Below are 72,089 nucleotides of genomic sequence, written 5' to 3' on the forward strand. Positions count from 1 at the left end.
TAGTGCCTGGTGGAGGCAGATGTGATAGTGGCATTTAAGAGGCTTTTAAATGGATATGCAGGGAATGGAGAGATATGGATCATGTGCAGGCAGACGTGATCGGTTGAACTTGGCATCATGTTCGGAACAGACATTGTGGGCCGAAGGGCACGTTCCGGTGCTGTATTGTCCTACGTAGGATTACGATATCAGGGAGGGGGTGTTAATGTTTTAGTGCATGTTGATATCAAGAAGGAGGTAAATTGGTTCTCTTGAAGGACATCCAGGTGCATATGTCCTCATTGCCCAATAGGATCTATTCCATGCTATTGAGTGAGGCAAGAGAGGAAATTGCTGCAGACTTTAAACAAAGATCTTTGTATCCTCTGTAGTGAGATCCCAGAGGATTGCAAAGTAGCCGGTGCTGTTCTTTTATCTAAGAAGAGGGACAATCCAGGAAATTGTAGGCGAGTACACCATACATCACTGGTGAGGAAATTATTGGAGAAGATTCTTAGCGGTAGGATTTACTCACATTTGGAAAAGCATTGACTTATTTGGGAGGGTCAGCATGGTTTTATGTGGTGGAGGTCATGATGGTTTTTGAGGTTAGGTCAGTGGATATTGTGGGGTGGGAGATTGCAACCTTCACGTGGTCCACCCTGTTTCGACTGATGCAATCAACCCGACGTGCACAAACAAGATCAAATAGACCAAGTTGACCTACAACATTAGGCTGTGCACGCCATATACAAGAAGAAGATGAAATGGATATTGTCTGTATTGTCAGTGAAGCATTTGACAAAGATCTCTTATTCTAGACTGAGGCACAAGATGAAAACACATGGGGCCTTCTGCATAAAGCTTTAGTACAGATTCATTTGGAGCATTGCCTGCAGTTCCTGGTCACCACATTACATGAAGGATGTGGAGGTTTTGGAGAGTGGAGCAGAAGAGTCACACTTGGATGTTGCCTACATTAGAGAGTAATAACTATAAGGAGAGATTGGTCAAATTTGAACTGTTTTATTTTGGAGTGTCAGAGGCTGAAGAGGCAATCTGGCAGAAAGATGTAAAATTATGAGGAATAGTTAGGGTAAGTAGTCAGAGATGTTTCCTGGAGTGATAGTGAAAAAAAAGGGGCATAGGTTTAAGGTGAGAGAAGAGGCTAAGTTTAAAGGTGATTTAGGAGGCATTTTTTTTACATGGACAGTGGCAGTCGCCTGGAAAGAGCTGCTAGAGAAGGTGGTAGATCCAGATGCAATAGCAATGTTTAAGATGCATATAGGCAGACACATGAACAGGTAGATAATGGAGGGAGTACAGGCACAGAATGGAGGGATAGGGAACACATGCAGGTAGGTGGGGTGAACTTAATTTAGCATGATGGTAACACAAACCTGAGGCCAGAGGCCTGTTCCTGTGATGTACTATTCTATGTACTCCAGGTAAGATCTTCCCAATGCCCTGGCAGCAAGACTTCTATACTTTAATCCTTTTTTTGTCTCCCTAACATCTTGGCCTACCTGCATATTAATTTTGTGTTTCCTATATAAGGACATTCAGATCTTTCTCTGGAACACCATATTGTAGTATCTCTGTTTTAATAATATTTTAAGGAATAAACAGAGCACTGTACTCAGTGGGTAAGAAGGCATCTGTGGAGGGAATGGACAATCAATGTTTCAGACCGGGACTGTTCTTCAGGCAATATTTCAAACAATATTTTGCTTTTCTATTCTTCCTTCAGCTAAAGCCTCTCAGCTGATCGAGACACGAGTTTGAACTCGTGTCTTTAAACAACAGTAACAAACCAATGCACTTCCACACCCTCCATCGATATCTGTGAAACCTAGTTGTGTTTTTTCCCCTGATGGATACAGTTTAAATGCAGCCTACTGAACTTGCCAATCACATGCTTCATTTAAGAGGACATTGCAGTGCAGAGCTGATAAAATTAAGTTCATTGTGCCAAAAATGTTTAATTTACATAATCAAACTGAAAGCACATTCAGATAAAATGGATTAACCTACAAACAATGACCTTAATAAGGGATTTGACCCAGGAGAGTTCATCATTATTTGATTGCAAGTTTAAACAAAATCTGATGTACGCATAAAGTGAAAGACTCAACAGATTGTGCAAAATATATACTCTGTCTTTGGTACCATGCGGAATCTATGGGATATTGTCGTAGAGATACATGCCCAAAAGTTTATTACAGAAGAAAAACATTTCCTCTGGTCTCTTAACAGAGCATTCATTTAATTGTTGTTGATTCAAACATTAAGGTAAGGCTGGTTCAGTAGAATTATTTACAGTGAAGCTGGATAAATATATTTGGGGTATTGAGGACTGTGGAGATCTGTCATCTGTCAGAAAGAAGGAGTTGAGGCCTGGGGTAGATCAGCCATGGTCAGATTGAATAAGGGGAAAAGTTAGAAGGGCTGACAACAGTAACTGCAAGAATGGTTTCGACCCGAAACGTTGCCTATTTCCTACGCTCCATAGATGCTGCCTCACCTGCTGAGTTTCTCCAGCATTTTTGTCTACCAACAGTAACTGCAAGGCGACTTATTGAATATATGATTTTGAGACACAAAATTAGGTGCTCGGTCTTCCATTGTGTGAGAAACACTTTGGGTAGTAGCAGTGTACTCGGGTTCCTTGGCAAATAATTAGAGTAATGATCCAGGAACATAAATCTGTGATTTAAAATAACTACTATTGGTAATGGTAACAATGAAATGATTGAATCATAGTAATAAAAAAAATGTCCCTGGCATTCACGTCGGGACCCTTTTTCAGACATAAAACTAAGGCCAAGTCCTTCAAGCAGGGAAATCGGCCATCCTTATTCAGCCCTTACATTATGTATTGACCCATGGCCCTGCAAGCCACCCAGTTCATCGGAAATGTAGAGATAGGCAATAAATGCTGTTATTGACAGTGACAAACTCATCCAAGAAATGAATTAATAGCTGGACAAATGTTTGTGTTCAGTTGGAATGTCTGCACTTTGTAGGTTTCTAAAACTACTTACGTGTAATGTGATATTCACCCATGCAGAAGTGACCGCTCCTGATCAGAGGACTAAGGCGAGCCAGGATTTGCGTGGGAGCAAATGAGGAGCAATGGATAAAGCGTTAAGTTTACATGGTGCATGGTCTTTGTTCAACATGTGAGGAAGTGGAATGGTGGCGCCACCTATGGGAGATCTGGCTGTAAGAGAAACTACAGTCTTTACTCCTACCAGATGCAGATGATCATAATCAGAGGTAACATATGTAGTTCGACGGGAACTGTGACTTTTGAACTGACCTAGCAGTAGGACTCAGCTACATATTTTGTGGTGAATGTAACATCCAATGTAAAACCCAGACTTCATAGCTGTCTGTAGGCTCTCCACTATTAGAGCTCTCATTGTTAGGTACGGTAGAGTATGACAGGAATGTCATTGGACAAGAAAAGAATCATCTATCCCATCAGGGGAATTTTAATTGTTAGAATTGGTATTAAAATAATTAGACAGATTGTAAGACCATTTTGCAGAAAGCTGTGTTTAAAAGTAGGTTATATCTTTATACCAAAAAAGTTAAACTCTTTTCAAGGGGTCAAGGAAAGAGCGTTCACGTCGCGGCTCTGTTTCCACCAATCTTTCCACCACTACACACAAGAAGCACAAGAAGCGCAAGACGCCATTGTCTGCAGATGCCGAGAAGTGGGTTCAGCTCTGGCTGAACAATTCCTAATCTTGTGATGTGGACTCGATAAGTAAATGAGATATGGGAGATTCTGCCTTCAAGTCGAGGAATTTGCATCACACAGCCATGTTCAGTATATCCTTCATTACCTTCCCAGTTAAGTCAAAATAAGAGAATTTTGAGAATGGATTGCAGTGGGATCATAGGGCAATTGACCAAATGGTGACATATTATGTGATACAGGGATTTTTTTTAAATGAAAGACATAAATGGTATTTTCCATGAGATTATGAGAATGCCTTTCAAAACTGTAGAACTAATTTTCACTATAGTTATGCCACTTAAAATTAAAACCAACCCCATGTGTCTTTCTGCAAATTTATTGAAGTATGTCAAACTATATTCATTCTTTAAAGCAGGGGTGTCAAACTACCGACCCGCGGGCCAAATCCGGCCCGCGAAGGGGTCCAATTGGGCCCGCGGGATGATTTAGGGGGAAAAAAGCGTATATTCACGACCATTTATTATGTATCTGTACGACAGCCGTTCTCTCTCTTGCTGCTCTCTCTCTCTCGTCGCTCACTCTCCTTTGCCGCGCTCTCTCGCCGTGCTCTCTCCCACCGCTGTCTGTGCTGCCTGCTGTGCCAGCAGCTTGTTGTGTGTACTTAGAAAACAATAGTCGGTACTTAACTACCCGCTGTGCATAAGCACCTACCACCCTGCACTGAAGACCACTAGGGCCCACTTACATCGTCAGACACAGTATAAACACACAGAGTACTCGGGTAAGTAACACCTGTAGCAAGGCTGAGACTGCTTGCTGCTGTGCTTCCAAGAAAAGAAAAGTTGACATCGAAGGTCGGATATTCAACGAAGATTGGAAAGATCTGTTTTTCTTCTGTGAGGTCAATGGCAAACCTATGTGTCTGATATGCTGTAACAAGTGGCTGTGGCAAAAGGGTACAATATCAAACAACACCAAGAGACGTCACATGGAGAGAAATATGACAAGTACGCAGGACGACTCGGAACGCAAAAGGTAAACGAGTTTGAAGCAGCTCTGAAAAATCAGCAATCAGTGTTCACCAAAGGTCGAGAGACTCATGATGGAGCTGTCAAGGCCAGCTATATTATTGCCAACTAAATAGCTGCTGCGTCAAAGCCATACTCAGAGGGGGAATTTATCAAAGCATGCATGCTGATGGCGGCTGAGCTGGTGTGCCCTGAGAAGAGACAGGCTTTTGGTAATATCAGCTTGTTAAGAAATACTGTGGCAGAGAGAATCGGGGACCTTGCAGGAGATTTGAACAGTCAACTAAAAGACAAAGTGAAGTCATTTATTTCCCTCTCTATTGCAATTGATGAGAGCACCAACGTGACTAATGTAGCTCAATTGGGAATATTTATTTGTGGTGTTGATGCATCTTTGACCATCACCAAGGAGTTTATGGAGAAGGTGCCCATGACAAACATCACAATGGCGAACAACGTTTTCGTTATTTTGCTCGCCGTTTGCCGGCAACGCAGCATCAGATGTGCCAGAGGAACTTCAAATGGAACTAATTGAAGTTTGTGTAACTCGGCTTCGAAATATAAATTTAAGACTGTGGGTCTGGACTCGTTCTATCAATGCTTGGGACCGATGTACGCCAAGATGACAGACTTTACCTCAAAGATCCTTTTTGCATGTTTGGGACACCATATCTCTGTGATTCTCCATAATGAACATTAACAAATGCAAACTGTGCTCGCAGCTGACACACAGACAATAAATGACATTATGAAAATCACAACGGTCCAGAAACTAGTCCCTGATGTTGACAGGCTGGTTAAAGCCAAGAGATGTCGGGTGTCTGGAAGCAGCATGTGAAAAATGAGTAACGCTGTTCGATGCACTGCGACATGTAAGCAAAATGCATTATGAAATATTGAGTGTCATAGTATTGTGATCACTTCAATAAAAATTAGAGGCTAACTGTGTTCATTGTCTGAGTTTGATTGCTGGAAGCAGGCTAATAAAAATTAGGTGCAGTTGTGCAGCCTACATTTACAATTTGTCTACATTTGTGTCTGCTAATGTTCGATTTCAAATGATCTATTAATGGAAAGGGTGTGGCTCCCGAAATAATCAGCCAAAAATAGCATTGTTTTTTCTCTCTCTCATCACAACTTTCTTGTAGCCTAAGTTAATACCAATCATAAAAGTAATGCTTGCTAGGCAATCTTCTTCACAAGACCCAAAATTTGTAAAGTGAAACACTTTGTAGCTATAGCAGATACTGAGACACATGAGAGCAGGTTGAAAAACGAAGGCAACGGAAGCTGTGGGAGCACGCACGTGCACAACTGATCCGGCCCGCATGAAGTCGCATTTTGCCCATTCTGGCCCGTGTCCTAAAATTAGTTTGACACCCCTGCTGTAAAGCCAGCGTTAATGTGCTCATCTCAATATAATAGATATACAAAATATACAAAATATGATTGATTAAATTTGAAATCGATGTGTTAGCATGTGTGATGTGAATAGATTCACTTACCAGCTTTTTATATGGCAATTTTTCGACTTTGTATCCATCATGCAGATGTAGGTAGTCTGAAGATCCTTGATCTTGATGGGAAGGAAGCCCACTGAAGAATATCAATCTTTTGCAAATTTCCAAATGGAGAGATTCTGCACCACTAACCGCAGAGTAGGTGGCCTGTCAGCTCTCTCCAATGTGGATCACAGGACATTTCAAGGAGCCTCAAAAGAGGTGAGAAAATTGAAGGGCAAGCAAGTTAAAATGTCTCACGTTGGTACCACCTGTTTCTGTGTCTATTTTAATCAGGAAAATATATTTTGCTGCTTCTGACAATATTTTAAAAACATTTGGACCGGTACATGGATAGGATCAAATAGCTCGGAAACAGGCTCTTTGTCCCAACACACAAAGTTGTCCCAACAGTCCTATTTATAGACAATAGACAATAAGTGCCAGAGTAGGCCATTCAGCCCTTCGAGCTAGCACTGCATTCACTGTGATCATGACTGATCACCCACAATCAGTACCCGTTCCTGTTTTCTCCCCATATCCCTTGACTCCGCTATCTTTCAGAGCTCTATCGAACTCTCTCTTGAAAGCATCCGGAGAATCGGCCTCCACTGCCTGAGGCAGAAAATTTCACAGATTCATAACTCTCTGGTTGAAAAAGTTTTTCCTCATCTCCGTTCTAAATGGCCTTTCCCTTATTCTTAAACTGCACTCCCCCAACATCGGGAACATATTTTCTGCCTCTAACGTGTCCAATCCCTTAATAATATTGTATGTTTCAATAAAATCCCCTCTCATCCTTCTAAGTTCCAGTGTATACAAGCCCAGTTGCTCCATTCTTTGAACATATGACAGTCCAGCTAATCCGGGAATTAACCTTGTGAACCTACGCTGCACTTCCTCAATAGCAAGAATGTCCTTCCTCAAATGTGGAGACCAAAACTGCACAAAATACTCCAGGTGTAGTCTCACCAGGGCCCTATACAACTGCAGAAGGACCTCTTTGCTCCTACACTCAACTCCTCTTGTTATGAAGGCCAACATGCCTTTAGCTTTCTTCACTGCCTGCTGTACCTGCATGCTTACTTTCAGTGACTGATGTACAAGGACACCCAGATCTCGTTGTACTTCCCCTTTTCCTAACTTGACACCATTCAGATAACAATCTGCGATCCTGTTCTTGCCACCAAAGTGGATAACCTCACATTTATTCACATTAAACTGCATCTGCCATGCATCTGCCCACTCACCCAACCTGTCCACGTCACCCTGCATCCTCAAAGCATCCTCCTTCACAGTTCAAGCTGCCACCCAGCTTTGTGTCCTCTGCAAATTTGCTAATGTTACTTTTAATCCCTTCATCTAAATCATTAATGTATATTGTAAATAGCTGCAGTCTCAGCACTGAGCCTTGAGGTACCCTACTAGTCACTGCCCGCCATTCTGAAAGGGACCTGTTAATCCCTACTCTCTGTTTCCCGTCTGCCAACCAATTTTCTATCCATGTCAGTACCCTACCCCCAATACCATATGTTCTAATTTTGCTGACTAATCTCCTATGTGGGAACTTATCAAAGGCTTTCTGAAAGTACAGGTACACTACATCCACTGGCTCTCCCTTGTCCATTTTCATAATTACATCCTGAATGAACCAGTGAGTCATGCAGAGAAGGAGGTGGGGAGAGGAAGATGTGACGTGGTGGGATCCCGTTGTAGCTGGTGAATATAATGAAGGATGATGTGCTAGATCCAAAATACTAGAGTCTCCCTTCTATTCTCAGTCCTGATGCACTATTAACAGTCAATTGCATTGATGGAGTTGTGTCACCTCTGCACCGGATGAGGCAAAGCAGGCAGATGACCTACCCTGTGCAACATTTTTATTCAAGATCTTTTTCGAAGAAACATTATTCTAGTGGCATCATGGTATGCAGTAGATAGTTTCCTTTTAATAATTTCAGAATTATTCCATTGAATTTAAATTTCTTAGATGGTGGGATTTGAACTCGTGCCTCCAAAGCAATTGTCTTGAAGCCCGATTGTTTCTTAAGTAACATAGCCATGCCCTGAAAGTAGCTTGAGGCAGTGCTCATCTCAGTACAAATATTTGCATCCACTCTCTCAACAAATAGCTGTGTTTAAATGCACAAATAACTTTGCTCTCCCATCCAGCAAAGTATGACAAGAATTATTATTTGCTTCTGGGCAACCCTTTGTTAAGCATCTTTCATTACATTGGATTTTATTACATTGGATCATCCAGCTTTGTTGCTTAAAATAGGAAGTAAGACCATGGAGAAGCAAGGCCTAGTTCACATGGACCCCGCCTGGATTTTGAATGCTCCGTGCAATGAGTAATGTGTGACCTTTATTTAGGAGGCACCTCCTTCAAAGGTATTTCACGAAGAACATTCTTAATTATAGTAAATGTTAAATACAGTAATGCACCTGGCATTTATTGGCTGATTGACTATATTTTGAATGTACAAAACGTTTCAGTGCTTTAAATCATGTAAAGATTTACCCGTGCTTTATCTAATCTTCTTTGATTTCTTGACTTTGTTGAAGGTTGGATCCTGCTCAATAGCCATATGTCGTGAAAAATACTGCAAATGCTGGAAATCTGAAATAAAAATCTGGAGACACAGTGCCAGGCAGTGTACGAGGAGAGGTAATGGTTAACATTTTAAACTTTCAGATGCAGGGAAATGTATGGAAGATGAATAAAAGAAAAAGAACGATCTATATGGTGGGAGAGATTAATTGTTGTTAAAGTGTAATAATGGGGCAGGCCACTAGAGGGTAGACAAAATTGCTGGAGAAACTCAGCGGGTGCAGCAGCATCTATGGAGTGAAGGAAATAGGCAATGTTTCGGGACAAAACCCTTCTTCAGACTATTGCCTATTTCCTTCGCTCCATAGATGCTGCTGCACCCGCTGAGTTTCTCCAGCATTTTTGTGTACCTTCGATTTTCCAGCATCTGCCGTTCCTTCTTAGGCCACAAGAGGGTGCAGGCATGATTTAATGGTACATTCTTCTCACATGTACTTTGGACAGCAACATTATTTTTTGCATTGAGTTCAGTAAAAATCTTACTATACATAGGCACAAACATACTGAAGTTCAAGAGTTTCTGGCAGAATCTTGTATTCTTCAAGTTTCAAAGTTGTTAAAAATGTAGAATCTTAACTTGGCCTTAAAGGCCTGTTGTCCAAGCGGCGGCACTAGTCGGAGATGTACGGATCGGCCTGGCCAGGTGATGCTGTCGATGTCCTCCACTGCTGCTCCACTGCTTTGTGCCGCTGCGGGCCTGGCCTCTCGGACCCCAGGCTGCTGCAGACCCTCCAGTGGCCCAATTCACCAAATCATTGGTCTGGACACATTGACCCATAGACGTGCCCAACCCTCACCACACACGACTTTGGGCTGTCTTCTGCAGTCGACCCATAGCGCCTACGAGGGTGTGGGAGGTGAACCCCAAGCTCGCTCACTGATAGTTGTTCGTGCAGTGGCGACACAGAGCTGCTGCCTTGCAGCGCCAGAGACCCGGGTTCAATCCTGACAACTGTGGCTGTCTATACGGAGTTTCTACATTCTCTCTGTGATTACGTGGATTTCCTCCGGGTGCTCCGCTTCCTCCCACACTCCAAAGACGTAGGTTAATTGGCTTTGGTAACAATAGTAAATTGTCCCTAGTGTGTCGAAGTGTCAGGGCGATTGAAGCTCCCGCAGCTGCCGATCGATTGCTCCCAAGTCGGGGCAGTCGAAGCTCCCGTGGCTTGGAGCTCTCGAAGTCGGTCTCTAACCAGGGATCGCCAGCTCACAATGTTGAAGTCCACAGGCCCCTGCGGTTGGATTTCCCAAGGTCCCAACAGGCCGTCAGCTCCACGATGTTAAGCCGCAGTGCAGGCGGAGATACGATATGGAAAAAGTTGCGTCTCCATCGAGGAAAGAGATTAAAAAAAGATCCCCCCCCAACACTCCCCATATAATACAAAACTAAAGATAAACTAAAGCATATATTTTGCAACAAACTAAAAACCCAAAGAAGGAAAGGACGAGACGGACCGTTGGCGAGGCAATTGTGTGCTACCTCACATTAGAGCCTTATTGATTGTGGGTAGCTGCCCGGAACATGAGAGGCCCCATAGAAATGAAGCCAGAAATAACAGTTTAAAGCTTAACTGCGACTGTGTTATTATCAATAAAATAATTAAATGCAAAGTTGTCAGGTATCAGGGGTATAGATAATTGATTTTTTTTCAATTCCCAATGTGACGACTTTAATTATCTCTTGTCACTTCAGTATTCCATTCCCATTGCTAAGAAAGCAATAAGTTCATAATTGGGTTAAACTTGTTGCTTGCATTCTTATCTGTGATGTAGAACAATCAACCCGCTGTGTATGTCTCAAGTTACAGATGTTTTCATGATGTTGAAATGTTATCAAATAAAAAGTTATATATATTTGGTTCATTTTTCATCGTGGTAGAATTTAAAAAATCTCACAGAACAGAGGATATAATCATACTCCCCTTGATCAATATCACCAATAAGCAAATGATTTGCTCATCATCACACAGTGGTTTCTGGGAGCCTGCCTCTCATAATTCCAATGTTATAAAAGTGCTTAAAGAGATATATATCAATGACTTGGGCATAAATATAGATGGGTTGGTCAGTAGGCTTGTATTTGGCACCGCAACTGTTGGCGTCACGGACTGTGAAGAGCGCTATTAAAGTATGTGGTATGTAGATCAGCAAGAGAAATGGGCAGAAAAATGGCAGATGGAGTTTAATCCAAATAAGTGTGAGGGGTTTCACCTGGGGAGGATGAATGTAAAGTGAAAATATACAGTTAATGCAGGACTCATCACTACAAAATGGTAAAGAAGGCATAGAACAGTACAGCTCAGGAACAGGCTCTTCTGCCCACAATGTTTGTACTGGGCATGACACCAAGTTAAACTGATCTAATCTACCTGATCCATATCCTCTATTCCCTGCACTTCCAAGTGCCTAACTAAAAACCTCAAATGCTACAATCATATATGCCTATCTAAAAGCCTTTTAAATACTACAATTGTAGCTGTGTTCCAGCCCCCACTACTCTCTGTAAAATAAAACTTGCCCTACTTAGGCCCTACTTAAGCTTTCCTCCTCTCACCTCATAGCTATGGCCTCCAGTGGTGGACTTTTCCACCCTCGGTAAAAAATTGAGAGGGCTGATCTATATTTCCCTCTCAAACCCATTCTTCTGTCTTCTCCCCAAAACCCATGACACCCTTACTAATCAAGTATCAAATCAATCTCTGCCTTAAAAATACCCTCGGACTTAGCGTCCACAACCGTCTGTGGCAATGAATTCAACAGATTCCCCACCAACTCGTGAAAGAAATTCATCCTCATCTTTTTTCTGAAGGTACGTCCTTTTATTCTGATGTTATGCTTTCTGGTTCTAGACATGCCAGTGGAAACTTCCTCTCTACACCCACTCGATCCAGGCTTTCACTATTCAGTAAGTATCAATGAGGTCACCCTCATCCTTCTAAACTTCAGCGAGTATACTCTCACTGATGAAGGCCAATGCACCATAACCTTCTCGCCCCTCCTATCTACCTGTGATACCATTTTCAGAGAACTATGCACCTAGATCCCTCTGCTTCACAGCACTCCCCAGGGGCCTACCATTCACCTCACACTTTTCTGCATTAAACTTAATTAGCCTTTCCACAGCCCTCTTGCCCAACTGATGAAGAGCCTACCGTCATTTTGATAACCATGTTCACTATGTGTGATACAATCCACTTTGGTTTCACCTGCAAACTTACTAATCATGCCTTGTGCATTCTTATCCAAATCGTTAATATAAACCACAAGCAGAAATGTTCCCAGCACTGATCGCTCAAAACACACCACTCATCACAGGTTTAGTCTGAAAAACATATTTCCACCATCACCCTCTGCTTCCTTCCATGAAGCCAATTATGTATCCAGTTTGCTACCTGGATCCCAAGCCATCTCAGGTGTTCTGCCACTCTCCTATACTCTGAAACATCACTACTGATGATTTGGCCAACCACGGTGGTGTAATTGGTGAATTTATCAAAGGCATTGGAGCTATGAGCCGGCCACACAGTCATGAGTGTAAATAGGGTAAATTGTGCAAGATTTGTAAAAAATCGTTTTATGGGCAAGTGCAACCACATATTACAATGGGTAATACAACCTCCTTAAATCATGCTGACGATGGCTAAGTTGTCTTTTATTATGAAATTAGACACAAAGAGCTGGAGTAACTCAGCAGGTCAGTAACTCAGCATCCCTGGAGAAAAGGAATAGGTGACGTTTCGGGTCGAAACCCTTCTTCAGACTCTTCAGATTTTATTATATGAACTAAGCTATGCCTCCTCGTCTTATTCACAGTGCAATGTGGGAACTTACACCTGAACCTGACAGAATAAAGATGTTGCAATTATGTGAACACACCAGATATTTTCCTAAATGTAAGTTACATTCTATTTGTGTTCTACCCAGTATTTCTTGATCATTATTAATAAACCTAGGGCTAGATACAAAATGCTGGAGTAACTCAGCAGGACAGGCAGCATCTCTGGAGGGAAGGAATGGGTGAGGTTTCGGGTCGAGACCCTTCTCCATCCAAAATGTCACCCAATCCTTCTTTCCAGGGATGCTGCCTGTCTCGCTGAGTCACTACAGCAGTTTGTGCCTATCTTCGGTTATGTCTATCTTAGGCAGTTCCTTCCTACACACTTAATAAAGAGGCTATCTAGTAATTTAAATTGTAGTCCGTGGTGCTTTTTGAAGTACTTTTTCTATGTCACAAATACAGCTAAACTTAATTGGCAAAAAAGCAGCTGGTCCTATGTCCATGGAAGGCTTTCCATAAATCCTAGTCTTTCTTTATTTTCTTAATACATTCTTATTGCATTTACCTTCATTGCTTTGAACTTAAATATTACATTTGTCTTTTATGTGCCATAAAAATATATTCGATTTTTTTCATATATCATTATGATATGGAGTATTTCATTATATAGAATCTTTTTAATTATCTCTCTGTCTTCACTGATACCAAAATTGACCACCTTTCAGACATGAGTCTACCATATTCTGGGATTAAAGATGCAATAGAAATCCACGCATCCCTCTAAATTGCGCAGAATGTTGTGATAATTTTAATAGGACTGCTCATTATATTTGCTCATCCCAACGGCATTTGTGTAGGAAGGAACTGCAGATGCTGGTTTAAACCAAAGATAGACACAAAATGCTGGAGTAACTCAGCGGGATGGGTGACACTTCGGGTCGAGACCCAACTGCAGTCCCAACTGCATTTGATTATGATGGGCCCTTGGATTTGGATGGCATTCTAGGTGAATTAGTTAAATTACAAACAAAAATGGCCTTGATCAGTCACATCTCTAAGATTACTGCTATGAGCATTATAGATTTCAACTAGCAGTGTTTTCAACTACTTTTTGACTGTGGAACACCTTTAAGGCCATAGTTTAAGAGATGTGATGAACTAATTTTCCCTCCAATCATTTGGAATGGTTAAGCAGTCTTCAACAATAGTTTCTTACTGTAATCACTTTAATCTGGTTTATTGGTTTATATTCTCTAGAATTTAGGAGATTGAGAGGGGATCTTATAGAAACTTACAAAATTCTTAAGGGGTTGGACAGGCTAGATGCAGGAAGATTGTTCCCGATATTAGGGAAGTCAAGGACAAGGGGTCACAGCTTAAGGATAAGGGGGAAATCCTTTAAAACCGAGATGAGAAGAACTTTTTTCACACAGAGAGTGGTGAATCTCTGGAACTCTCTGCCACAGAGGGTAGTTGAGGCCAGTTCATTGGCTATATTTAAGAGGGAGTTAGATGTGGCCCTTGTGGCTAAGGGGATCAGGGGGTATGGAGAGAAGGCAGGTACGGGATACTGAGTTGGATGATCAGCTATGATCATATTGAATGGCGGTGCAGGCTCGAAGGGCCAAATGACCTACTCCTGCACCTAATTTCTATGTTTCTATGTTTCTAATCTAGCAAGCTAGTTATTCTTTGATGCGATTTAACTTCTTTCTTCTAAATTTGGGAACATATCTGCCAGAATGTAAACATAGTTTGAGGCTTCAACAAAATACTTTTTTGTGAATGCAGCCGGGCATAAACAATACCTCACCGACTGCAGTCATGCCCAGACAGTAGGGTGAAGCAGAGATGTATAGAATGACTGACCAAGGAAAAATCTTAACCTTTACTAATAGCTGGCTGTAGATGGCGCCAGCAGCTGCTGCTGCTGCTGCTGCTGCTGCTGCTGCGCAAATTTATCCTGGACTGATTTACAAAAATAGGCACATGCCTCCTGTACAGCAGTAATCTGTGCATAAAAGTCTGGATATTTTTGATGTGCACAGAAATATTCTCATTGACCCCATCTGTTTATGTGATAATAATAAAGATTAAACTATCTTGGCTATGCAGGGAATGGAGGGATGTGGACTATGTGCAGGCAGATAAGGGTCTTGGCATCAAGTTTGACACAAACATTGTGGATTACAGATTTATGTTCAATGTCTTAACACATTTATATGCATATATTTTTCTATCATGTATAAACCATTAATTTTGCTGATTTTTGTTTTGTCTGCATGAGAGAATGTTAAAGCCCTTTCCCACGGTACGAGTTCATTCCAAGAGTTCTCCCGAGTTTGCCCTGATTCGAACTCGGAGATTTACGAAAATGGCCACTCGTCGGTACTCGGGGCTCTCGTGGACATTTTTCATCATGTTGAAAAATCTTCACGTGTCTTCCCGTGCTTACCTGCCTTTAGCGAGTTTTCCCCGAGTACCTGCCGTTAGCGCTAAGAGACGTCCCCGAGCTCCGACGTACCCCCTACGTTCATTCTCCGTGCTTACCACGAGTTTGATTTTTTTAAAACTCGGGAGAGCTCTTGGAATGAACTCGCACTGTGGGACAGGGTTATTATTAGGAAAAGTTGGACAAACTCAGATTGTTTCCTCCAGAGCATCGGAGATTGAGGGGAGACCTGATGGATGTATATAAAAATTATGAGAGGCAAAGATATGGTAAATAGTCAGAACATTTTCCCCAGGGTGGAAATATCCAATACTAGAGGGTGTAGGTTTAAGGTCAAATGGGTGAAGTTTATAAGAGATTTGATAGGCGTGTTTTTTACATAAAGAGTGGTGGGTGACTGGAACACACTGCCAGGGATGGTGGTGGAGGCAGATACAATAGTGACATTTAGGAGGCTTTTAGAAAGGCACATGGATATGCAGGGAATGGAGGAATATGGATCAGGTGCAGTCAGAGAGGATTAACAGCATCAAGTTCAGTACAGACATTGTGGCTGAAGAGCCTGTTCCTGTGCTGCACTGCTCAATGGATGTTTATTGGTTTGTTTTAGTAAAGTATGTAACTAATCTTCATCTTTATGACATTGAAGGAGGCCCTTTACTCTATCAAGTTTATTCCCATTCTCAGAGCAATCGTATTTCTTTTTCTGTGACATATTACATGATGGAAGTATATAAAACTATGAGAGACGTACATGTGGGAGACAGTCAGAACCTTTTGCCCAGGGTGGAAATGTCAAAGATGAGAGGGTTTCTCTGGAACCATCTCCATATATTAGGGATTTACAGCAGCCAAATAATCAGCAATTGTTTTGCAAGTGTGAAGAAATGAGAGGATCCAGGGAACACCTCTGCTGCCACAGGGAGAACATGCAAACTCCACACGGACAGCACCAGAGGTTGCGATCGAACCCAGGCCGAGGGAACGATGAGACAGCAGCACTACCTGCTGCACCACTGTGCCATCCTTCACTGCCTACATTTTCCAAATGATGTTTCCTATTCATATTATAGCAATTGAATAGCAAATAAAACAATAACAAATGTGTTCTCATCTGTACTAAAAATACAGCAAAAAAGTTCAGCTGGTGCAATACATGTTATGTAACTTCTGAGTCAGGAGTGTTTAATTGTCATATGTACCGGCAATGGAATAGTGAGATTCTTATTTGCAGCAACATAACAGGTCTGTAAACACGTTACACACAGATAATGCAATAAACAACCATTCAATAAATTAATAACCCAATGCTCATAAAAATAGACCAAATCCTTTGGTGCAACCAAAGTAATTTCATAGTTTCTAGTTGAGGTTATTGTTGTGTAGTTTTCAATAGCCTGATAGTTGTTTGGAACAAAACTATTCTTAAGCATGGTGGTCACCATTTTCAGACTCCTGGAACTTCTTCCCTATAATTGGAGTGAGATGAGAGCGTGGCCAAGAAGGTATGGGTCTTTGATGAGATGAAGAAGTGTCTTGACCCAAAACGTGATTCATTCCTTCTATCCAGAGATGCTGCCTGTCCTGTTGAGTTACTCCAGCATTTTGTGTCTATCTTGGGTCTTTAATAATGTTGCCTGCCTTTTTGAGTCAGCGTCTTCTACAGACCCCTTTGATGATGGGGAGGTCGGTACCCATGATGGACCAGGTAGTACCCATCACTGTTCGTAATCTTTGTTTCTGGGTGTTTGAGTTGGTGAAACGGGCCATGATAGTATTTTTATGAAGTGGTTGAAATTTTAATGCAACTTAATGGATGTGGTTAAATTTTACAGTCAGTTGCTGCTAAATACTTAAGAGGTGTGAAAGCTATCACTTCAAGCAGCACTTCAGTGAGACATGCCTGGGTGTGATTTTAATTCTCTGCCTGACAGATCAGTAAGAACTCAGTGACTAATCCTGATTAGCTGCCGCTGAAAATAGCTAAGCAGTTTAATGATTCTGGCTGCTTTGCTGTTTTTGTTTGTTCTATGGTTCTAAGGGTTGTTTGTTGTTCCTGTACCATGGGTCGATTAGAAGGTTTCATAAATGACCTTTTACTTCGTGTCATACAGAACTGAAAGTGGCCATTTGGACCAACTTCTCCATACCATTCTAAAATACTGACAATATCCATGCCAATACCACCCTCCTGATTTGTAGTGGGCAACTGTATTTAGCGGAGAAAAGGGCACATAAGCATTTCACAATTTTGGCATTTTTTTAGGATCTAAGCATCAGATTTAGTTTTTTTTAGGATTAAGTTTAGAGATACAGTATGGAAATTGGCCCTTTGGCCCATTGGGACCGCCCGACCAGCGATCATCAATTCACTAGTTCCCTCTTACACAGTAGGGACAATTTACAGAAGACAATTAACCTACAAACCTGCACAAACTTTGGAATGAGGGAGGAAACCAGAGCACCTGCAGAAAACCCACGCAGGAGCAGGGAACGTGCAGACTCCTTGCAGACGGCACCCGTAGTCAGGATCAAACCCGGGCCTCTGGAGGCTGCAAGGCAGCAACTCCACCACTGCACCACTGTGCTGGCCAAATGACATTTTTGGCCATCTCTAACTATGCATAATTTAATTGAGACACACGAGATTGCAGATGTTGTAATCTTGAGCAAAAGACATACAGCAACATCAGTCAGGACCCTTCTATAGATTTATTTAAATTGAGTTGTGTAAGAATCAGCCACGTAGGGTGGGTCACATATGCCAGACTGGGTAAAGGAATGCAGATTTTGCCAAAAGACAGTGGTGAAGCAGATGGAACCACAAGAGCAAGCCTCGTGCAGCATGAAGGCATGGACTTCCTGTTTGTCAATGTCAGTTTAATTTAGTTTCTAGTTTATTTTAGTGTTGTGTTTCGTTTAATGCAGTGTTTAGTTTAGTTAGGTTTAGTTGCATGGAAAAGGCCCTACGGCCTACTGAGCCATGCTGATCATCGATCATCCATTTACACTCGTTCTACATTATCCTACTTTCTCATTGACACATCGTTGGGATGTGGGGGGAAACCAGAGTACCAAGGGTCACAGAGAGAACATGCAAGCTCTGGACAGGCAGCACCCTAGGTCAGGATTAAACCTGAGTCTCTGGTATTGCGATGCAGTAACTACCAGCCGCTCCACTGTGCCGAGTTCTTCGGATGCAGTCCTTGCACTGAATCAAATAGCAATTGATTAAATGCTGGTTGAATTCATTCAGAATAAGATTCTTATAATCACTTCTGATTTGTTCTGCACTTTAAACCTCCCAGTCTTCCACCTTTTTCTTCTCTCAGCAGCTGCAAAGAAGTGATCAAGGGTGATGGTTTCATTATTAGTGAAAATGGAAGATGCAGCAGGTGACCATTTCTGCCACCAAATTCTCCACCTGTAGACCTCTGTTCAGCTTTATAAATACATTCACAGCTGCACTCACGGGGGCAAGTAGCCTGTCTCCACGACTTTCCCAGTGGTCCTCTGCCACACATTATAATCAGCATCTGGAAGAACCTCACAGGAGTGAGGTCCACAGAACTGAAGCACCGACCACATACCCTGGAGCTGCTGTTGATATACTATGGTGACTGAAATGGAGCTCGGACAGTGAACTGTCCGAGAGTGAAGGCTTTTTGTGATTTTCACATAGAGTTGACCATTGTGGTCCTGATTGTCATATGCTATTGGTACATTCAGGGAGTGCTACTCCTTCTTTCTTTGCAAGTAGGGCCTATAACGCCACATCTGAACAGCCGCATCACTTCCTAAAGGCTGTAGGATTTCCACGTTCTGGGCAAATCCAGGTTGCCAGAGCAGACACTGAAACAATGTTCAAAGAGAATTGACATCGCACGTATGAAAATGCTTGTGTGACACACAAGAACTGCGGTTGCTGGAATCTTGAGCAAAACACAAAGTGCTGGAGGAACTCAGCACGTTAGGGAGCATGTGCGGAGGGAGCACACCAAGAAAGGTCCCGACCCTAAACGCTGTCTGTCCCTTTCCTCCACAGGTCTTGCCCGACCTTCTGAGTTCCTCCAGCACTTTCAGTTTTTTCTCGTGGGATACATGCTATTGCATAATTGAACGTGGCAAGTATTACGAGCTGCACGATAATGTTTTGATCACAATTTAAATCAAAGTTGTGCACCATGTTTGACTGATTCTGTCAGTAGTATTAATGGTAAACAGCGTATTGTCTGTTTTTGGCTCTCTGCTCCATAAATGGAATTGAGTGACTCCTGTTCCTTAGGGTGAAAACTATCCTTTAGGATGTTAAACTGGTGAGGACTTAAAAATGAGGAGAAATGAGCGGTGGGAAGGAATCGATGAGATTGGTCTGGGAGCGCGTGTTAATTTGATGATTCAAATGGCATCTTTCAATGCTGAAAAGGAAAATGAGGAAAGGGATAATGAAGATGTGTGGAGCGTAGTTTGTGGTGTATACATCATTTAATGCGAAGAGGATGAAAATATCATGTGATCGAAGAAGGAATATGGGTGGACGATCAAGTTTTCTCTTCCTATAGACGCTGCCTGACCGCTGAGTATTTCCATCATTTTCCGTTTTTGTTTTGCTAACGCTACATGTAATTCATAAGGCTAATTCTACATCATAGTCTATCACAATTTCAAAGCACCCACGCACAACTGAAATTGTACTCGCGGTCATTTGTATTAATTCACTCCAGTCCATCTCCAAATGGGTCTTTTTCAGCAAAGCATTTTTTATTGCTGACGTTATTGTACAATTATATTGCATTAACACTTTACAACCTGTTGCAGAAGAAATATTTATAAGCACAAGCCAGAATTGCAGCAGGAGAGAATTTGCAGGCAAATATGTAAAGTACTTTGTAAAGAAATATGTGAAGCCACAGTGAAGGGTAATGTGAAGCATTTGTATTGTAAAGTTGCACAATGGCCCATGAATTCCCTGGCACCTGTGCAGTAGAGCCCTCCCCACATCTGCCTGCCACCTTTTAACCTCAGACTCCATCGTAAAATTGCAACTACAAGAACATCTGCTTCATCCAAGGTAGACACAAAATGCTGGAGTAACTCAACGGTACAGGCAGCATCTCTGGAGAGAAGGAATGGGTGACGTTTCGGATCAGACTGATGTTGGGAGTGGGTGGAGATGTGATCGGAAACAGTAAGACTGGTGGGAGAACTGGGAATGGGGAGGGGATGGAGAGAGAGGGATAGCAAGGGCTATTTGAAGTTAGAGAAGTCAAGGTTCATACCGCTGGGGTGTAAGCTACCCAAGCGAAATATGAGGTGCTGTTTCTCCATTTTGCATTGGACCTCACTCTGACATTGGAGGAGGCCCAGGACAGAAAGGTCAGATTGCGAATGGGAGGGGGAATGAAACTGCTGAGCAACCGGGAGATCAGGTAGGTTAAGGTAGACTGAGCGGAGATGTTCAGCGAAACGATCGCCGAGCCTGAGCTTGGTCTCGCCGATGTAAAGGAGTTGTCACCTGGAACAGCAGGTACAGTAGATGAGGTTGGAGGACGTGCAAGTGAACCTCTGCCTCACCTGAAAAGACTTTGGGGCACTTAGACTAGCGGGGCTTGAAATGAGGGTAGACAAAAGATCCACCAGTGCTCCACTCCACAGCAATAGAACATGAGGGATTTCCAAATCATTAATTTATTTTTTCCCCATCTTTCCACCCCAATCCTTTACCCCATACGGAAAATCAACTTTACAATATTTTCTAGGAAGCTCACGTACTTTGAAGCTGTTATGGGTTACGTAATATATTCCCCAGTTTTAATTTGTTCACAGGATGTGTTCATCTGTGCCAATGTCATATAGATGAAGCTGTAATTGCGGGTTTGCAACAATGTGATGAGAGCCAGATTGAAGGGGAATGGTGATTTCTTTATCCTAAAGAACCTTGGTGATCTAGATTGGTTTATATGAAAATTCCAAATCACGATTACTGTTCCTCAAACTAGCTTTTCTAAATTAAAATCCAGTTAGACCCAATTGCTTGACTTTAAACTGCCCTGCTACATGGTAGGATTCAAACCCATGTCCTTGGATCAATAGTCCAGAATTCTGGCTGCTGCTCCAATTGTACCAACCCCTTGTTCATTATGAACCATGAAAACTGTACAATAAAGATAGAGCTGAATGCTTGATGAAATCAACTCTTGAAAGCTATGATAAATTGTATACAAGACCTCGCTGTGGGAAGGGACAATGTGGGGACCACTCAGAGAAGAAAAATTGAAATGTGAGACAGCATTGACTGAGAAACAGTGAACAACTTCTGATCTGTAAATTTGTTGGACATTTGGCCTGGCAATTTTTCAAACACTTCAATCTGTCTCTGCAATTGAACCTCCTGAAGGAAATTTCTTGTCAAATGAATGTTCCTCATGAAAACTCAAGATAACTACTCAACAGAATTACTGATTTTTAAACTCTGGACCATTGCCTTCCACAGGTGGTAGTTTTGAAAATATATATCTGGTCTGCAACATAGAAACATGAAATATTTGATTAGCTTCATTCAGCTCAGTGTATTTTTCCGATCCATTTCTTTCCAGTATAATAATGTCACATTAATTATTTTTGCCACAATAGGTTTTAAGCATTTTTATACCTTGAGTTCAAAATGGCATTGTCCTTGAACACAAGAAATTCCATTCTTTCTTCATTCTTCATACTCTCTGCGTTACTCTTCTGCAATCCTGTGATTTCCAGTATAATTGTTATCCAGTTCCAGTATAATAATTATCCCTGTTCTTTGGCACAGGAATGATTTATATTATCCCAGTATAGATTGATTGTGGACAGGTAATTTGTCTCTATTTCTTTAGCCAGCTGTATTGCCTTTGCACTGCCTGGTGGCATCTGGACCTCGAATGTCATGTCAAATTTTTTATAGTCAACTCGGAACGCACCTTTCTCCAAGGAGATGCAAGACTCAAAGCGGTGACCCCAAAGAATCTCATCTTCTTTGTAAGATGTCCTAGCTTGGCAGGTCATTCCTGTAAGGAAACAGAAAGTAAAGAGCCATCCCTCCAATCACAGCATTGCAGCCTTCCCCCCTGATCATGCTCCACCATTCAATGTCCTGGTCCATCATCTACTGAAGATCCATTTAATTATTCACATGTATTATGTTAAATTTGACCACTAATAATGCAATAGTGATACAGTACAAAACTAAAGACACATTGTTTTAATTATTTCAGACTTTGGAGATTTCGTATCTTGAGTAATGGATGCAATTTACCTAAATAGTGACAAACACTAACATAGGGATACTTTGAGTAGACATAGCCTCTAATTTCCAGAGGAATGAGAAGGGATCATATTGAATTAAATAAACATTCTTAAAACACTTAACATAGTAAATGGTGTGAATTACTTTCTACTAGCTTGAAAGTTTAGACAAAAGGGGTCATAATTTCAAGATGAGGTGTTGGCTATTTGGTACAAAAATGAAGAGAATTTTTTTCACTCAGAATGTTGTGAGTCCTTGGAATTTATAGAAATGGTCTGTAGATGATTAGATTCGATATTGAGATTGCTAGATTATTGGGCACTCGGAGCTTTTAGAGCTATCTGTACTTTATAAACTCCAAACAATAAATGGTGATTTTCTTAATATATTAGCACACCACATTACAGGAATCAATCTAGTTGCATCTCCCTTTCCCTTGTCCTTCCTTAGTCTAAAACTGAACACAGTACACCAATCTATTCCACAGTCCAGACTCCCCACCATTGACTTCATCTACACTCCATGCTTCTTTGGGAAAGCAGCCAACATAATCCGAGACCTTTCCCACCCAGGTCATTCTTTCGTCTCCCCACTCCTATTGGGCAGAATATACAGAAGGTTGAAAGCAAGCAATGCAAGTTTCAGAAACAGCTTTCCATCTGTTATCAGGCTTCTGAACAGTCCTTCCATAAGCTAGAGTACAATTCAATTCTCCTCTACCATATTGCAGACATTGGATTTTGTCTCCGGAACTCTTGTGCTATTATGCTGTGAACTATATCTACTCTGTGTATCTTTCCCTTTGCTCTACCTATTGTACTTGAGTCTGCCTTTATTGCTTTGCACATGACAATAATAAGCCTAAACTTCAACCTACGCTGGCCAAAATAATTACAATTGTATCTCCTCACTCCTTTATTTTTGACTTAACAATTGTTCTTCTCCACCCTCTCGAACCACAGGAGGTACGTTTTTCTAAGACAATGAAATAAAATGGGCAATGCAGGATTAGACTCCTGCGAGTATTGAACAGTAAAACAATCAGGGGATTTGGGAAGAGGGCAGGCAAGTGGAGTTGAGGCAGAAGATCAATTCTGACCTCAATGCTAAAATGGGCTCAAAGTGACTCAGAAGGTCAGTTTTTTTTCCTCAAATGCACTTACGACCTATTCCCCTTGCAAGATAAACTCCAAGAATGTATGCTCAAATATACACCATGCTGTGCGACACATTGTATATGAAGCAGTCAAGAGGGAGAGCATAACTAACCTGTAGATTCAACGATGCCTTCCAGGATCACAATGATTTCAAACTGTTCTCTCTTCAAGGAGTCTGCAGACATTTCCCAGAAAGGACTGCTGTCATTTATATCATGGGTTATGGTCTGTGGTTCCACCAGGAAGAGTCGGTCTTTCCCTGTGTCGTAGCCAAGATTAATTTCTGTCTGCTCCAGAGGTATGAATTCGCCTTCTTTTGTTTGCCTGGATTTGATGAGCTTGGCTCTTAGCTTTGCGTCAACCATGTGGCTGTCCCGTAGGTCACCAACCCTGAACATCAGGCAAAAGCACTCATCTCTGGGTGATACCACAGCATACTTGCTGAATTTCAGAGTCTCGGCTCGCTTCTTGGGCCGTGAGATCTTCACAAACACACAGCCCACCATCATGGCGTCAATCATAGAGCCAACGATGCACTGAGCTATGAGTAAAATGACCCCTTCTGCACAATTTGAAGTCACCATGCGAGAGCCATAACCAATTGTCCTTTGACTTTCAATAGAGAGCAGCAAGGCAGAGATAAAGTCATCCACGTTATTGAAGCAAGGTTTCCAGTTCACTTCCCCCACATGATTGATGTCATTTCTAAAGTAAGCGACTAAGAAGTAAAGAGTTCCAAAGGTCATCCAGGTCACAAGGTAACACATTGAGAAGACCACGAGGAACCAGCGATACTTCAGGTCCACTATTGTAGTGAAAAAGTCCAACAGGAATCTCTGCTTTTCTTGAATGTAACCAAGATTCACTTGGCATTTGCCATCTTTCATTACGTACCGTTGTCGCTTCTGTTGATTTGAAACATTGAAGAGTTGCCTGGTGTCATCTATCAGTTTACAACGCTGCTTTGGTGATGTGGGAACAGTTGAGAAATTTCTTGTTGACGGTCGAAAATTGCGGTTATGATTTGGGAGGTTGGGAAGACTGCCAGCATGTGGTAGGAACCACTTGGAGTTGATATCTGGCACCATTTTCTCTCTGGGTAATATGCGGTGACGTTTGTAACGCTCATCCACATCGCTGGGTGCACGCAACCTGGGCTGTACAGCTGCGTTGGGTGCAGGTGACTGCCAGTTCATATCTGGACTGGAAATATGGAGGAGAGCTGAAGCACTGTTGGTTGTATGGGCTTCACAGTCGTTGTAGTCTAAGTTTGAAATGTTGCTCATTCTCCCTGAAGCTGCTGAATTCCTACATTGTGGAGATTGTGCCGTTTCTTCTATCAACTTGGTTTCTGACTGCATGAGAGAAATTATTGAAATATTTGTAGTTTGCCTTAAAAATTATTCCCCACTCCTAATTAACAAAACAAAAATTAGAGGTTAATTTGACCTGAAATACTGGTGGAAATTGACCAAGATATGATCAATGACTTATGATAAGCTTTTCCCATTGAGAGTAGGGAAGATTCAAACAAGAGGACATGACTTGAGAATTATGGGACAGAAGTTTAGGGGTAACATGAGGGAGGACTTCTTTACTCAGTGAGTGGTACCTGTGTGTAATGATCTTCCAGTGGTAGTGGTGGAGGTAGGTTCGATTTTATCATTTAAAAATAAATTGGAGAGGTATATGGACAGGAAAGGAATGGAGGGTTATGGTCGGAGTGCAGGTAGATGCGACTAGGTGTTCGGCACGGACTAGAAGTGCCGAGATGGCCTGTTTCTGTGCTGTAATTGTTATATGGTTATATGGTTATAATCACCTTTGTCCTACCAAATTCACGCCGACCATCAAGCATGGTCCTTTCCAGAGGGAGAGACTGCCTACCCATTAATTTTATTAACTAGAACTTCTGACACCACGTTCATCCCATATTCACTCTTTGTAATATGAAAAATAATTATTAATCAACTTAGGCGTGGATTTCATGAAACATTGGCAGGCAACATTAAAGTTTTTTTCTTATAGCAATTTTCAGGAACTTTCTGACTCACTGTTGTAACAATAGTCAGTCACATGCAACTATCGCTAGAGGTAGGATGGGATCAACAGCCCACACATAGATGCAGCACGTATGTTATATTGCTGATCCCACATAGTTCTGTTTGAATCTAGCTCCCAAATAGAAAAGCCATTGAACATGAACTATATGGAGCAGTTAGTAGAATCATACAAAATACAGCATGTACACAGGCCCTTCAGCCCACCTGGTCCAGTCTGACCATCAAGCACCAATTTACACTAATCCTATTTAATTCTCTCCTCATCCCTATCAGATCCCCCAAAGTTCTATCACTCACCTATGTGTTGCAATGGCCAGTTAACTCTAATCGTCCAATATGTGATCAATCACCTATGATATTGTTCTCCCATTAACCAATCTGCTGTTGATTCTAATATTTTATATCAGTTCAAATGCTGTGCAATAACTCTAACATGTAAAGTCATTTTGGGGGTGATTGAGGATGCTGAAGGTCAAACAAACTGGGCAACTATAAATCAGTAGCTCTCTTTATGAGCTCAGAAGCTCCTCTTTCATGCCATCTTCGAGAACAGTGTAGTACAGGATTATACAGGGTTATAATTGATTGGCACAGAATTGGGTTATTTGTCCCAACAAGTTTGTGCTGCCATTTCTGCTCGACTCGTATCTCACTCCATTTCTATCCAATTTTATCAGCATAAGAAAATAAAGAACACAGAGTTCTGGATTTAACTCAGCGAGTCATGTAACACATAGAGGACATGGACAAATGACGAAGTATCCCAACCTGAAACATCGGCGTTCCATTTCCATCACAGATGCTGCATGACCCGCTAAGTTAGTCCAGAACTTTGTGTCTTTTATTGCTAAACCACCATTTGCAGTTCCCCATGTCTCCACTCTATCAGCATAAGCCTCTATTCTATTCTCCACAAATACTTCTCTTTCCTTTCCATGAATATATCTATGTTATTCACTTTAACCACTCGCTGTAATAGAGGATTTTTCATTCGTTGAAGTTGACACTTTGGATAGAGCTTTCTTCTGAATTCCGAACTGTCTCTTAACCTTGGCCACTGGTAATAGCCCTTTGCTCGAGGAAAAGTTTCCTTATATCCTTTCTGTCGAAACTACATCTTTTAAAGAACCGTACCAGGTTTTTAAAATTTGGTAAACATAGATTGGCAAATTTTCATGACAGCGCCATTGATTCTTGTATTTATGATTTAACAAAGCAATGTTTCACAACAGCAAACAGTGCACTGCTCTGCCTATACAAATACGCAGTGTCAAAATACTCCTAATAGATCTCACCCAACGTTTGGGATTTCTGTAATTTCACTTTACAGGAAAGTTTCACTTTACCAGGATTGTATCCATTCTATAAAGCAAGCAAAGGCTGTTTCATGTCCCCAACTCAGCTGTATTTTTTCAAGAGACCCATCCATATCCTAGTCTGCTGCTGTTTAATGGCAAGTTATTATTAGGCAGCCAACCAAATTTGTAGTCCAACAGTAAGAAAGTTCTTGGGGCGATGGAGGTATTGAATTTTGATTACGAGTGTAAACACAATTAAGAACATCAGAAATTGTACTTGCCAATGCACTGCCAGTTTTATTGCCACCAATTGTAAAACCTAATTTGTGATCCTGGATTAGATCAACCAATTTAGAAATAGTTGAGCATAAGTTTTCTAAACGGATAATAACATCAGAAATACGTCCATGAATGGTAATAATCTTATTGACGCTGCTTTGAAGTTGGTGATACTATTGTTGAATTTCTTCAGCAATTCCACTTTAATGCTCAATCTTCATTCCTTTCAAATATGCCCATCACATTCTTGCATCATCATTACTTACCAGGCCAAATGGGATAGTAGGAAAAATGTTTTTATATCAAACTACACATTTGTCAAATAGTCAATAATTTATAACGGAGTTAAAATAATTATCATATGCAGTAGATTATTCAATGGTTAGGACTGTTTCTCATTCAACTGGAACACTACATGTAAATTTACCAACCATTACTGAAAATGTTCCATATCGACCTGCATCCATCACAAGTCTTGGGAGATATGCCAACATGTGCTTGCCTTTAGGAGTTTGAGCTGGAGGTATGGAGTTTCGACGGTTTCTGTTCTCCTTGTACTTAGTTGGCGTAGAGTTAACGTGTTGATAAGCATGGACGTCATTGTCTCTGTACAGATCCATGCTACAGCTCATCGTGGTCGTTTTCATGGTGGATTTTACTGCAATATACAACACATAGTAATGCCTCCCTCACTCGTGATGAATAAAGAGTTCCCCTTGTTAGTTTAGAATCAACCTGATGAAATACTTTGGAGATGATCTCTCCGTTTTAAATGCGTTAAAGTAACTTTTTTTTTAATGCATGTTTTGTTTTCCTGTATTAAAATGCAAAATAGCGAGGAGAGTGAAAACCTGAAATAGAGAAGACAGGAAATGGTTGAAATGCGCAGCAGGTCAGGCAGCATCAAAGGAGAGAAAATCAGAGTTAGTGTTTCAGGTTAATGTCAACATAACAAATGAAAGGTCATTTGACCTGAAGTGCAATATTTGGTTCTATCATTATAGTAGTTTCAGGAATTCACAAAGTTAGACTAATTCTAGTATCATCGGTAGGTTTGTTGAATTTTTTGGTAGATACAGTGATTTTATTTCACCACTATAGGATCACCCCTCAGTATCCTGTGCTTCTAAGAACCTAACCTGCCCAACCTTTCCCCATAATCCAGTTTCACGAGCCAACATTCTTGTAAAGCTTTCCAGCTTAATAGCATCCTTCCGATAGTAGGGTGACCAAAACGGTACACAATACTCCAAATGCAGCCTCATAAATATTTTCTACAACTGCAACATAACATTACAAATTCTATACTAATTTCACCCACTACCACACTATACAACCTACCTTCCCCCCTCCTCACTGTTCCCTTCCATCTATATCCCCCTGTCTGGATTTACATTTTAACCCTCTGCTTTCCTTATCTGACATTCTTTTGTCTCCTTTTCATCACAAGCCTTTGTTCACTCATCTGCCTAATGAACCCACCCCCCCCCTCCCCTTACCTGCATTTACCTATGTATAGGGGTCACAGTTTAAGGATAAGGGGGAAATCTCTTAGGCCCGAGATGAGGAAAACATTTTTCACACAGAGAGTGGTGAATCTCTGGAATTCTCTGCCACAGAAGGTAGTTGAGGCCAGTTCATTGGCTATATTTAAGAGGGAGTTAGATGTGGCCCTTGTGGCTAAAGGGATCAGGGGGTATGGAGAGAAGGCAGGTTGGATGATCAGCCATGATCATATTGAATGGCGGTGCAGGCTCGAACGGGCCGAATGGCCAACTCCTGCACCTATTTTCTATGTTTCTATGTTTCCATGTTTACCTATCACTTGCCAGGCTTTGCCCCACCCCCACCTCTTTTCCAGCTATGTCCCTCTTTCTACAATTGGCCCAACCCAATACGTCGCCTGTCCATATCCTGAAGAGATGCTGCCTGAGTGGCTGAGTTACTCCAGCACTTTATAAACTAGCACATGTAGTTTCTTGTGTCTTCTATCCTCAATGCCCTGATTGGTGAAGGCTGGTGTGCTAACTGCCTTCTTCACCATCTGGAATTTGAAGTTCACCAGAATATCAATTTGTTTAGAAGGCACTGACAAGGAACCCATATCAGAACCTTCTCCATTAGTGCAATGGTGCTGAGGCAGACTTGGATACATAGTTTGTGGAATGACATCCATCCCTAGAAAGCACTTTTGGACCCCAGTAGGAAGCTGTGTAACAATAGCAGCAGGGTTTAATAATTGCATCTGAGCAGACTGCAACCTCCTTGGGTAACAAAATTCAAAGCTGTTCCTTCACCTCACTTAATTTTTTTTCTCTCATCACCGCTCAAGGGACTGGGCCAAGGGGAGAGAGAAAAGATATGAAGGAGGATGCGATAAACTGGTACAACTGGGCCATAAATCTTGGGGAGAACATGGTGGCGCAGCAGTAGAGTTGCTGCCTTACAGCACCAGAGACCCGGGTTTGATCCTGACTACGGGTGCTGTCTGTATGGAGTTTGTACATTCTCCCCCTGACTGCGTGGGTTTCCTCTGGATGCTCTGGTTTCCTCTCACACTCCAAACGTACAGGTTTGCAAGATAATTAGCTTTGGTAAAGATTGTAAATTGTCCCTCGTGTGTAGAATAGTGCTAGTGAACGGGGATCGGTGGGCTGAAAGCCCTGTTTCCGCATTGTATCTCTAAACTAAACCAAACCAAAATAAATTGCTAACCTGAATAAGTTCCACTACCTGAAGAAGGGTCTCGTCCCGAAACGTCACCTATTTCCTTTGCTCCATTGATGCTGCCTCACCCGCTGAGTTTCTCCAGCATTTTTATCTACCTTCGATTTTTTCCAGCATCTGCAGTTCCTTCTTAAACACAAGGTCCACTATCCTATTCTGTGACCATAACACCAGACTCTATCCTGCAAAACCACATAATAATTATTTTCACATCAGTGGAATCTTGTGTCGTTCTTCTAAATGCAAGAGTGCAGAAGCTCTAAATCTCTCCGCATGTCACAGACGCGCCATCAATGAAGTTAATTAGGTGAATCTCCTCTCCCTTCCCCCCGTCATAATTATGTCCCCTTTTGGGAGGATGACCAGAACTGTACGTCATATTCCAATTACGGCATCACCAGGGCTCTCCATCTATTCTTGACCTCAAATCCGCTTGCAGGAGAGCTTGTCAATGACGGAGAGGACAATGGCACAAGGTAAGAGGGAGAGATAATAGGCCAATGAAAGAAAGATGTGTTGAGAGGATATAAAAATGAGAACAGCTGTAATGTCATATTCATGTCCGATTAATTACACCTGCTGTATTTTGCTTTTGAATTTTATGTTGATGAACAATATTTAATGAAAATAATAACAATATTTAATGAAACTATCCATAGAATAGTACTGCCCAGGAACAATGTTTGTGCCAAGCATGATGCCTAGCTGAACTAATCACACATGCATGCAAGTGATCTATATCCGCCCCCCCCCCCCCCATTCCTTGCAAATCCATTTGCCAATCTTAAAAACACTTAAACAAAGTAAATGTTGCAATTCTGTTCAACAGAAAATAGTTGCAGGAGGAGGCCATTCGGCCCTTCGAGCCAGTGCCGAACAAAATCCATTTTCATACCTAAATCAGCTTCTGCACTGCAAGAAGAATGGCACTATCATATCTGCCTCCACAACCACCCATTAGGAGTCAAGGAAAGAGCGTTCACGGCACGGCCTTGTTTCCACTAATCTTTCCACCACCACGGACAAGAAGCACAAGAATGCAAGAAGCAATTGCATGCAGATGCCGAGAAGTGTGTTCAGCTCTGGCTGAACAATTTCTAATCTTGTGATGTGGACTCTATAAGAAGACCACCCATTATATTTTTCCCCTCACACTCATTACGACTCTGCCATGATTTCGATTTTTCCAGCATCTGCAGTTCCTTCTTAAACATGCCACGATATTCAATCAACATTAACTATTAATTAATTTATTCTCATTGGTGTGTAAAAATATATGCATTACCTTTAAAGTCAATAACGTTAATAGAGCACATTATCTTTTAGACCAATGCAGGACTAGATGGTGTTTCCTTTTCTTTCATTTTAAGCTGTGGATCTTTATATCCGATGAACAGAGAGCTTCTTATTTCAGGCCCTCAATGTCAGCACAAAATATTTACTGGCCAAGGAGAAAACTGCCCAAATGAAGCTTCCTTTGTTCCACAACAATGCTCCTTGTTCCAAACCTGAGAAGAACCTAACCTTGCATCTTTTTAAACAAAGTAAATGTTGCAATTCTGTTCAACAAAATCCATTTTATACCTCAATCAGCCTCTGCACCGCAAAAAGAATCCAGACGTACAATTGGAATTCTTGGAGCCTCCCTCTGGACTATTTCAGGAAAGAATCGATAAAGTTCCAGACCGTAAGTATTCTTGAGCCCAGTGAGTAGCCTCATACACCGCTCATTGTCTTCCGATGCTTATTCTTCATGCTTATATTGTAGTTTTTCCAATTGGAGGTACTGAGATCGAAACCAGTATAGTCGCTTCCAGTCTTTCACAGACAAGGCTGTTTGTTAATCTGTCTTAATGTCACACTGCATTACCTCAGGATAAATTAATCAGGAAGGTTGGGCCCATGCAAAGACGACACAGAATTCCCTGCTTGTGACTGACAGAGCTTGAAAACAATGACTGCATCTTATGTTGATATACTGCCTGTACCATGAATATGACACAAACCACTTTACAGCAATGATATCAAAATCTGACACTCAGACGCAGGATGAGATATCAGGATAGATGAACAACATTTTGGCCACTTATTTAAGTTTTAACCAGAGTCTGAAAGGAGGCAGAGAGACCTGAGCAGTTTAGGAAGGGAATGCCAATGTTTAGGCTCCAGGCAGTGAAGGACACAATCACTAATGAATATACTGATTCATAATAGCCAAGAAGCCTGAGGTGGACTAGCACAGATGGAAGTCAATCTATTCTAGGACCCGAGATTACAAAAGCTGAATAGGGTGACATTGGAGGCTCTGAGCAAGATAGGGATTGTAAAATGAGACATTGCTTAAATGGGATCAACTGTGAGTTGGCAAGTAAAATGGTGATCATAGGTCACAAGCTGATGTGAATTTAAGAGACGGGTAGCCAAGATTTGAATGGCAAGTTTACAGAGGGTAGAAAAATATTTGATGGTCAGGAATGCATTGGGATAGTCAAAGCCAGAAATAACAAGACATTTCTGACTGTCTCAGTGTCTGGTGAGCTGAGGTAGAGGGAGAGAGATTCATCCGTTCAACATTAAGCAGTTGTTTAATTGGACAGGCTCTTACCTCTTGAGTCATAAGGCTACAGTTCAAGCCCCATTCTAAAAGTTAAAACACACACATCCAAGCTGATGCTGCTAAGTAGTGCAATAATCGTTGTATGAATTTTTGCCAAAATGCCTTTGGCTCTGCGCTGCTTGTCTTTGACTTAAAAAAAGTTGTAGTAGAGTTATGCACCATAGAGTTTTGACACCATGCTGTCCAGCATGCTTAACCATACTATACCACCAACCTGCAAAAAACATCTTTTCTGCTTGCTCATGGACCAGGTGCCTCTCAAGATTGCGAAGATTCCTGCCTTAATTGTCATTTGGAGCCCTAATTTAGGTGAAAAACAAGATTCCCATGAAACCATTTCTGCAGCCTAAACATTACAAACAAATTCACCCTATATTAGGGGAGTTGACACAACATAATTTACATAGTAACAGTTATATACTATATCATATTGGGGGTTCAGTATTCGCTGTGATGGCTGGAAACAGCCAAAGAAAGGAAAACTTATCTCTCCACTGCACTCAGTCTACCCCCCCCCCCCCCGATATCAGAGTCAAAGTCAAAGCCCCCGGCTGGCATTGGCGATTGTCCCGCAGCCATTAAAGCCACGCCGGGTGGTGCGAAGTCGCACACCGGGTCTTGGTGTTAGAGCAGCATGCTTATCCATACTAATACCCCCAACCTGTAAAAAATCCATATCCTTTTATGCTTGCTCATGGAATACCAGGTGCCTCTCAACTGTTGCGAAGACTGGATAGACTTGGTTTATACCTCTAGAATTGCCACTGGAAGCTTATCATTCCAGATAGCTAGAGCTGAGATTTTGTTTGAAGTCCAAAAGTCTCCCCTAAGGATAAGGGGGAAATCCCCGAGATGAAACAGAGAGTGGTGAATCTCTCCCTCTCACAAACCTGGCTAAAGGGAGTTAAACCAACTAGTTCGGGAAACGAGTTAGTTCTATATGGCGGTAGGCTCGAAGGGCCGAATGACCTACTCCTGCACCTAATTTCTATGTTTCTATGTTTCTATTATCCCACGCCCATCCACTCCCTACCCATTTGGGGCAATTTTACAGTCGGCAATTAACCTACACCCTTTTCTTTTGGGCTGTGGGAGGAAAATGAAGCCACTGGAGGAAACCCATGCACTCACATAAAAATCTTTCAAACTCCACACCGACAGCACCTGAGGTCAGGATCGAACTCAGGTCTCTGATGCCATGAGGCAGCAGGACTACCACCTATGCCACTGGGCTGCCCTATATTGCTAACTGTGAACAAATCCTGCAGTGAACCACTTTATTGGCTGAAAAGTCCGATGGGTAAACTTAAGCTGTGAAATCCGCTATATAAATTCAACCATCATTTCTAAAATTCCTCTCTAAATCTTCTGACAGATTTCTGCAGCACTCTCAATCTGTAATCTTCAATATACTCAGTGGTCACACTTTGTTTCAGCTGCATACGACACCAGGCATATTAATCTTTGTAAATCAAATTGTTGGGATCAGTCCCATGGTACTATGATTGTCCACCTTGCTAAGCAGACAGATATTGGACTGAGTCATGTGTAGGAAGGAACTCTGAAGAAGGGTCTCGATCCAAATCATCACCAATTCCTTCTCTCCATAGATGCTGCCTGTCCCGCTGAGATACTCCAGCATCTTGTGTCTACTGTAGGAAGGAACTGTTGGTTTAAACCGTAAATAGACCAAAAATGCTGGAGTAACTCAGCAGGTCAGACAGCATCTCTGGCGAAAAGGAATAGGTGACGTTTCGGGTCAGAGCCCTTCTTCAGACTGTAAGATACAGGTGGAGAGTGGAGGGAGGGGGGAAGTGGAGGAGAGAAAAGGCCAGAACCAAAACGGGACCAGCAACAGATGACCTCAGGAAGGGTGGAATCCGTAATAGCCCAGATGTGCTAACGACAGGGGTATAATGATGTGAACAGTGGAACTAGTACGACTAGTGATATTTGACTCGGCACTGAAATTTGACAAACACGTCAATGCCGTGGTAAAAGCTAGCTTGTTTCAGCTTCAGACGATAGCTAAAATAAAACAATTCCTCCACTTTGATGACCTCGAAAAGATCATCCACACATTCATCTCCTCCCGCCTAGATTACTGCAACTCTCTTTACACTGACATCAGCCAATCTTCCCTGTCCCACCTGCAACTGGTCCAAAACGCCGCAGCGAGACTCCTGACGGGCACACGAAAAAGGGACCACTTCACTCCGATTCTGGCCTCTCTCCACTGGCTCCCTGTGCGGTTCCATATACATTTCAAGGCCCTCCTCCATGTCTACAAAGCCCTCAATGGGCTTTCCCCCTCCTACATTAAAAGTCTTCTCACCCACCACTCCACCACCAGGTCCCTCAGATCGGCCAACTTGGGGTTGCTGAATATCCCGCGGTCTAGGCATAAGCTTAGGGGCGACCGTGCCTTTGCGGTTGCAGCTACTAGACTGTGGAACAGCATCCCCCTTCCATCGACTCTAAGTCAAGACTAAAATCTTATCTATACTCCCAAGCCTTTCCTGACGTCCACTGAGCGAAGGCTATATGTATATATGTATGTAGTTTGTTTGTTTATACTATTCTTATAACAAATGTAAAGCACTTTGACCAACGAGAGTTGTTTTTTTAAATGTGCTATATAAATAAATGTGACTTGACTTGACTTGACGATGTCTAGGGTGGAAGGAAGGCAGATATTCAGGATCTCACCTTATTTGCTAATGGTAACGCCTTGTTTAATCACAACCTCTGCTGATATGAATTAAAGCAATCTTCAGTTGTTTCTGATTGGAGAGACAACCTAATAGACAACTGGCAATAGACCATTTATCATATTGTTACATTTTCAATATTTAATTGCATGTGAAAGATTTTTAAGATATCTAACAACAAATTGCTTAACTTATTTATTTTAAATGATTAATCTCAGCAAGTAGCCTGGAAAGGGTTGTATTTTATTGTGTCATTAATTTTATTTAGTACAATGTTGAGTAGATATTTGTGTTTCCCAAGCGTAAAGTCATCTTAGAGTTTGCATGGGATAAGATTCAATCAGAGGTTGGTCCATAAATAGAATGAGCCCATAGACTGAGCCGGAAGAGCACTGGGCCAACTAAATTCATGATGTCAGTAAAGTTTAATCTCCGTTATTGAGTTAATTGGATCACATTAGGCAAGTTGCAAGCGATAGTATAAAGATCTTTGTCAGTATTTGGTATGGATCTACCATCTGTGATAAATTGGATGTGATTGGAAATACTGGCATTTCCTCTGGAGCATCACTTTACTTTAGACTTTAGAGACACAGCGCGGAAACAGGCCCTTCGGCCCACTGAGTCAGCGCTGACCAGCGGACACCTCATACACTAACACTATCCGACATGTTCGGGAGAATTTACAATATTACCAAAGCCAATCAACCTAAAAACATATTGTGTCTTTGGAGTGTGAGAGGAAACCAGAGCACCTGGAGAAAACCCACACAGTCACAGGGAGAATGTACAAACTCAGCACAGTCAGCACCCGTAGTCAGGATCGAACTCGGGTCTCTGACACTATAAGGCAGCACGTCCGCTGAGCCACTGTGAGCCCTCAAACTCAGGAATTCTCTTCATCACAATGTACTCATCTGCAGGCAAAGCAGTTCACAGCACATGTTGTTCTCTGTAGCTTTGGTTCATACAGGCTTACATCTCTTACCTTCAGAGAACATTTACACTCCCCTCACCGCTCACGTTTTACACAAACTTTCTATTCACTATCACCAGCTTACACTTCTCGGTCTACACTCACGTATCTCTCATAATACACAATACACACTCCTTTCACCACACAGTTCACACGTGCAGTTCCTCGCTGCCCTGCTTTCACAATAACCTCAGTTCCCATTGGCACTCTGATCACCACATTCAAGTCACACTGGCCTAATTTTGCTCCTATGACTTATCAACATCATTATCAAATTTTACGAAGAAAGCCCTGGTTAAATTGTGAATTACATTTTGTGTGTGTTTGCATGTGTGTGTGTGTCAGTGTGTGTGTCCGCGTATAAGTATGAGAGTGAGTGTATATGCCTGTGCAAGTGTGTAATATGCACTCTGGAGTCCCAGCAGCAATTAATAAATACACTGCACGCTATCAAAGTCATTAAAAAAAACAGAATAACAAATAAACCTGGATTTTTTTCTTCCAAATTGAAACAGCTTTATACATTATTGTAGTTGCTGAGGTATTTAGCCCCAGCAGAACTCCAACTGATGGGATACCACTTTTTCCTTTTTGTAGACTTCAACAACCTGAGCATTCTCCATTCTAGCCACAGATCCATTGCTCTTAGCAAATATTTATATTGTTATATTGATCACTGTTCCAGAGCAATTATTACATCTATCACCCAAATCTTAAAGCAGTCAAACTATTTCTCTCTATGCAAAGAGTTATTTTTTTTCATTCCAAACTAGGAATCCATGGTTTAGGATGTTGATTTCAGTTGTTGTCATGGGCATATTTTTTCCTATCTACTTTCTTTCCATCTCATCTTCCAGAATTTAGATTACTTTCTCACAACTGGGTACCTGCAGACTGACTAGGGGGGGCTGAAATTCCATTGCCTAAATAGTACGAAGCATGAAATTAGCAGGAGGGAAAATAAACTAGAATGAATCACAATGGAAGTTGAAGGGCTCTTGCAGTAATAGGATTATGAAGAGCTAATATAGCTTAAAGAAGGGGAAATCATATTGCACATATGTCAGACTTCTTTAAAGTGGTAACTTTACAGGTAGGACCAATGGATGTGGTGCGAATATCAAAAGGCCTACGATAAGATCCACACGAGAGAATATTAAACAAAAATAGAGTTGTGAATAATACACTGTCATGGATTGAAGTTTGGTTAATATATAGAAAGACAAAAGTAGATGTAGAGTTGCTACCTTACCACACTAGTGACCCATACATAATCCTGACATCTGCTGCTGTTTGTGCAGAATGTGCATCTCATTTTGACTGTGTAAGTTCTTCAGTTTTCTCCCATATAGCAAATGTGCAGGTTGGTAGACTTGTTTAAATCGACCCTAATATGTAAAAGAGTGATAGTGAGGGGAGAGGTGATGGAAATATGGGAAGAATAAAATTAGGTTTGTGTAGAATTAGTACACAACAGGTACTTGTTGGATGGTGAATTATCTGTGCGCCAAAGAGGCTTTTTCTAAGCTATATGATTCTGTGAATCTATGAATAATCTAGTAATGCTCATGTTGGAAAACTGGCTACAATGGAAGACATTGGGATAGATGTGAACCGCAGCGAAACTATAGTTTCTGTTTAGTCTTTGTTTTAAAGATGCAGAATGGAAACTGGCCATTTGACCCACCAAGTCCATGCCCACCATTGATCAGCCATTCACACTAGTTTTATGTTGGCCAATATTCACAGCCACTCCCTACATACAATGTCATTTACAGTGGCCAATTAACATACAAAGTTGGCGATCCAGTCAGTATTAATAACACAAAGTGCTTAGAGGGAGATTATGTTAATGAAACAGTTAAGACAACAGGATAACTGACCAAATGTACATAACATGTGGTTAAAGAACTGGTTTAGTAGAATTACCAAAGCCTTCAAATATATTTAAGCAAAGAGTTTTGCAGGGGAGTAGACTGAATGACTAAGTGAATTTATAAATGGTCAAAGTTATAATTGTATACTTTATATATCTGTCAATGACTTGCCATTTGTATATGCTCATGTTAATGGGTTATTTTTTAAATAATCTTTATGGGAAGCAGATAAGTGTACAGAGGGGGTGGAAGATTGCAACCTTCACTTGGTCCGGCCTGTTTTGATGAATGCAATCAACCTGGCGTGCACAATCAAATAAGATCAAATAGAACAAGTTGTCCTACAACTTTAGGCTGTGCACGCCATACGCAAGAAGAAGGATAAATGTACAGATGTTTCTGTGTATCTTTGAGCAGTGAAATCTACTGTGCAGTATGATCATCATACATTGGTGTACTGGGTGCTGCTGTTTCATTTGGGAACAGCTGCCTTCAGTAAAGGATTTTCTGTTATAATTTCAGAGCGCAGCAACGACAGATGGAAACCCAGAGATACTACTGGCAATTTCATGATTTAATGACAAAAAGCCTTCTCAAGGACCTGTTTCCATGTTATATCTCTAAACCAAACTAAACTAAAGGAATTTCAGTGGAAACAGCAGCGTGCCTTCGTCAGCAAGCAAATTTTCTCAATTGCCATTTGTGGATGATCTAAACGAATCCTCTTATGTGAAATGTTTTTGTTTCAAACCTACTTTTTTTTCCATTGTTTGCTACAAACTTATCACATTCAGGGCCATGAAGTAATGAACGATACTAGCTATGTGAGTTATAACCACAGTCCTGTGAATTAATTGTTAAAATGTACTATTGCTCCCTGGTGTTTGATGTCCACACGTAGAATTTGCCCTCTCTGATACTAAAGGCGTCCAGTGAACGTTCATGAAGAAAGACTCATTATTCTTCGTTCGTGTCCATCTTCCGTGTTTCAAATGTTGACATCGCTGTCATCATCCGTCCTGAAGAGGACGCAAGCTTCAGGCGACAATCAGTGGGAGCCATCACTTGTTGCAATAGATGATGGTGGTAGCAGAATTAGCTCGGGATACCACTCACACATGTATATCACCTTGTAATAAAAGGATAATAAGCACCAGTAGGGTAATCAGCAATGCAGGGCCCTGTCAACAACAACGCCCTGTCCTCAATCTATGAATGCAAATCTCAGTTGTAATTGCAAGCAAGAAGCCTGATTTTAATTTTTGCCTTTTATTTTCAGAATAGAGATGCTATATGCATCAGTCATATTAGCCAGCCCATCTGCAGTCAGGAGCTAAACCTGATCATTCCTGGCTAGATCATTCTCTGTATTATTACAGGAGAGGACATTTGCCAATAAACTATGCAGCACTCAAAATCAACGGCAAAAAATGGGTCGTATACAAAGGATATAAAGTATAGTTGGTGCAGTTAATCAGGGACAGAATCATCAGGAAGTGGCAATTATTTGTGGCAAACCTATTTGAAACGACAAAAAAAATTCTAATAGATTCAAAATACAAAATAACCGCAAATTCATCAACTTGATCGTAAAACCGATTGTGTCACTGGGTTAAAAAACACAATGCAAAAATGAACCCTTTTATGGAGTTAGAGGGAGCCTATGTTGTACACACAGTGTGTACTAAATTTTCAGTTACTATAAAAAGATAAGAAGATAGGAAATGAGAGCAGTAATAAACCATATGCCTTTCTTGAGCCTGCACAGTCATTCAACAACAGCCCAGTTGATCTCATCCAGACCCTCACCTTAAACCTACGTAGTCTGGTTCTCGATTTCCATACTCTGGATAATAGACTCTGCACCTACCCTACCTATATCCTTAATGATGTTATACACCTCTATATAGAACTCATTGCCATAGACATTGAGTATTTTTAAGATGGAGATTGGCAGATTCTTGTTTAGTAATGGTGTCAAGGGTCATGGGATGCAGGCATGGAAATCGCTATCAAAATATGGAGGGGACCGGGGGACAGGGGAGACACAATTTCTTGACGGCCGCCCACACATGCGCGCACGCACACACATGCGCACACACACACACACACACACACACACACACACACACACACACACACACACACACACACACACACACACACACACACACACACACACACACACACACACACACACACACACGGCTTCGGAGGCTCAATCCAGCGCTAAATGCAGCTCAACTCTGCCTGTCTCACCGGGTTAACCTACAGCCCTGCCTGGACTGACGGGACACCAGCGCTGCTTCTCCGTGCTGGCTGTAAACCTGGGCCATATTTCCCACAAGCCCAGGCAGGGCTGTAGGTTAACCTGGCGGGACAGGCAGAGTTGAGCTGGGTTTAGCGCTGCTTCTCTGCGCTGGCTGTGAGCCAGGGGGCACAGCTCCCGTCTGACTGCCGACGTCTCAGGCCACCCGTGGGAGGCACTCGGGTGGGGACGGGACAGTGCCGGACAGCCGGGATCGATCCTGGCTGCGGATGAGGCGCAGGTGCCGAGAGTGTTTTGGCACGTCTCCCTCCTCCAATCACCGCACTCTATCCTCAGTCCCAAAACCCCCTACCCCTCCCTCCTCCAATGATCGCGCTGAATCATCATGTTCTGCCCCCATTGCCTGCTGACCGACGTCTCTCTCGTACAATCGGCGCCCTCAATCAGCAGTCCTATCCCCACTGTCTCGCGGAAAGCGGATATTTCACCAGGTTTTAAAATCCGGATTACAAAAACTTGGGGGGGATCATTCCCCACCTCTCAAACCAGAGGGGGGGCATGTCCCTCCTGGCGCCCCTGGGATTTCCGCCCCTGATGGAGTGAAGGGAGGAATATAGGTGGAAGAGTCACATAACATGAACAATGTTCTGTATATGGCTTCATCTCATATAACGGTGTAACTTCACCACTGAGGATACATGTTATCCCATAAATACAACAATACAACAAAAAAGTGGCCAATGATTTTATTCAATTTAGTACAAGACACAGAGTACAGTGATCAATGGTTTTCCAGCTCACAAAAGTTGTTGCTACAGAATAATACAGTGATTGCTTTGAGAGGTTGCATTTCAAAGAACACAATATGACACTTTATACACCTGATTTTTTACTGTTGCTGTTTGAGTAGAATGATTTGCTTTATTTCCCGAACTTGTTTTATTCCCACTGCAGCTGATGCTGATCTTCCTAATTATCTGCTTTTCCGGTTTTAGCAACCTCCAATATAGTCACCAAAACAACCAATTTTTCACAAGATTTATACGATGAACATTGGTAGTTTATGGGATAACCCACTTAATCCGTTTCTATTACTCTCTAAAGCATACTGAAGGTCATCTTCAAAAATAGGAGCTTTCTCCCACCGAACCCTATGTTTGATTGTCATATGTGGAGGTCCCACCACCATTGTTACACCCAAGATCACCATTATCCACATCTTCTAACTATTACCCCATTGCCCCAGTAAGATCACGATTATTCAGTGAAGAACCACTGGTTAGACAGATTACATTTGGGGTGAAATGCTTTAACAACTTTTATTCTTTTGGGATCCCAGACACAATCCTCTTCCAAACCACTTGGAACCATCCCACAGCTTGGAGGGCACCAAGCAGTGTCATAGCCATGATAGTGCCATGTCTTCTGGAGTGGGTGCCCTTGATAATTTATCATTATGACTTTTCCCACATTGACTCGCAACTTAAGCACAATCTTTTGGCTGGGATCGATGTCCAGGGGATACCTGCTAGCTTTTTGGAGGTCCCTACTGACATAGACTCCAGGACCGAGCATGCCACCTTTGGATCGATGGAAACCATTTTGACGAATGGCCTGTGCACTTGCAGCACTGGTTCCATGGTACATCACATAGATCTTGCCTTCAACTGGTGACACAAGACTTTTGAGGCACGGTGGATTAAAACCAAGTCCATCTTCTTCAGCCCATATATTTTGCTGACAATAGGCCATGGTAATGAGTCGAATTTCAAAACTTGCCTTTTGACGAAAATAAAATAAAATAAAATTAAGAGATTTATTAATTCTGTTCTTAATCCTCAACCAAATCTGATCACATTTCCCCCTCCACCCTGTCCCTTTTTACATTTCACTGCTCCACTTAGTTTCTTTTGTTTTACCATTTCCTCTTTATTTCACCTCTAGTGTTTATCATTATCTCTAACCATCTATCAATCGATTCCGCTTCCCTCGCCTATCACTTACTGGGCTTTGCCCCACCCCTTCTCTCCAGCTTCCTCGTCCCTGCTCCATCAGTCTGAAGATAGATCCCGATAAGATCCCAAAACAAGATCCATCCATTTTCCACCACAAATGCTGCGTCACCTGGTAAATTAATACTTTATACTTTGTAATCAGTACTTTGTTTTTAGCTCAAGCATCTGCATTCCTTTGTGTCTCCATGTGCCCCTCATGTTTTTCCATGCTGGTGAATCTGCCAAACAGATTTTTGGAAAAACATAAGGTAGACACAAAATGCTGGAGTAACTCAGCAGGACAGGCAGCATCTCTGGAGAGAAGGAATGGGTGATGTTTTGGGTCAAGACCCTTCTTCAGTCTTTCGCTCCACTGCAAAATCTGCTCAAGGTATGTTGCACCACTTGGAAAAACATACCCTGGCTTTGACTCAACCACAATCTTAAATATTGTAAAGGTATTTCAATGCCTTATGATATTGCCCTGACCAATATATCAATGAATAAATGTCTTGACTTGTATGTTGTGGTCTATATATTTTTAAGTATAAACTGGGTTATGAGTTGTCAGTTTCCTTTTATATGCAGAGAATAAATTAGTCAAATCTGGTTTTGTGATAGTGGAAAAGAAATTCCTTCCAGAGCAATGGATCAAATATTTACTTATCTTTCTAGATATATATTTTGACATGTCTTCGAATCAACACTTCACACTGCCTCGGCAAGGCCACCAGCATAATCAAGAGCGAGTCTTAGTTTCTCCCCTCTCCCCTTTATGCAAGTGGTACAGAAGTGTGAAAACGTCCAGATTTAGGGACAGTTTCTTCCCAGTTGCTATCCCCAATTAGTATCACTAATTAGAGCAAAGTCCTGAGCTACCGTCCACCTCCTTGGAGACCCAATTGGACTTGATCTTGCACTAAATGTTATTCCTTTCATCCTGTATCTGTACTGTGGACAGCTTGATTTTAAGCATGTATAGTCTTTCCGCTGACTGGATCGCACGCAACAAAAAAGCTTTTCACTGCTCCTCGTATATGTGGCAATAAACTGAATAAACTAAACTCAACTCAACTAATTTGCCAATAGTTTAACCTTAGTACATCCAACCAATGTTTCTATCCCTTTCAAAATTTGCACAAAAATTTGGTTTCAATAGCAAGTTACGCAGAGTATGTGTAAAATACCAGTATCAGAAAACATCTATGGAACGATAAAGGTGAATTAACTTTAGAGGTTGAGTTCTTATATCAGAACTGGCCACTTTGGGCACAAGTTTCAACAGTTGATTTTCTGAAGAGGAAAAGGAGTGAAATGGAAACTTAAAGGCACGGGAGTCAGCACATTGACATTTTCCACAAGTTGTGTGTCTCTCTGTTCCCCGTTACTGACAACATTAAAGTGTGTTTCACCTCGTACACCGCTTATTATTTCTGCTTACAATGAAATAAAAATGCAAGAATTCATTCACAATTGATGTTCCAAAGGAAATCCAACTTCAACGCTCTTGTGATTGCAATAACAGGAAACGACTGTACAAATTTGTTGACTCAATCCTCTGCCATTCAGAGTCTTATTGACAGAAACTGTTACATGAAGCCATCAATATTTTTAACACAGTCCCATTTTCGCAGGAATACGACATGACAGCCTTAAAGATAATATCCCAGGGAAAAAGCACACAGTTATGCAATTGGTCCCACACCCTTGCTCTTGTTCATAGCTTTTTGTTTTTGTAGTTTTCAAGTTTCCCCTGTTAAAACTTCACCTTCACTCAATAATAATATTAATCAATATTAATTAATATTAGTATTAAATGTGTAAGAAAGTTCTCCTCTTCCCCTTTATTCCTTCACCACTTACAGTTTGGATCACACCCACACAGGAGCAGAGATCATCATGTTACTCACCGTGGTCCAGGAAGTCACACTGCCATCAGGATGGGCAAGATCTGTACTTTATTTCGAATTTTTTGAGTTTCAGTTTCAATTTCTTCAAAGTAGCTTTATAACGACAATTTTTGAGTTTATACTTCTCCGAATTCATTCGCATATAAACATTGTTTAATGCCAATGTTTAAAATTAGTTGAACATACAAATTAATGGAAATACATAGCAGGTTAGGCAGCATCTGTGGAGAGAAACAGAGCATTCACATTTTAGGTCTGTGGCCTGTTCGAGTCTGATGGACGTTATTGACCTGAAATGTTAACTATTTTTCTCATCACAGAATGCTGCCCAACTTGTATTAATTCCTAACTTTTCATAGTTTCCTTCTTATAGATGTGTATAAAACCATGCGAGGAATAGATCGGGTAGATGCACAGAGTATTTTGCTACGACAGTTTTAAAGGGATATGGGCCAAATGCAGGCAGGTTAGACTAGTGTAGCTGGGACATGTTGGCCGGTGTGGGGAGTTGGGTGGAAGACTATGACTTTTTCTGCTAGCTATCTCCCCTCTCCCTCAGTCTGAAGAAGCATCCAATCCCAAACTGTTGTCCATCCTTTTCCCTCCACATATACTGCCTGACCCGCTGAGTTCCTCAAACAGTTTATATTTTGCATCACGTACATCACCTGTTCCCTCATCTGTGATTATTAAAGAATGCTGAGAGGCTGAGAAAATAAAAGTGCTAAACATCCTTATTACGAACAGTGACTGTCTTAATGATGTGCATTTTTTAATATTTTTTTTCCTTTTTGCAAAGGATCAGTTATTAAGATGTAAGTGTCAATTAGATTTCAGTTCAATGTCATTTATATGTGATTGGAAACAAGGTCAAAGTTTTCTCAAAAGCTGCATCACCTTACTGAATGAACTGTGGCAAATTTAACATTAGATGAGCTACATTCAATTTTCCCTCATTTCACTTTAGTATAAGGCAGTGATAATCTGTGACCGGAAAAGGAAACGACTGTAGCTGATGGCACAGAGTTTATTTTTGTAAAACCACATTGTTCAATTTCCTTTTGTAGAAATCAATTAATGAACATGTAATTCTGCTCTGGACTGATTAATATTATAATTAGTAAAGTAGAATAGTGAAACTAGTCGGAGAACTAGGGTGGTGGAGAGACACAGAGAGAGGGAATGCTAGGATTACTTGAAGTTAGAGAAATCAACACCAGTGGTATGAACACTGCCACACTGTATACAGTATATTTGGACTGCAGTACTAAACTGATCCACAATTATTGGAAGAGAATTTCGCAATAGTTCAAGCATTCATCTACCTTCGTTTGCCACAACCACTCCTGACTTGTGTGTGAGTCATCCATTTGCAATCTTCATATAGAGTTCTTCAGAAGACTGTCACCATATAGAGGTTTATAAGATTGTGACAGGGATAAATAGGGTAAATGCACAGAGTAGGGGAATCAAGAACCAGACAACATATAGTTAAAGTGAGGGGGGAGGGGGGGGGGGGAGTAGATTTAATAGGAAACTAAGGTGTGACAGGGTTATGGCAGGAAAGGAATTGAACATCTGGCATAAAATGAGAGGAATGTGAGGGTTGGAATGAGTTTTCTGAGAGACAGGCAAACTAACTGAACAAGTTTTACTATCAAAATGGAAATGGCTGAAAATAGTGCCATTGGTTAAAGATGACAAGGTGCGCAGTAGGCCAGTGGTGAGAAGTAAAAGAGTTACATAATGGAGCCAATAAAACCCCGCAGATGCAGGAATTTTGATCAAAATACAAAGTGCTGGAGTGGATCAGCAGGTCAGGCATCATCTGTGGGGGGAAGTGATAGATGACATTTTGGGTTAGAGCCCTTTTACAGATTGATTGTAGTAGGGGATAGCTAGGAAAATAAAGTGGAGGCTGGCAAGTGATAGGTGGATGCAGGTGAGGAAAGTTAGATGAAGAGGAGTGAAATGTAAAGGTAAATGGATGGATATTGTTGGAAGGCAGACAGGTGGAAGGACACACCCGGGGGGGGTTTAGATGAACGGGGACACCAGAGGGAGAAATATAGGTGGAAGAGTCACATAATGTGGTGAACAATGTTCTGTATATGGCTTCATCTCATATAATGGTGGTACCTTCACCACTGAGGAGCCATCTTATCCCATAAATACAACAATACAACAAAAACATGGCCAATGATTTTTATTAAATGTAGTACAAGACACAGAGTACAGTGATCAATGGTTTTCCAACTCACAAAAGTTGTTACAACAGCATAATACAGTGATTGCTTTGGGTGGTTGCATTTCAAAGAACACAAAGTAAGACTTTATACACCCGATTTTTTATTGTCTGAATAGAATTATTTGCTTTATTTCCCGAACTTGTTTTAATCCCACTGCAGCTGATACTGATCTTCTTTCCCGGTTTTAGCAACCTCCAATGCCCCAGCAAGATCAAGGATATTCGGTGAAGATCCACTGGTTATACTGATTATATTTTGGGCGAAATACATCAATAACTTTTATTCTTTTGGGATCCCAGACACAATCCTCTTCCAAACCACTTTGAACCATCCCACAGAATGGAGGGCACCAAGCAGTGTCATAGCCTTTACAGTGCCATGTCATCTGGAGTGGGTGCCCTTGATAATCTATCTTTTTGACTTTTCCCACATTGACTAGCAACTTAAGCACAATCTTTTGGCTAGGATCGATGTTCAGGGGATACCTGCTAGCTTTTTGGAGGTCCCTACTGACATAGACTCCAGGACCGAGCATGCCACCCTTGGATTGACAAAAACCGTTTGTTAGAATGGACTGTGCACTTACAGCACTGGTTCCATGGTACATCACATAGATCTTGTCTTCAATTGGTGACACAAGACTTTCGAGGCACGGTGGATTAAAACCAGGTCCATCTTCTTCAGCCCATATATTTTGCTGATAATAGGCCATGGTAACGAGTCGAATTTCAAAACTTGCCTTCTGACAAAAATAAAAGAAAATAAAAGTAAGAGATTTATTAATTCTGTTCTTAATCCTTAACAAAACTGATCATATTTCCCTCTCCGCTTTCCCCCTCCACCCTGTCCCCTTTTACGTTTCACTGCTCCACTTCTATTCATTTACCATTTCCTCTTTATTTCACCTCTAGTCTTTATCATTATCTCTAACCATCTGTCAATTGATTCCTCTTCCTTCACCTATCACTTACTGGACTTTTGAGCCACCCTTCTCTCCAGCTTCCTCGTCCCTGCTCTATCAGTCCGAAGATAGATCCCGACAAGATCCTACAATTAGATTCATTCAGTTTCCTCCACAAATGCTGCCTCACCTGGCAAATTAATACTTTATACTTTGTAAACAGTACTTTGTTTTTAGCTCAAGCATCTGCATCCCCTTGTGTCTCCATATGTCCCTCATGTTTTTCCATGCTGGTGAATCTGCCAAACAGATTCTTGGAAAAGGTAGACACAAAATGCTGCGGTAACTCAGCGGCACAGGCAGCATCCCTGGAGAGAAGGAATGGGTGACATTTCGGGTCAAGACCGTTCTTCAGACTCAAGAAGTCTTTCGTTCCACTGTGAAATCTGCTCAAGATATGTTGCACCACTTGGAAAAACATACCCTGACTCTGGCTCATCCACAATCTTAAATATTGTAAAGGCATTCAATGCCTTATCATATTGCCCTGACCAATATAACAATGAAAAAATGTCTTGACTATATAGACCATGTTGTGGTCTATATATTTTTAAGTATAAGCTGGTTTATGGGTTTTCAGTTTCCTTTTCTATGCAGAGAATACATTTGAGCAACAAATCTGGTTTTATGAGAGTGGAAAAAAAAATTGCTTCCAGAGCAAAGGATCAAAAATGTACTTATCTTTCTACATATATATGTATATTTTGACATGTCTTCGAATCAACACTTCACACTGCCTCGGCAAGGCCACCAGCATAAACAAGTCTTCATTTCTCCCCTCTCCTCTTTATGCCGGTGGTACAGACATGTGAAAACCTCCATATTTAGGGACATTTCCAGCTGCTATCAGGCAACTGAACCATCATATCAGCAATTAGAGCACGGCCCTGAGCTACCATCTACCTCATTGGAGACCCTATTGGACTTTATAGACTGATTCCTGGGATGGCAGGACTTTTATATGAAGAAAGACTGGATAGACTTGGCTTGTACTCTTTTAGGACTGAGATGAGAAAAAAAAAATGTACACACAGTGGTGAATCTCTGGAATTCTCTGCCACAGAATGTCATTGAGGCCAGTTCATTGGATATATTTAAGAGGGAGTTAGATGTGGCCCTTGTGGCTAAAGTGATCAGGGGGTATGGAGAGAATGCAGGTACAGGATATTGAGTTGGACGATCAGCCATGATCATATTGAATGGTGGTGCAGGCTCGAAGGGCCGAATGGCCTAAACCTGCACCTATTTTCTATGTTTCTATGTTTCTATGTTAATCGTGCACTAAATGTAATTCCTTTAATCCTGTATCTGTACTGCGGACAGCTTGATTTTAAGCATATATAGCCTTTCTGCTGACTGGATCGCACGCAATAAAAACGTTTTTCAACACACCCCAGATACATGACAATAAATTAAACTAAACTAAACCAGACTAAACTTAACTAATTTGCCAATCGTTTAACCTTAGTACATCCGACCAATGTCTCTATCCCTTTCAAAATTTGCACAAAATTCTAAATATGGTTTCAATAACAAGTTACGCAGTTGTAATTTAAACGTAAAATACCAGAATCCCTCAACAAATCAGAAAACATCTATGGAACGAAAAAAAGCTGAGCTAACTTTAGAGGTTGAGTTCTTATATCAGAACTGGCCACTTTGGGCACAAGTTTCAACAGTTGATTTTCTGAGGAGGAAAAGGAGTGAAATGGAAACTTAAAGGCACGGGAGTGAGCACATTGACATTTTCCACAAGTTGTATGTCTCTCTGTTCCCCGTTACTGACAATATTAAAGTGTGTTTCACCTCGTACACCACTTATATTAGCCATCTGCTTACAATGAAATAAAAATGCAAGAATTCATTCACAATTGATGTTCCAAAAGAAATCCAACTTCAATGCTCTTGAGATTGCAATAACAGGAAACGACTGTACAAATTTGTTGATTCAATCTTCTGCCGTTCAGTAACTGTTGCATGAAGACGTCAATATTTTTAACACAGTCCCATTTTCCAAGGAATATGACATAACAGCCTTAAAGATAATATCCCAGAGAGAAAGCACACAGTTATGCAATTAGTCCCACACCCTTGCTCTTGTTCATAGCTTTTTGTTTTTGTAGTTTTCAAGTTTCCCCTGTTAAAACTTCACCTTCACTCAACATTACAACCCGTAAATGTGTAAAAAGGTTCTCGTCTTCCCCTTGATTCCTTCACCTCTTACAGTTTGGATCACACACACACAGGAGCAGAGATCATCATGTTACTCACCGTGCTCCAGGAAGTAACACTGCCGTCAGGATGGGGAACATCTGTCCTTTATTTTGAATTTTTTGGGTTTCAGTTTCAATTCCTCAAAAGTAGTTTTATAACGTCAGTTTATGAGTTTATACTTCTCCAAAGTCATTGGCTTATTAACATCAAAGGCTAATGTTTAAAATCAGTTGAACATGCAAATTAATGGAAATACACAGCAGGTTAGGCAGCATCTGTGGAGGGAAACAGAGCATTCACATTTTAAGACTGTGGCCTGATCGAGTCTGATGAAGGGTTATTGACCTAAAATGTTACCTATTTTTCTCGTCACAGAATGCTGCCCAACTTGTATTGATTTCTAACTTTTCATAGTTTCCTTCTTGACAAAATCTGTCAAGAAATTTGAGCTGCTGCATAGTGCCAACACCCTCTGTTGTTCTGGTCTTAAGATCTTACTCATTTGCTCACTAATGATTTCCATGTGTTAAAATGTTGTTTATATCAGAAATTAAAATTAAAACATAACATTTATATTAGCCATCACTTACAAAATAATAGTCATAGAATTATGCAGCATGGAAATAGCCCTCTTGCGCCCAACTCATCTATGCTGACCAAGATCATTGACGCCATTCCCATTTGGAAACAGAAATTAAAACAAAGAAAATATGGAAGCAAACAGGTCTGGCAACACCTGTGGTGAGAAATTGTTAATGCTTCAGATGAATGATCTTTCATCAGGCAGACATGAGACCTCGCAAGTATACTTGGCTTGATTGGATTTATCCAATTGGGTTATACCCCAGGTCTACAGAGTCACAGTAAAACTGTACATAACAAAAGTAGCATTGAGAAAACTATGACTATGGCAATCAGCTGTCGGGTTTAGTTGGGGCCACAAGAGACTGCAAATGCTGGAATCTTGAGCAAAAAAAAACAAATTACAAAAAACAACTCAGCAGGCCAGGCAGCATCTGTGGAGGGAATGGACAGATGACGTTTCGGGTGAAGGGTCAATGTCGTTCGTCCTTTTCCCCATCACAAATACTTCCAGGCCTGTTGAGTTCCCCTATCAGTCTGCTTTGTGGTCAGGTTGTAGATCCTTGTATCAGTTTGTGAAGGGTTAACCAGGGTTAAATACGTGACTTCCCTCATCTTGAGTTGGGATGCTTGGTGTTGTATGACCAGTACTGAGTGCTGACAGGAATCTTCCACAGAGGAGCTGAATGGAAAGCAGTTCATGGCTGCAAAAATGTCATGGGTTTGTATGTGGAAGGTCATCTCACAAATCTGATTGAGGTGTTTGAAGATGTGACCAAAACGGTTGATGAAGGCAGAGCTGTAGATGTTGTATATATGGACTTCAGCAATCCATTCAGCAAGGTTCCACGTGGTAGGCTGCTCTGGAAGGTTAGATCACATGGGATAGGCGACAGATAGCACAATGGGCTAAGAGTTCGGCTGGCGACCGGAAGGTAGCCGGTTCAAATCCCGCTTGGAGTGCATACTGTCGTTGTGTCCTTGGGCAAGACACTTCACCCACCTTTGCCTGTAATGGAATGTAATTACGGCGGCAGGCGCGGGCACACCGCGACGCCCTGTGTCTCCCTTTCAAGGGAGATGCTAAAAATGCATTTCGTTGTCTCTGTACTGTACACTGACAATGACAATAAATTGAATCATTTCATTTCATTTCATTTCATCCAAGGAGTGGTAGCTGAACGGATAGAAGATTGGTTTCATGGAAGGAAGCGGAGGGTGGTGGTGGAAGGCTGCAAGAACTGGGGGCCTGTGACTAGTGGTGTGCCTCATGGTTCGGTGCTGGGCCTGTGACTAGTGGTGTGCCTCATGGTTCGGTGTTGGGCCTGTTACTGTCTGTCCTCTACAATCAATGATTTGGTTGAGAACATACATGGCAAGATTAGAAAGCTTGCAGATGATACAAAAGTGGGTGGTATTGCAGAAAAATTGTAGCTGGATCATACTCGGTTGGCCAGGTGGGCTGAGGAATAGTTGATAGAATTTAATACAGATAAATGTGAGGTGTAACATGGGAAGGACCTTCGCACTGATAGGTAGGGCTCTGAGGAGTGTTGTAGGCGTAGGGATCGTGGAGTGCAGGTACATGTTTCCTTGAAGGTGGAGTCACAGGTAGATAGGATGATCAAAAAGGCTTTTGACCTTCATCAGTCAGAGTATAGAAGTTGGGAGGTCATGTTGCAGTTATATAAGAAGTTGGTGAGGCCACATTCAGAGTATTTTGTCCAGTTCTGAGGAAAGATGTTGTCAAGCTGGAATGGGTACAGAGAGGATGTATGTTGCCAGGTCTCGAGGGTCTGAGGTCTAAGGGGAGGTTGAACAGGCTGTCTAAATTCCTTGGAGCATAGGAAGGTGAGGGGTGATCTTATAGAGATGTATAAAATCATGAGAGGAATAGATCGGGTAGATACACAGAGTCTCTTGTTCCGACAGGTTTAAAGGGATATGGGTCAAACGCAGGCTGGTTAGACAAGTGTAGATGGGACGTGTTGGTCGGTGTGGGAAAGTTGGGTGGAAGACTATGACTTTTTCTGCAAGCTATCTCCCCTCTCCCTCAGTCTGAAGAAGGGTCCATTCCCAAATTGCTCGTCCTTTTCCCTCCACATATACTGCCTGACCCGCTGAGTTCCTCAAACACTTTATATTTTGCATCACGTACATCACCTGTTCCCTCATCTGTGATTATTAAATTATGCTGAGAGACTGAGAAAATAAAAGTGCTAAACATCCTTATTACGAACAGATACTGTCTTCATGATGTGCATTTAAAAATTTTTTTTTTCTTTTTACAAAGGATCAGTTATTAAGATGTAAGTGTCAATTACATTTCACTTCAATGTCATTTATACGTGATTGGAAACAAGGTCAAAGTTTTCTCAAAAGCTGCATCATCTTACTGAATGAACTGTGGCAAATTTTAACATTAGATGAGCTACATTCAATTTTCTCTCATTTCACTTTAGTATAAGGCAGTGATAATCTGTGACCGGAAAAGCAAACGACTGTAGCTGATGGCACAGAGTTTATTTTTGTAAAACCACGTTGTTCAATTCCCTTTTGTAGAAATCAATTAATGAACATGTAATTCTGCTCTGGACTGATTAATATTATAATTAGTAAAGTAGAATAGTGAAACTAGTCGGAGAACTAGGGTGGGGGAGTGACACAGAGAGAGGGAATGCTAGGATTACTTGAAGTTAGAGAAATCAACACCAGATGTATGAACACTGCCACAGCGTATACAGTATATTTGGTCTGCAGTACAAAACTGATCCAAAATTCTTGCAAGAGAATTTCACAATAGTTCAAGCATTCATCTCCCTTCGTTTGCCACAACCACTCCTTCCGGTCTCTGCTCGCTGACTTGTGTGTGAGTCATCCATTTGCAATCTTCATATAGAGTTCTTCAGAAGACTGTCACCTTATAGAGATGTAAAAGATCATGAGAGGGATAAATAGGGTAAATGCCCAGAGTAGGAGACTCAAGAACCAGACAACATATAGTTAAGGTGAGGGGGAGCGGGGGAGATTTAATATGAAACTAAGGTGTAACTTTTTAACATAAAGCTTGGTAGGTATATAGAATGGCAGGTAGTTGGGGCAGGTAATATTACAATGTTTAAGAAACATTTAGACAGGTTCATGGATAGGATAGGTTTCGATGGATATGGGCTAAATGCAGACAGGTTGAACTAATGTAGATGAGGGGTGTTGGTCAGCATGGGAAAATTGGGCTGAAGGGCCTGTTTCCCTGCTGTATGCCTCTATGACTTGAGAAACAAGATGAAGGATTAGAAATATTTAATCATTCCAGTTCAGAGATGGCACAGTTGATTGTACACACACTGTGGATTCAAGTCTCATTATAAAGATCTGAGTATAAAAATGGCATCTGATGCTACAGTGCAAAGTTCAGAAAACTTTAGACTACAAAAAGTGCCATATATGTGTTTATTGTTGTTTTATTGTATTGTACTATATGTATGACTGCTGCAATTTCGTTCAGACTTCGGTCTGAATGACAATAAAAGGCTATCTATCTATCTATCTATCTATCTATCTATCTATCTATCTATCTATCTATCTATCTATCTATCTATCTATCTATCTATCTATCTATCTATCTATCTAATTGCAATTTTTAAAAAAGCTTCCTTTAACGGGTTAACACAAATGAAATTCCTTTATTTTTAGTACCATCATAGTGAATCTAAGCTTCATTTTTTTTATCCCTTTTGGTAAATTAAGTTGATTTTTCATTGGAATTTGGCTTAACATTACTTGCCTGATATCCACTTCCTCAGAGGTATGAAGCCACATCAGGGTATGTATATGATTTTTCTAGGGCTGCTTTTGTTCATCCAGAGCAATTACTATCCCTAAAGTCCTGAGAAAATTAATTCCTTAAATGTTACAGAAAAATTCTTTAAATTATACTGCTAATTTTTGGGGGCTTGCCATGAACAAAATTTGCAGTACATTTGTCATTAGCTGACCTTTGCGTAGCTTTGTAGGAAGGAACTGCCGATGTTGGTTTAAAGATAGACACAAAAAGCTGGTGTAACGCAGCTGGACAGGCAGCATCTCTAGAGAGAATAAATGGGCGATGTCTCGGGATGAGAACATTCTACGCTGCCAGGGGTGGTGGTGGAGGCAGATATGATAGTGGTGTTTAAGACATTTTTGAATAGGCACATGGATATGGAGGGATATTGATCATACGCTGGCAGATGAGTGACGATCTCGGCATCTTGTTCGGCACAGACATTGTGAGCCGGTGGGCCTTTTCATGGGTCTCGACTCAAAACTTCCACCATCTCTTCTCTCCAGAGATGCTGCCCTGTCCGGCTGAGTTACTCCAGCTTTTTGTGTCTATCTTTGGGTAGGTTTATAGGGTATGGGCCAAAGACAGGTGGGACTTAGGAAGTTCAGGATGTCCCCAACAACTCTCACCAACTTCTACAGATATGTTTCCATGCTGCATCTCTAAACTAAACTAAACTAAATGAATATCAATGGGAATAACAGCGAGGCTTCGACAGAAAGCAAGTTTCCTCAAGTACTATCTGTGGATGATCAAACTAATTGTTTTATGTGAATTGATATTTTTAAAATCCTCCATTTTTATCATTGTTTGGTTAAACATATCACATTCAGGGCCATAACGTGATGGGCAATGCTGACTTTGCGAGTCATAACCACATCCTGTGAATTAATCATTACAATTTACCATTGCTCTCTGATATAAGACTCGTATTAGATGTCCACATGTGGAACCTTTGTTTAATTTGTCCTTTCTGATACTGAAGGTGTCCAGTGAATGTAGACTCAGTCTCACAAGTGTATATCGCCTCGCCTTGTAAGAAAATGATTATATGGATAATAAGCACCAGTAGGGCTATCAACCATGCAGGGCAGTCACCAACAAAGCCCTGTCCTCAATCAATCAACGCAACTCTCAGGTGTAATTGCAAGCAAAAAGCCTGATTTTTATTTCTCCCTTCCATTGAATGAATAGAGATGCTGTCTGTATCAGTCATATTAGTCAGCCCATCTGCAGTCAGGAGTTAACCCTGATCATTCCTGGACAGTTATGCTCTGTTTTATTAGTGAGGACATTTGCCAGTAAACTTTGCAGCACTTGAAATTAAAGGCGAAAATGGGTCTCATATATAAGAGGTACAAGTTATAATTTGTGCAGTTAAACAGAGAATCATCAGCAAGTGGTAATTATTTGTGGTAATTGCAAATTTGAAACTATAAAATAATCTAAAAGATACAACATAACTGCAAATTCATCAACTTGATTGAAAGATCTAATTTGTCACTGGGTTAAAAAAAACACAATGCAAAAATGAACCATTTTATAGAGTGAGAGGGAGCCTATGTTGTACGCACAGTGTGAACTACATTTCCAGTTACTATAAAAAGATAAGAAGATATCTTTTAAGAGCAGACGTAAACCGTACCCCCCCCTCCCCCCTCCCCTTGAGCCTGCACAGACATTCAAGAACAACCCAGTTGATCTCATCCAGGCTCAGCTCCATTAGTTTGCCTGTTTACTATAACCCTTGATACATCCAAATTCTTAAATCTTCTCTCAACCCTCAATGCACCTGATGAGAATGCCACAAGATAAAGAAACATGCCTACGTTGTGTTGTTGTCACCAGTTAAATAGCCCCTGCAGGCAGATACACCTCCAAGGGATGCAGCTGAATTAGGCAGTGTTAAAGGTTACTAACTATAATACAGCACGGAAGGCCCCATAGCAGAAGTCTCCACATCGCGGGGCTGGAAACTGGAAATATCCTGAGCTAATTCTGCTACCACCATCATCTATTGCAACAAGTGATGCCTTCCACTAATTGGCGCCGGAAGCTTGCGTCCTTTTCAGGATGGACGATGGCAGCGAGGTCAACATTTGTAATAAGATGGACACGAAAAAAAGAAGACAGCACGGAAACAGGCCCTTTGGCAGAGTGGACGGAGAATGGCAGAGTAGACTTGGTGGGCCAAATGGCCTAATTCTGCTCATATGAGCTTCTGAACTGAAAGACCATCTTTCTTCCTCCTGCACTCCAATGAATATAGTCCTAGCCTGCCCGACCTCTCCATATAGCTCAGACTCTCATAAATGCAACATCCTCATAAATCTTCTCCGCACTATTCAGTTTAACTACATCCTTCCTAGAGGTCCTTTCTTTTACCACTAACACAAGGGTAATGATAGCAAAGGAATTGAACAGCTGGCAGGAAATGTGAGGGTTGGAATGGCTTTTCTGAGAGAGAGAGACAGGTAGACTCACAGAACATGTTTTACTATCGACATGGTTGAAAGTAGTGCCATTGGTTATAGATGAAGAGGTGCGCAGTAGGCCAGTGGTGAGAAGAAAAAGTTACATCATGGAGACAAAAATAATGGAAGATGCTGGAATTTGGATCGAAATGCAAAGTGCTGGAGTGGATCAGCAGGTCAGGCATCATCTGTGGGGGGAAGTGATAGATAACATTTTGGGTTAGAGCCCTTCTTCAGATTGATTGTAGTAGGGGATAGCTAGGAAAATAAAGTGGAGGCGGAACAATGCCTGGCAAGTGATAGGTGGATGCAGGTGAGGAAAGTTAGATGAAGAGGAGTGAAATGTAAAGACAGAGGGATGGATATTGTTGGAAGGCAGACAGGTGGAAGGACACACCCGGGGGGGGGGGGGTTTAGATGAACGAAAACACCAGAGGGCGGAATATAGGTGGAAGAGTCACATAATGTGGTGAACAATGTTCTGTAGATGGCTTCATCTCATATAATGGTGGTACCTTCACCACTGAGGAGCCATGTTATCCCATAAATACAACAATACAACAAAATAGTGGCCAATTATTTTATTCCATGTAGTACAAGACACAGAGTACAGTGATCTATGGTATTCCAGCCCACAAAAGTTGTTGCTACAGAATATTACAGTGATTGCTTTGAGAGGTTGCATTTCAAAGAACACAATATGACACTTTATACACCTGATTCTTTACAGTTTCCGAGTAGAATGATTTGCTTTATTTCCTGAACTTAATTTATTCCTACTGCAGCTGATGCTGATCTTCCTAATTATCTGCTTTCCCGGTTTTAGCAACCTCCAATATAGTCACCAAAACAACCAATTTTTCACAAGATTTACACAATTAAAATTGGTAGTTTATGGGATAACCCACTTAATCCGTTTCCATTACTCTCTAAAGCATACTGAAGGCCATGTTCAAAAATAGGAGCTTTCTCCCCCCGAACCCTAAGTTTGATTGTCATATATGGAGGTCCCACCACCATTGTTACACCCAAGATCACCATTATCCACATCTTCTAACTATTACCCCATTGCCCCAGTAAGATCAGGATTATTCGGTGAAGAACCACTGGTTAGACCGATTATTTTTTGGGCGAAATACATCAATAATTTTTATTCTTTTGGGATCCCAGACACAAACCACTTTTAACCTTCCCACACCTTGGAGGGCACCAAGCAGTGTCAAAGCCATGATAATCTATCTTTTTGACTTTTCCCGCATTGACCAGCAACTGAAGCACAATCTTTTGCCTGTTATCCAGATCTAGGGGATATCTGCTGGCTTTATCAAGGCTACGTGTGACATAGACTCCAGGACCGAACGTGCCATCTTTGGATTGACAGAAACCACATTTACGAATGGCATGCGCATCTGCGACATTGGTTCCATGGTACATCACGTAGATCTTGTTTTCAACTGGTGCCAAACAGCTCGTGAGGCACCGTGGAATATGGCAGGCCATGGTAACGAGTCGAAGTTCGAAACTTGCCTTTTGACGAAAATAAAAGAAAATATAAGTAAGAGATTTATTAATTCTGTCCTAAATCATTCACCGAATCTGATCATATTTCCCCCTCCTCTTTCTTACTCCACCCTCTCCCTTCTCACATTCCACTTTTCCGCTTCTTTTCTTTTCCTATATCCTTTTGTCTCTGTTTTACCTTTAGACTTCATCATTACCTCTAGCCATCTCTCAATCAATTCCTCCTCCCTCACCTTTCACTTCCTGGGCTTTGCCCGACCCCATCTCTCCAGCTTCCGCGTCCCTGCTCCGTCAGTCTGAAGAAAGATCCCGACAAGATCGCAAAACAGGAACCGTTCATTTTCTACCACAAATGCTGCCTCATCTGGCAAATTAATATTTTGTACTTTGTAAAAAGTACTTTGTTTTTAGCTCAAGCATCTGTAGTTGATGAGTCTCCATATGTCCATATGTCCCTCATGTTCTTGCATGCTGGTGATTCTGCCAAACAGATTCTTGGAAACTCTAGAATGTTTGACATACGTGTCACATGTTTGTGATTAGTACAGATGTCAGAGGTTATGGGGAGAAGGCAGGAGAATGGGGTAAGAAACATAGAAAACATTGAAAAATAGGTGCAGGAGTAGGCCATTCGGCCCTTCGAGCCAGCACCGCCATTCAATATGATCATGGCTGATCATCCTAAATCAGTACCCCAGTCCTGCTTTCTCCCCATATTCCTTGATTCCGTTAGGAGGGAGAGATAGATTGGCCATGATCGAATAGCGGAGTAGACTTGATGGGCCAAATGGCCGAATTCTACTCCTATTCCCTCTGACCTTATGACACTACCTGCCCATATACTATCCCACCAGTTCACAATCACATGTAGCTCTCAGCTTTCTCTCATATGATGAGAGTGATACCAAGGAGCCAATGTGCAGGAGGATGACAAAGAAGTGTATAAACTATACTGAGCATGATGGGGGACTTCAATCATCCCAAAATAAGCTGGGATAATAATAGTGTTAAAACCAGAGGAGGTGAAGAATATGGAATATGTGCGGAAGATAAGATATGGTCTTGGCTTTATGTTTGGCATGGACATTGTGGCCCATAGAGACTATTCTTTGTGCTGTACCATTCCATGTCCTATGTTATTCCGTACGTTTCATTGTTGCATTTGCCTCAAAATCCTGATCAAAATATTTAGCCTTCAAATTGCAAACTCATGAGGAAACTGTATGAACATGTCTTGCAGTGGCACTAGAAGCTAGAAAAACCAATGAGGAATACAAGTCTGTACAAGGAATCTCCTATCTGCATGGAACAATGAAATAGATAATTTGCACAGAGCAAGTTAGCTACAATACTGACATCTACCTGACAGTGTGGAGTATTGCTCAGATATGTCCTGTCTACTAATTGGAACCTTCTTACTATCTTGAGTGGGGGTGGGGGTAAAGACTTCATTGGGGTCATCAGGTGGGACCCTCCTTCCTTGGTGTTTCGTTGATAGGCCCACGACACCTCCAGAGGGCTCAACAGCAACACCTGACGTCCCAGGTGCGCTCCTCTCCTTTACCCCTCTTGCTGGTCATTTTGCAGCCCAGTTGGAGTCCTTCCTCTTATGCCACAGCCAGTTGCTGCTTCGCTCGGCAGCCTCTGACAGCGACCTGACGGCTTGCCGGAAGGCCTGTCCTCGAACTCCCATTCCCTTCAGGAGTCTGGTTGTTGACATGGCTACAAACCCTCTACAACCAACCTCTACAAGGAGCACCTGAGTACGCCAGCTGCGTTGTTCTGCCTCGGCTGCCTAGCCTGAATACCTCAGACATTTGCGTTCATGTGCTTCACCAACTGCAGCCTCCCAAGGCACAGTTAACTCCACAAAGTGCAGGGACTTCTGTGAGGTTGACCACAAGATCAGGTCCGGACAGAGATTAGTTGTGATGATCTCTGGTGGAAAGATGAGCTTCTGGTCTAGATCAGCCTGCATTTACCAGTCCCGGGCAGTGTCCAGGAGAGTCGGTTCCTATCTTGCAAATGGCTTCTCTAGAAGTTGTCCTGCCTTTACAACAGAGGTGGTGTTCGAGAAACCGGGCATTAGGGGAGGGAGGGCATCTCCTTCCTTCCAAGGTAATCGCCAGTTGTCACAGGACCTGATTGTGCCTCCAGGTGTAGTGGCCTTGTGAGCAGACTGGTTTTGGAAATATATCACCATTCCTTTGCTGTCACTGAGTCAAAATTCTGGAACTTGTCACCATCTTCGTAGGCAAAGCCACACCGTATGGACCACAGCTCATCGCCTTCTGGAGGGCAATTAATTGCTGATTCATTCTGAATAAATAAAAAGACAATTGTCACAAAACAGCTGCAGAAATAAACGAGGCAAACATGTGGATGTAATGAACCTTTGGCTGCAGTAATGACTGTCAGTCATGGTCAATTTAACAATCATTCTCACTATCTAGTCTATTTTCTTTGTCAACAATGCAAAAGTTTACAGAAGCCAATTAACCAGCAAGCCTGTATGTCTTTGGAGTGTGGGAGGAAACCGGAGCACCCGGAGAACTTCCGCACGGTCACAGGGAGAACGTACAAACTCTGTACAGACAGTTCAAGTTCAAGTGAGTTTGTTGTCATGTGTCCCTGATAGGACGATGAAATTCTTGCTTTGCTTCAGCACACAGAACATAGTAGGCATTTACTACAAAACAGATCAGTGTGTCCATATACCATGATATAAATATATACTGTACACATATGAATAAATAAACTGATAAAGTGCAAATAACAGAAAATGGGTTACTAATAATCATGGTTTTGTCCGAGCCAGGTTTAATGGCTGTGGGGAAGTAGCTATTCCTGAACCTGGTTGTTGCAGTCTTCAGGCTCCTGTACCTTCTACCTGAAGGTAGCAGGGAGATGAGTGTGTGGCCAGGATGATGTGGGTCTTTGATGAGACAGCACCCCGTAGTCAGGATAGAACCTGGGTTTGGAACTGCAACTCAGCACACGTGACAACAATAAACCAATAAACCAATTCTAATGCCAGGTTTTTTACTTTAAAATTATTTGAATGGTTTCTGCATGAATCTGACTATCAGGTGTACTTAAAAGCAGTTCAGACGCATTCGATAGTGAAGGCCATCAGGGTGTTCGGGGTTGGAGATTCAATGGCTCTGCTCAACACACAGAGTTTACATCACCAAAAAGTGAGCTATACAGAAGCAACTACAGATGTCAGCCCCTTCTCCTGTGTGGCCACTCTACACAATTCACCCTCATTTTGTCAATCGTATTTGACCAGGACATAGAGGATCTCTCACCAGCTCATCTTTATCTGAAGACATGGAATGCTTTATAGTGATGCAAGAGGGAAGATTAATGTGCGTATATGACAAAAAATTATTCATGTTCAAAAAGTATTAGTCTAAAAGCGAGGCATTGATCTTTTTGCGTCCAGAACCAAAGACAACCAGGCAAAATCAGGACATGGTGGGAATTCTCTGCAATGTGGGAAGCATCTGATGGATGAAGGAGGCAGGGCCAAAGGGAGAGAGAAAATAGACGAGGGAGGAAGAGATAAATTGATTAGTCGGGTACCACTGGCTCACGACTTTTGGGGAGGACACAGTGGTAGAGTTACTACCTCACAGCACCAGAGACTCGGGTTCGAGTCTGACTAAGGGTGCTGTCTGTGTGGAGTCTGTACGTTCTCCGTGTGACCTGCTTGGGTTTTCTCCAACATCTTCATTTTCCTCCCACACTCCAAAGACGTACAGGTATGTAGGCTAATTGGCTTGGTACAAATGTACAAATTGTCCCTAGTGTAGGATAGTGTTAATGTGAGCGGATGGCTGGTCAGTGCGGACTCGGTGGGCCGAAGGGCCTTTTCTGCACTGTATCTCTAAAACTAAAACTAAAAACAGAAAATAAAAAAGATTTTTTATAAAATCATTTGAATGCATTACACTCACAGTTTATCTTCTCAAGACTTAGAGTTTAACTTCATCTGGTAGCAGCCGAGTAATTTTTTTACGAATACCAGTTATTATGAACAGGTTGGGATTTTGATCAACACCTTCCACAAAGTTGCTTATGCAGTATCATAGAAACAACATTTCCTCGTGTTGGTGTGACATCCACCATCAAGAATAGTGTTACCTCTTAATTAACATCAAACTAGTGACAACGTTGAAACAGTAAACTCATTATTGTGTATAGCACAACATTACCCACAGAATGAAGTACAGCCGCACCTTCTGCCTGTGGCTGCAACGTGAAACGGAGCAGCCCGCGATCCTTACAAAGAAAAAACTACAACAGTTCAGGTCTTTGTTTTCATTTGCCACAATCTTCCCTCTCCTCTGCTTGTTCATCTACAGTTGCAACAGTCATTCAGTGGATACTCTTCGTGAGTTCTTCAGCTAGTCAGGGCTGACTGTTTCATCATCACAGCCTCATGCCCAGTATATTGCCTATCCCATCCCTACCTGGTTCCATCTGCTCATCAGGTTATGGGGAGAAGGCAGGAGAATGGGGTTCAGAGGGAGAGATAGATCAGCCGTGATTTAATGGCGGAGTAGACTTGATGGGCCGAATGGCCTAATTCTACTCCTTTCTGATCTTATGAACCCTCCCTTATCTGGTTCCACTTATCATCTACTAGCCTCTGTGCCTCCCCTCTTCCCACTTGACTCCTTCTACATTTTTTCCTTATATCTTTCCACTTATCATTCACTAGCCTCGATCCCTAAACATCCACCTCCCTCTCACCTAACCTGGTTCCAACCACTTATTCCACCTATCACCCTCATTACCCCATCCTACCCCTCCCTCTCACCTCTTTATACCATCTTCCGTCTACACCCTCCGTCTTGATGCAGGTTCTTGATCTAAAACATTAATCATCCTTCCACCTCCGCAGTTGTTGTTTGTTTCTTGTCCTAGAATCGCCCCTGGAAACTGTGCAAAAACAAAGAGCTGGAAGATCTCCTTGGGTCAGGCGACATCTGTGGAGGAAATCACCGTTGTGTGCCTGCATACAGATTTGTACATCATCTGGATATGCACAATCGTGAAGGAGGAGCTAATGTAGCAATTGGAACCCTAGTGTGAGAAGCAATGGCAATTACACTTACTTTCCCAAAGCAAACTAAATTCTTTGCAACACCAGCCATTTCTGATAGTGTGTTCAAGGTATGACCCTATTAATTCTGGCAAAGAATCAGAAATAATTAATCTGGTGAGAGATAAGACAATGCGGTTAAACTGGGAAAAGCAAAAGCTCTGATCTAAAGCCACAGTCTAGGTCTTGGTACCATATTAAAGAAGGAGCAGGAATGAAATTATTAAATATCATCTTCAAAAGCAGACAACGCCAACAAGCATATGTCATCAATATGATTCCTTAATTCCATTTTTGGAAACGTCTTTGCTTATAGAAAGATAGATGGTCATTATGCACTCCAACATCTCTTAGCTCTTGTGTGGGAAGGAACTGCAGATGCTGGTTTACACCGAAGATAAACACAAAATGCTGGAGTAACTCAGCGGGCCAGGCAGAATCTCTGGAGAGGAATGGGTGACGTCACCCATTCCTTCTCTCTTAGCTCTTAAAGGGTGATCGATGGTTAGCATCGTCTCGATGGGCCAAAGGGCCTGTTTCCATGCCGTGTGTCTCTAAACTCTAAACTCAGCAACATGGGATGAATCACTTTGATCATCCCGGATGTCACATTGACCCAGCACTTCCTTGACCTTTTTCTATTGGTAAAGCAGATCCAGTGATTAACAAGAGACCAGATTACTGTCATTGATGACCTTAAGCTCTGTAGCCCAACCAAGATCTCACATACTGCATTTCTCCATTCCACTGGAATGAACTTCAGTCTTGGTGGGACCTGATATGAATCAGCGCCGCACTCATTCCAGTTTGTTACATAGTCATAATTTTCTTTCTCTCACTTGCAGATTGAAGATGATGTTGTCATCATTTGCCCCGTCCCTTGAGAGTGCTTTGTCTTATTCCTTTAGCTACTGACATACACTCCAGGATCCAGAAGCCCAGTCTTGGATGAAATAAAACCTGAACATATTTTATTAGTGGCATTGTTCTATGAGTGCCTTGATAGGGAATATATCTTCCATCATTCTGGGCAGCACAGTGGCGTAGTGGTAGAGCTGCTGCCTTACAGCGCCAGAGACCCGGGTTGGATCCTCACCACGGTTGCTGACTGTACAGAGTTTGTATGTTCTTCCTGTGACCTTGTGAGTTTTCTCCAGGTGTTCCGGTTTCCTCCCAGAACGTACAGGTTTGTAGATAAATTGGCTTCTGTAAATTGCCCCTGGTTTGTAAGACATAGAAGTATTTTTTTTTAATCTTATTTATATAGCACATTTTTAGTCAACTTGCATTGACCCCAAAGTGCTTCACATAATTACATTACATTTACACACAGGCAAAGGTGGATGAAGTGTCTTGCCCCAAGGACACAACGACAGTATGCACTCCAAGCGGGATTCGAACTGGCTACCTTCCGGTCGCCAGCCGAACACTTAGCCCATTGCGCCATCTGTCGTCACGTGATCGATGGTCGGCATGGGCTCGGTGGGCCGAATTGCCTGTTTCCATGCTGTATCTCTGAACTAAACTAAACTCCTGGCTTGACATCAGATGTCTGCTATCTTTGCAAGCAGCCTGCCACCCAGAACACTCTTTCACTTCTGTTGCTTGAAACCTGCACAGGTGACATGTTCATGGGTCTCACTGAGGTCTCACACATTGTTGAGAGAAAACTTTTCTGACAAAGCTAATGAGATAATAATGTTAATGAGCTAAGTAATACCTTGGTCTTACACAGAGAGACAGATTGAAAAGCCTTTTAAAGTAGTGAGTTGGATTTATACGCTCATATCCTATCTATACTTGGTGTCCCTCTTCTCAGTTGGATAAATTAGAATGGGTTCTGGGATCTTGATGTACCCCTTGTTGGACCTGGACCCTCTCAGTCCAGTCAGGCTTTTATGGTATTGCTTGCTCTGGAGATATACACTTTGACGAGGTCTTCCATGTACACGTCCCAGCAAAGTGTTCTACACCCAACTCAAGTAGGTGCTCTTTCAATTCTTCTCTCCGTTGGAACCCTTTCCTTCACCTGCTGCCCCATCCCACACCTCCACCCATTCCCCCTCAATCACAGGATTCCTGCTCAAACGCCCATGCCACAGAGTCTCTTGCCCAGAGTAGGGGAATCGAGGACCAGAGGACATAGATTCAAGGTAAATTGGAAAAGATTTAATAGGTATCTGGCAGGGTAACGTTTTCACACAAAGGGTGGTGGGTGTATGGAACAAGCTGTAAGATGAGATAGTTGAGCCTGGGACTATCCCAACGTTTAAGAAACAGTTAGACAGGTACATGGATAGGGCAGGTTTGGAGGGATATGGACCAAGCTTAGGCAGGTGGGACTAGTGTAGCTGGGACACGGTGTGGGCAAGTTGGGCCGAAGGTCCTGTTTCCACACTGTATCACTCTATGACTGTATATCATCCTGGATTGTTTGCTTGTCTCCAAAGTAGAATTAATCTCTCATTATTCTGATTCACAAGTTGAGACCATTGCCACCCACTTGAGACTGATTGATTGAATTGATTGAAAGATACAGCATGGAAACAGGCCCTTCAGTCCACGCCAACTATCAATCACCTGGTAACACCCATTCTGTGTTATCCCGCTTTCGTATGCATTCCCCTTTGCACAAGGGGCAATTAACAGAGGCCAATTAGCCTACAAACCCATACGTCATTGGGATGTGGGAGGAAACCATAGCACCCAAAGGAAACTCTCCCGGTCACAGGGGGAAAGTGCAAAAGAACAGCACTCGAGGTCAGGATCAAACCCAGGCCTCTGGCGCTGTGGGGCAGCAGCTCTACCAGCTGTGTTACTGTGCCGCCCTGACACCAGCAAAACAATAAGCAGCTGGAGAGGCTTTGGCATGAGGTGATATGGGTAAATGGTGAACAGGAAGAGATTCCCTCAACTAGAAAGGTAAAGTGTGAGATTTATTTTCCATTAGTTGGCAACACAGCACAAGGACTTGCCCAAAGACTTATTATTATTTTCTCATTACGGTTTTGTTCTAACGCTGACTACTCGATTCTTCCTTCTCTGCACTTTTCAGGTTATCAACAATTAGATATGGGCATTTTTGATAATTAGTTTCACCATTAAAAAGAACGTGCTTCCTGCTGGTTTATCTTAACTCTTCCTTATTTATTTCTGTTAATTGATAATTGTTCTTTTATTTTATTTCCTGTTGCACCGGAAGATGGCTTCAGATGGTGTCGAGATATTCCTTTCTCCATTATTGCTCTCCTACTTCTGGTGGTCCTTACCAGTAGTCTTCCTTTGCCGGCCCCCTGACCTTCCCTGTCTCCGTCAGTTCCTCCTCTCCATTACTCCACTTCCATTGTGAGTGCCCGTTTTCCTGTCACGGATACCTCACTTACGCTGTCATCAAATTTCCTCCTGAGCGCTGATTAATATTGTTCATGCTCAACAGATCATTGATATCAGTTCATTGTCTGAACATAGTCACATTCTAATTATAGCATTTATTTTGAGTAGCTTCAGTGCAGGAAGCAGAAATTAGAAGGTCAAAATGTATGATGTGAACATCACTGGCAAGACCAACATTTATTGGCTGATTCTAACTCTGCTTGTGAACGGGGTGTTGAGCTGGCTGCTACTGTTGTATGATCATAAGGCCAAAAGTGGTAGGAGCAGAATTAGGCCATTTAACCCATCACGTCTACTCCGCCATTCAATCATGGCTGATCTATCTCTCCCTCCCCATTCTCCTGCCTCCCCATAACCCTAACACCTGTACTAGTCAAGAATCTATCTGTCATTGCCTTAAAAAAATATATTTGACGTGGCCTCCACAACCTTCTGTGGCAGAGAATTCCACAGATTCACCATCCTCTGATGAAAGAAATTCCTCCTCATCTCCTTTCTAAAAGAATGTACTTTAATTCTGAGGCCATAACCTCTAGTCCTAGACTCTTCCACTAGAAACATAGAAACATAGAAATTAGGTGCAGGAGTAGGCCATTCGGCCCTTCGAGCCTGCACCGCCATTCAATATGATCATGGCTGATCATCCAACTCAGTATCCCGTACCTGCCTTCTCTCCATACCCCCTGATCCCCTTAGCCACAAGGGCCACATCTAACTCCCTCTTAAATATAGCCAATGAACTGGCCTCAACTACCCTCTGTGGCAGAGAGTTCCAGAGATTCACCACTCTCTGTGTGAAAAAAGTTTTTCTCCTCGGTTTTAAAGGATTTCCCCCTTATCCTTAAGCTGTGACCCCTTGTCCTGGACTTCCCTAACATCGGGAACAATCTTCCTGCATCTAGCCTGTCCAACCCCTTAAGAATTTTGTAAGTTTCTATAAGATCCCCTCTCAATCTCCTAAATTCTAGAGAGTATAAACCAAGTCTATCCAGTCTTTCTTCATAAGACAGTCCTGACATCCCAGGAATCAATCTGGTGAACCGTCTCTGCACTCCCTCTATGGCAATAATGTCCTTCCTCAGATTTGGAGACCAAAACTGTACGCAATACTCCAGGTGTGGTCTCACCAAGACCCTGTACAACTGCAGTAGAACCTCCCTGCTCCTATACTCAAATCCTTTTGCAATGAAAGCTAACATACCATTCGCTAGGGGTTGGACACTAGTGGAAACACCCTCTCCACATCCAATCTATCCAAGTCTTTCACCTTTCTGCACATTTAAATGAGGTGCCCCCTCATTATAGTTCATCTTGGGAGTGAATTCCCAAAGTGAGTTGGGAAAGGGGTTCCAAGATTTTGATCCAGCAGTGGGGATGATATATAATATCTCCGAGTCAGGATGGTGTGCAGTGGAGAGGAACTGCGATGCTTGCATTCCCATACCCCTGCAACCATTGCCCTTTTAGATGGTAGAGTTCACAAGTTTAGGAGCTGTTGTAGAGGATTCTTGGTAGGTTGTTGGGGTGCATATTGTGGATGGCACACATTGTAGCCATGGTAGGCTAGTGATGAAATGCTGCTATACCTGGGCTGGTGCTAATCAAGTGGCTGCTTAGCCCTGGATGGTGTTGAGTTTATTGAGTGCTGCACTCATCCAGGGAGTTGGGGGATAGTCTATCACACGTCTGATTTTCACCTTATTGACTGTGGAAAGGCTCGGAGGTGAGCCACTCGCTTCAGGTACATAAGTTCATAAGTTATAGGGGCAGAATTAGGCCACTCCGCCCAGCAAGTCCACAAGATCATTCAATCATGGTTGATACATCCTTCCCTCTCAACCCCATTCTCCTGCCTTCTCCCCATAACCCCTGACACCCATGCTAATCAAGAATCTGTTGATCTATTAACATCTATAGAACAATATTAAACAAAATAAAACAATTCTGCAACTCCAATGAGGTAGCGATCCCTGCAGCAAAGTATAGCTTTAAATAATATATCATTTTGAAGCATGGTTGAAAAAAACCCATTGAACAATCCACTGCAATGTTGTCCCTGTGAGATTACTTAAAGCCCTGTCCCGTGGTACGAGTTCATTCCAAGAGTTCTCCCGAGTTTGCCCTGATTCGAACTCGGAGATTTACGGTAACGGCCACTCGTCGGTACTCAGGGCTCTCGTGGACATTTTTCAACATGTTGAAAAATCTTCACGAGTCTTCCCGTGCTTACCTGCCGTTAGCGAGTCTTCCCGAATACCTGCCGTTAGCGTTACGAACCGCTAAGAGACGTCCCCGAGCTCCGACGTAGCTGCTACGTTCATTCTCCGTGCTTACCCCGAGTTTGATTTTTTTTTTAACTCGGGAGAGCTCCTGGAATGAACTCGTACTGTGGGACAGGGTTAATGTAGACTCCACAGTGTGAGTCCATTCATCTTACAACATGCCCTCACAATCAAGTAGGAAAGGAGACTTTATTGATTCATGGAATAGGAATTTAGAATTGGGCCCATTATGCTCGTGATACATTGGTAAGATCTACCCATTCCTTTAACTTGCCTATTTCCAGAACCTTATAAAGTTTTTTTTTTAAAAATATTGTATAAACCCATTCCTTTTTCAAAGGTATTATTGAATCTTAATCTCCCTTTCAAGCAGTGTGTTCTAGATTATAACAGCCAGGTCTGTAAAAGTATCACTTCTTCTGGTTACCTTGAAAAGTACTTTAAATTTGTATCTTTTGGTTACTGACTATTCTCTCTATTAAACCCCCCTCACAATTTAGACATTAGACAATAGACAATAGGTGCAGGAGTAGGCCATTCGGCCCTTCAAGCCAGCACCGCCATTCAATGTGATCATGGCTGATCATCCCTAATCAGTACCCCGTTCCTGCCTTCTCCTCATATCCCCTGACTGCGCTATCTTTAAGAGCCCTATCTATCTCTCTCTTGAAAGCATCCAGAGAACTGGCCTCCAACGCCCTCTGAGGCAGAGAATTCCACAGACTCACCACTCTCTGTGAGAAAATGTGTTTCATCGTCTCCGTTTTAAATGGCTTACTCCTTATTCTTAAACTGTGGCCCCTGGTTCTGGACTCCCCCAACATTGAGAACAGGTTTCCTGCCTCTAGCATATCCAAACTCTTAACAATCTTACATGTTTCAATAAGATCCCCCTCATCCTTCTAAATTCCAGAGTGTACAAGCCCAGCCGCTCCATTCTCTCAGCATATGACAGTTCCGCCATCCCGGGAATTAACCTGGTGAACCGACGTTGCACTCCCTCAATAGCAAGAATGTCCTTCCTCAAATTAGGAGACCAAAACTGCACACAATCCTCCAGGTGTGGTCCCCTAATCACCTCTGTTCTCCGAATGTGTGCTCAGATTGCTCATATTCTACGAGTAGCATTAATTCGGGTTGGTACAAATAATCAAAGGTGAAGATAGACAAAAAAAACTGGAGTAAATCAGCGGGACGGGCGGCAACTCTGGAGAGAATTAATGCATGACTTTTCGGGTCAAGACCCTTCTTCAGACTAATCAAAGGTGCAGTTCTGCTATTCATTATTTTTCCACCAGAGGTCACCAGTTTCCTATACATGAGGTTGTCTCACAGAACCATGTCATGTTAACCCAGCAGTTCATCTTCCACACGAAACGTCACTTATTCCATTTCTACAGAGATGCTGCCTAACCCGTTGAGGTACTCCAGCTTTTTATGTCTATCTTTGGTGTAAACCACTACCTGCAGCTCCTTCTTACACATAGTGACTGATATAATACATACACAGACGTACATACTTCTAAAAAGACTTTCAAAGCAGAAACACCTAGGCAAACATGTGGATGCTCTTTCACATGAACTAAAAATCAACATCGCCCCCCCCCCCCCCCCCCCCCCCCCAACAACTCCATTCACACATTTTCTTATTCAGCAGCATCAGATTCCACTCTAAGTAATTTATCTGTAAGCTGGCGAGATACAACACAGCCTCTTGCCTGCCTCACCCTGTTGCTTTGATCTGAACAGGATAAAAAACTTGCTGTGCCAGTCTGAAGAAGGGTCTTGACCGGAAACGCCACCCATTCCTTCTCTCCAGAGATGCTGCCTGCCCCGCTGAGTTGCTCCAGCTTTTTGCGCCTGTCTTTTGCTGTACTTGGAGTTTGGGGGATTTACTGAGAGGGTCTCAAGGAGAATGTCACTCTTCGAAACGTATCGCTGTTCTTTGACATTCGCTCCCTACCCAACCACACAGTGGGCGTACCGTCATCAGCAGCATGGGAGGACAGTTCATCACATTTGCAAGTAGGGAAAGAGAATAACAATGTGATTTGAGTATTGCCATTGTTCAATTAATGGTTGTGTTTAAAACAAATCTCACTTGGAGTTAACTACCTACAGTAAAGTTGTGGAAGTTGCATATGTTTTACAAAGGAATGAAGGAGGCTGCTGGAAGTGGTAGACATTGTCCAGACCATCATCGCTACTAACCTTCCCTGCATAGAAGTGATCTGCAGCTAAGATCATCTAGGACCCACGCCACCCAGGCTACCTTTGGGAAGAAGGTTCAGGAGCTTGAAAACCGTGATCTACAGGGTCAAAAACAGCTTCTTTCCAGCAACCATGAGGGTCTTGAACACTGCACAACACTAACCACAACCTCGGCAACTATGAACTACTATGGACTTTGTTTTGATTGCCTGACAGACTGGTTTTGTACGATTATGGTCGGGTTACCTAGGATTACTGATTATTAATTGATTGCACTATTGATTATTGTATATTTATTTGTGGTTATTATTAATAGGCTGTAGCAAATAAGACCATAATACATAGGAGCAGAAAGGCCATTCAACCCATCGAATCTACTTGTCCATTTGATTATGGCTGATATCTTTTTAACCCAATTCACCCGCTTTCTCCATGTAAACCTTTGTTGCCCTTACTAATCAATAACTTATCAAAATCCACTTTAAAAATACCCAATGTCTTAGCTTCCACAGCCATTTGTGGAAATGAATTCCACCCACTAGTTAAATAAATTCCTCCTCATCTCCATTCTAAAGGCACCTCCTTTTATTCCAAGGCTGAATCCTCTAGTTCTAGACACTCCCATTACAGGAAACATCCTTTTCACATCCACTCTATCTAGGCCTCTCATGATCCGGTAGGTTTCAATGAGATTCCCTCTCATCCATCTAAACTCCAGCGAGTACACAGGGCATTCTCGATTCTTGACTCTCTTGAATGTATTTCCTTCCCTCCTACACTTCGGAGGTTTGTCTATAATCCCGGCACACAAACTCTAGCGACCACTCCAATGGGGTGAGGAAGCTGGGGAGCTGGGAGCTGATCCAAATGCACAACTTTGTGACAAGGGATAGCTCGGGTCTGTTTAAACCTACAAACAGAAACACCATTTCTAAGGTACACAAAAATGCTGGAGAAACTCAGCGGGTGCAGCAGCATCTATGGAGCGAAGGAAATAGGCGATGTTTCGGGCCAAAACCCTTCTGAAGAACCCATTCATCTTACAACATG

General features: G+C 42.0%; 2 protein-coding genes and 1 long non-coding RNA gene across 3 annotated transcripts; 1 reads left to right on the top strand and 2 right to left on the bottom strand.

Annotated features, from left to right (window-relative positions):
- The first annotated feature begins 428 nt into the window (after positions 1-428).
- Positions 429-32,530, top strand: LOC129712342 (uncharacterized). The gene is made up of 6 exons (XR_008726041.1): positions 429-3,258; positions 6,267-6,437; positions 8,784-8,886; positions 11,679-11,734; positions 12,643-12,722; positions 31,456-32,530. It is a non-coding gene; the product is annotated as an uncharacterized LOC129712342 (long non-coding RNA).
- LOC129712341 (G protein-activated inward rectifier potassium channel 4-like) lies at positions 22,442-26,623 on the bottom strand. The gene has a single exon (XM_055660689.1). It carries the CDS (start codon positions 24,854-24,856, stop codon positions 23,603-23,605), a length of 1,254 nt encoding a protein of 417 aa, XP_055516664.1. The 5' UTR covers positions 24,857-26,623; the 3' UTR covers positions 22,442-23,602.
- An 8,513-nt stretch (positions 32,531-41,043) lies between the features above and the next one.
- LOC129712215 (uncharacterized) lies at positions 41,044-58,207 on the bottom strand. The gene is given in 5 exon segments (XM_055660473.1): positions 41,044-42,091; positions 46,680-47,207; positions 49,698-49,743; positions 57,612-57,695; positions 57,697-58,207. Coding segments are annotated over 5 exon segments (1,503 nt in total). The 5' UTR covers positions 58,020-58,207; the 3' UTR covers positions 41,044-41,569.
- Between the last annotated feature and the right edge of the window lie 13,882 nt (positions 58,208-72,089).

This window comes from Leucoraja erinacea, chromosome 32 (assembly GCF_028641065.1).
Source record: "Leucoraja erinacea ecotype New England chromosome 32, Leri_hhj_1, whole genome shotgun sequence".
In the NCBI taxonomy this organism is placed as follows: Eukaryota; Metazoa; Chordata; class Chondrichthyes; order Rajiformes; family Rajidae; genus Leucoraja; species Leucoraja erinaceus.

What these genes read in the sequence shown, in the direction of transcription:
- LOC129712341 (XM_055660689.1), bottom strand. Translation starts at nt 24,856, where the DNA reads ATGCAGTCAGAAACCAAGTTGATAGAAGAAACGGCACAATCTCCACAA.